This window comes from Lonchura striata, chromosome 4 (assembly GCF_050655825.1).
Source record: "Lonchura striata isolate lonStrDom1 chromosome 4, ASM5065582v1, whole genome shotgun sequence".
In the NCBI taxonomy this organism is placed as follows: domain Eukaryota; kingdom Metazoa; phylum Chordata; class Aves; order Passeriformes; family Estrildidae; genus Lonchura; species Lonchura striata.
The window spans coordinates 5,819,078-5,886,856 of record NC_140706.1 but is presented as its reverse complement, the minus strand read 5'-3'; the positions used below and the strand labels follow the sequence as shown (position 1 = coordinate 5,886,856).

Below are 67,779 nucleotides of genomic sequence, written 5' to 3'. Positions count from 1 at the left end.
AATTTGGAAAGTTCAAAACAGAAAAAGACCCAGTTTTATTCAAACATCTGGTATTTATAGAATTCTAAAGGTGACCACCTTTAGAATTACCACCTCTCCAACCACACTGGTCCAAAGATCAATCAATCATTTTTCTCCACCTACAGAGAAATATGTAAACTATTCTATTTATACATGAAATGGTGTGGGAGCTCTGACTCTCAAATATGTAAACATTATCAGAAGGCTAAAGAAGTTTTATGAGAACTTTAAAATTACTTTAAAAATAACTATAAAAGAAAACTTAACACTTCTAAAAATCAGGGCAACAGCTTCTCCCAGCCCAAACAAGGCCAGGGCATACTGATCCACAAATGGGGACAGCAGCTGCTGCTGGGCATGGTTGGAAGCACAACAATTTCAGAAGTTCTGGGGAACCACTTTTAAATACCCTGATCTAGTATAATTTCAGCTTCAAACCACATGAAAAAAAAATGTAGAAACACACATAGAATTTTTCTTTTTATTTCTGTGTAGTTACCAGATTTTTAGGCAAATATATGTTTGTATGTGTATACATACATTAAAAAAATATATATATGTAATGCTGGGCAGGGTATTTATACATGGTGTTCTGACAAACTGCAGGAGGCAAGCTCAGGAATAAACTGATGTGTCTCTCACTTAAATCCCAACCAGGCAGCAAGCTGTAAATGGCTTTCAGTGTGGTCTGGGACACTGCAGGCTCCTTCCCAAGGGCATCACTACATCCACAACTGCTAAATGGCACAGCCCTGCTCACTCCCAGTGAACAAGTCTGCCCTTTCTCCTTCTAACTCTGCCTCAAAGCCATTTGTTATACACCAAACTGACAGAGCATGGGGAGATTATGCTGCAGTTCTAAAAATATTTAGCTGAATTTTAGGTTTTTTACTTTCAGATTCACAAGACATCTTTCCTGGCAAGAAGAACTTCTTTTGAAGGCTACCTGACAGTTTGTAACTATGTCATCAGAAACTTTTGAGAGAATCAATCAAAAGCTGTGGCCCTGCAGAACTGCCAGACTGATATTGTCATTTATATGCCTCCAAAATATTTAATGGTGCTGGTGGTGTGAATTTTGAGTGGAACAAATTTCTGACATTAACAAATGGTTTGCTGCAGAGCAGACCAACTACTGATTGTCACAAAAGTGTAGCTCTTTAATATAAAGATATTGCTAAAAATGTTTAAGAAATGTAAGCTGAGATTTTAGTTGTGTTTTTGTTTTTAATAAAAGATACAAGCATTTGTAACACATGATGAAGTCAACCAATAATTTTCAGTGTTGTTTTTCCTTTATTTTTGGTCTAAACAATTTGTTTGTCAACAGCCAAATGTCAGAGGGGAAACCAGATTTCTGGACTGCAGACCTGGATCCAGCCACATCTCCTATTTACCAGGACCCAATAGCAATATCTCCTCGTGTAATTCTTAATAAATCTCATGGTCTGTCCTTGCCATGGGTTCCTCAGCTGTGTTTTGGCACTAATGGCACCTGGCAGTGCCACAGACTTGCTGTGAGAGCTCATGACTTGTGAAATCCACTGACATACCATGGCTACAGCAAATATTAACAGCAGTTTAAGTATCTAAAAGGAATACATAAGTGAAGCATAAAACATAAGGAGGTTCTGGAAAACAAATTATGAATCTGACCCCACTGAAATGCTAAGAAAGGCTTGGCATGTGATTTTAGCACAAGATATTTAGCCTCAGATACTCATGATTCCATGAAAAGAATTGCTAAGATCCCTCAGAGATTTAATTTCACATTCATGGGAAGTGTGGAGCACTGTAACAATTCCCTCTGGCTTCTGGGGTGAGAAATCCCACAGAACAGATGGGTACCTCTGCAGCTATGGCCCTGTCTGCAGTTTCACAACACACCATCTGCCTCACCTGTACCACTTGCCTGGCCCCATCATCCTTGCTAAGCACTACAGAAATACTTCTTTTCAGAGGGAACTGGGCTGCAAAAAGTACCTGTCAAAGCTGATTAGACAGAATGGGAAATGAATGTTCAGGCACCATCCAGGCAAAAAGGGAAAATTCAGCAATAAAACTGGCAACATCTTCCTGTGCTGTCATCCTTCACTTGTGTGCCCAGAAAGTAAATGTGAAATTCAGCCTAGACTTCCATGAATGTACTACCTAAAAGCTGTTCTTTAAATAGCAGATATTTGGGCCAAGAGAAACAAAATGTTATTGCTGTTGGATTGTCAAGGCCAAAGAAAAGAGACCCTGGAGACTCCTGCCACCCATAGTGACAGGATTCCTTTCACTGCCAGCTCTCAGCAGCCATATAGAATTGTGATTATTTCAGCTCTTTGATGATTCAAGAACTTAAATTCTAGGACAGAGAATCGGTGCCAAAAAGATTTTATCTATCAAAATGCCTGCAAAATCCTAAAAAAGCAAAACACGTGCACACAAAAGTCAATCTGTATTCCTTCTTGGGTGTTTAACACTGTTAATTTATAGTAGCCATCTGAGATACTGAGGCATTGTAATAAAGGGCTGCTTTATAATCAGACTTAAATTCCACATGTGCTCCAGAGGCTGTGGAGCCCTAACAGAGAAGAAAGACAAGTGGGAGGAGGTGAGAAAGAAGAAGGCTGGAAAATTCGTTTATGCCTCTGCACAGAGACAGGAGACAAAACTTGGTCAACCTTTAAATATACATTCTCACATGCAGGTACTATTGTATTTAGGTGTTTAAGTTTGAATTCTGGTTTTCACTTCTGTGCATCTCTAAATCCTGAAAAGGTAGCACAGGAAAAATGATGTGGAGGGGCGGGGACGCGGCAAAATGAGTTACTGCAAAGGGATGAGTTAAAACTTAATTCTTATAAATGTAACTTTGATGGACCTTTCACTATTATCCTAACCAGCAGCACTGGCATAAACAGCATCACTTAAAATTACTGTTTTCAGTTAGGGTATGACCAATCTTTGTTTGAATTCACTGGTTTTATCAGAAAACAGGTGTTTCAAAACTGTTCAAAGTGCTTGACTCCCTTGAGCAAACACAGTCAGTGAATTTACTGCACCACTGCTCCCTCTGAGCCAATGCATGCTTGGAGCTCTGCCTCATAATTTAACTTTTTACAATACCATTTTAAAAGCCCAAGATAGAGGTTTGTAAGGTAATAATTTGTTTCAAAACTGATGTGTTAGTGAGTTGGTCTCAGTCTTACAAGTTCTTCAGCATAAGGCAAGCCGTGGGTCACTGAAAATTTATTAGTTACCAAAACCCACTCAAACTTTACTTTACAAAGAGTGGTGTATGGAGAGTTACCTAAACACACACACTTCTGCTCCCATAAAAATGACTTCTCATTCTTTTCTCCAATGTGACTTTAAAATGGCATGAATAAATAGAAACTGTTAATAAAGCAGAATAAATCATAACAATAAATGCATGCTTGAAAGCCAGCATGCTACTTATTGGTGCAATTTTCTGACTTGTGCATTCTAAGACACAGCACCTAATACATCAGATGTATCAGATGTAAAAGCAGTCTGAGATAATAGTGAATAACAGTGAAGACAGAGAACAACTTCATTGTTTCAATGTTCAGACACAGAAATTATGGACATTGAGAAGTCAATGGGAACTTCAGGCTCTCTTAACAAAAAAATGGAAGCCCTTTAGATAAGTAAAAATAATAAAAGTAACTGAGGTGGATTTTGAAAACCTGAAATCAAACAAGTGGTCTAATAATAATGAATCAGATTCTTACTCTGTGAATTGAAAGATGATGATTTTCTTACTGTTCCTCTATTCTCCATTGTGATCTTGGAATCACACCCAGCTTTTTAAAAAGTTTTTTTCCTTATTGTCACAGCAATTCCATAAAGCCACTAAAAGTTTGATGTGAGAATGCTTAAGGACTTTTTAACATTATTATATTTGCAAACTTTGCCTCTTGAGAGAAGCTTGAGAATGTCTTTCCGACTTTAAACCTTTGCTGTCTGTTTTCTTACTTTTCCTGCATTAATTGTAGAGGCATCTTTGTAGAATTGCATGTAGGAAAGGCAAGGAAAAAAGTGTTCCCTGGGGGCAATATAAACGTGGTAGGAAAAATAGTAGCATTAATTAAAATACCAGAAACCAGGTAATTTTAAAAAGTCTGTTCACCCCAAGATTTTCTACCACTTGATTAAAAAGGAAATGCTCCCAGCTTTAGCCTATTATTAACTTTTTTTCCCAATACTTCAGGGCAAAGAAGTCAGAAAAGAGAATAATGGAGTAAAGAAAATGTCTAGGCTCGACAAACCCCTTAAGGTAAAGACATAAAGTTTCAAGTTCAAGGTACTAAACCCACAAAATGACACGGCCAAATTGTACCTTCAGATGCCAACAGCAAACACAGCATTTTAATGAAGAGTAGGTGGATGTGCATGAATCAGGTACAACAACATCAGTTCCTCAAGAGCAAAGACTGACTCACACCTTTCCTCAGTTCATGAGCCCTTCCACACATCCTCACAAGCCATGGGTGTGGGAATCCTCAAAATCAGAGGGTTTTGGGCAAGCTGCAAGAGGCAGGCCTGAGAGAGAGCAGAACTGCAATTAGAGCTAAGCAGTAGCTGTAAGATTTGTCAGCAGAAAAGGTCTATGAGATGTAGAAAGTGAGGACAAATAGAACAACGGTCAGTGTATTGATGCTTGTCTAGAATAACTGCCTAAGCTACAGAAAAGTGTATCTAGCGAGATATTAGGAAATTCTAAGCTTAATAATGGAGCTCTGAGCATTGGTTTTCAATGCTTACAAGCAGGTATTGTATTCTAAATGAGTGAGCAGTGTTTTAACCAAAGGTATGTGTGCTTATAGTGCTTGGATAGAATTACTGTCAATATGCTTTTGCTTTGTGTGATTGGTCAAAAAACTTAAAGTAAATTGCAACATTAGTTCTTTGCTGTCAGGGGTGTGAGCTGCTGGCATCTTCCCATTGTCATAACCATGTAATGAGGCTGATGCTGGAAAATAAACAACTTGAAAGGTGTCCTACAGCAGTCCTGTCCCATTTGTGATTTGTACACACACCCCTAGCCAGCAATAATGGGGTTACACACCTTACCAGGACTACCTGCTGTGGAAACCCAGGGCACTGGGAATATTTCTCTGTCTGCCCTGGGGTGCCCTGACTCCCAGGAAAACACTGACTTTGACCTTAATTCATGGAAAAAACTTCCAAAGCCTCAAGGTAAACTAGAAACCACAAAAGTGTGAAATAGATTAGAGAGACTGTAGAGTAGTTCAGTATGCCACATGGGTGAGAAATTGAGATTTTAGGATTTTTAGTATGTTATATATGGGTTCAAGATGGAGGATACAGGGTGTTGTCTTGAGTTCCCTTCTTTCTTCTTCTTCTTCTTCTTCTTCTTCTTCTTCTTCTTCGTCTTCTTCTTCTTCTTCTTCTTCTTCTTCTTCTTCTTTCTTCTTGGGTTTAGGTGGTATCTTGTAATTGGGTAGAAAAATCCACATTGAGGGTCTTTAGGGGTCAGTTATTGGGTTAGAAAAGAAAATAATTTACTTCTTGATTGGGTAACTTCATTTTTGATTAGACTTAAAAGGCCTTGTAACAAGAGATTGTTGCCCATTTTTGTGCTGTTTCTCCTGCACGGAGAGTCTGGTGCAGACAGCGTGCTGAAGTTTTGATAAGATAACAATAAACAGAAGCTGAAGACCAAAAAAGTCCAATGTGTCTCTGGTTCCTGACACAGAACTGCTCCAGGAGGGTTTCCCCTGCCAGGGGAGCCCCCAGGGAGTTTCCCAACTTGGGACTCACAAACTCACAACCTGCCAGCCCCACTGTAACTGTGCATGCCAAGCCTGTGCCAGCAGCACAGCAGCAAGGGTTAATTTGCATCACATGCACATCTCCAATCCACAGGCATGCATTAGTGCATCCACACTACATGCATCACTCTGCAAGCAGCAAAGGCAAGTGCCTGCACGCTGTCATTGTCCCAGCTGGCTGCTTGCAGCTCCACATGAGGTTAAAATTCTATTGCTTCTCAGGCCATCATATTCCTGCTCCATAAAAGGAGGAAAGATGAACAAAAACTTGGATGCTGAGAGTATCAGATGTCAAACTGCAGGCAAAGAGCAGCACTGAAATCCCACAGCATGCTCAGTGCACAGGAGGAGTCAGAGAGCAAATGTAGAAATTCACTCAGATATCCACAGAAATTCAACTTAGAAAGGGCAGGTGAAGGTAATAGACTTTAAATCCCCTCTCAGGTACACTGGGTTGTGGTGTTGCAGCTCTGTATTCCAAATGAGGAAGGGATGCTCTACCAGTGAGATTTCCACTTCTGCAGTCAGGTAAAAACTTTTTTCCAAGGAAACAATATCGTAGTAGCATTAAATTTTCATTTTCTCAGTGACTTTACTCTCTGAAGATATTTTGAGCAATTTTTGTTTTGTTTTCAAAGCTCGTGGGAATGCAAAAAAAAAAAAAAAAAAAGAAACACCAAACTGGTTTTTGCTTGGAAATGAGTGCTGTTAATGCTGGCACTGCATGTTTCTGTAAGTTCCATCACTCAAACCCTAAGATTTTCCCCCACAGAATTAACTTACAAGTTTTCATATGCATCTTTGAACACTACATTAGCATTGATTTGGCTACAACACAGGACTAAGCCTGTCCTCTGCTTCTTCCTTCCTATCACCCCCATGAGAACTGGGCCAGCTTAGCAGTGCTGCAGCAGACTTAAATCAACTATTCTGCTTTTATCAGGGAAAAAAATAAAGCTGCACTTTTTTAAAGTGTCAAAAAATTCCTACTGAAACCAATACCTCAGGATTTCAGAAAACAAGCATTTGATATTTTTGTTCCAGTTTCTGTGAGCATGGTTTGATCCTGCTGTGCTGTACTTCTTGAAACACACCACCAAAACTTAGAAAGCTGATTAAATCTATGCTGAGCGGTTGATTCCTCCCAAAGAAGAATCCTTAGGATAAAAGACTTTTTTCCCTTTCCACACTGGCATGTTTTAGTGCTCCTTGTGCCCTAAGAACACAGTAAGAAATACACCTCACTTTGCATCTCTGGGGCAGGTTAAGACAAGGTCCTTGATCTTCTGCCCAGCTCTGCTCTGACATACAAATGCTCCCTAGGATTGTAAGAGAGCTGTTTGCACTGACAGAGAGGGATTTTTGGAATACTGGGTGAGAAACATGACCAGTAAATTGGTACCCAAACTCTTTCTCCTCTCCAGTAACTGAATAAGATGTGCTGAAGAAGGGAGAGGGGGAAATTAATAATTTCTAACATATGAAAGCTATTTATTCAGTCTTGATAAAGGATGCATGACTTTAACAACAGACTGACTCCATTCCTACAGGTACCAAGGGGTAACACTGAGTCAGAAGAAATTCCTTACACTAAAACAAACAAAAAGAAACAAAAATTATACATTCTTTATAGTTCTATCACACAACACACACATGCCCCAAAAGGAGGATGTGTGTGTTGTGTGATAAAATTATTAAGAGTTGTGCCATTGAGTCTTTCCAAAGCTGAAAGTTATTGCTGATTTTGCATTGAAGAAAATGATACCCTCTGTTCTCTCAGATTCTCAGGCCAGAAAGTACCCATAATATGCAGTTCCACACTCTGTTTGGCAGAGGTGTGAGCTGACAAACACAGCCAACAGCCCTTGCTGTGTCTGGCTCATGACAAAACCTGTACCAGCTCCGCACTAAAAATAAGAGTGTGAGCTACCTCTAAAGGTTAAAAACCACAACCCTCTGACTCCTAAACCCCTTGAAATTTCCAGGAGGTCAAAGTGCTTCAGAAGTTGTTAATGCACCAAAGCAGATTTTGGAGTTCAGAAACATGACAGTTCAATTTAGGAAATATGTGTGAAAATAGGCATTTAAACCTAAACATAGCAAGACCATATTGCAACTTTCCCCAAGTATATTCCTTTGGAGAGCTCTCATACTTCCCTCCAGAAAGCTGACTGCTTAAAATAGCTGTCAGCTTTCTAAAGGGAGTGATTAATTCCAGTGGAGTTATTTCTGCTTCCAAGAATACTAATAAATTTAACTGACAATGGGGAAAGCTGCTGCTAATGGATGTCTCACATATTTTAAATAAAGCCCACATTCATGTGTTGCTCAGTGTGTGGTTTTTTAAAGTTTTTAAACTTGATTTTCATCATACAACCTATCAGTCAGTGCTTATAAACCACTGCCCAACACCATTCAATGACTGCTAGTGACTGCTAGTAATTAGTTAGCAACTGCTTTGTAATTGCCTCATAGCTAGTAGCACCTGTCTAGTAATTCCCAGAAACTACTGGAGCTAGTAAGTCCCTAGGAACTGCTCACTAACTACAAGAAGAGCCTCCCAGTAACTCCTAGGAAGAGTCTAACAACATTGCAATAACTTAATAATAATAATGATATCATATTAATATGATAATAATTGTGGTAACCCCTGGTAACATCTTAGTGCCTAACAACTGCTGGTAACTGTCTAATATTTAACATTTACTAATCTAAATATCTAACAATTACTAATATATATCTAACATTTACTAATCTAATAATTAACCATTACTAATTACTGCCTTGTAAATGTCTAGTAAATAATAGTCACAGCCTGACAGCTCCTAGTAGCTACTTAATACCTGCCTAATAATTATTAGTAACTGCCTTGTAAATGCCTAGTTAATACTGTGCCTACTCCCAGCCCTTCCCTTCATGGCCCCATTGACTCTTCCCTTTTCAGGGCTGAATTCCCCTCAGCTCCCATTGTTTCCACCCCAAGGAGAATGAGCAATTTCCCCTCATTTTTCCCTGCTGTTGCCCCAAAAAGGGGCTTCATCTGGGTCAGGGCCTCAGGTGAGGGCTAACATTGGATGGTTAAAGCTGAATTACAGTGGCAAGATAAGGCTGAGGAGTTCCTGCTGGGCACAGGGATTTTTTCCTCCTGCTTTTTCCTTTTTTTGTTTTTTCCCCTATGTAATTCATGGCTTATCTGAGCTCTGCTGGCAACAGTCCAAAGCTGCTGCCATTAAATTTGATAAAATTGTGCTTTGGATAAGTTTTAGAGGGCAGCAGAGGGTGCTGTTAGTTCTCCTGTTGGGAGGATGGGGCCACTCACCCCTCCAGCCCAGAATCCAGACAGACCCAAAGCACAAAATAATTTCCTGCTGAGGGGTCAGCCTTGTTCCATGCTCAAAACTGGTGACCTTCTCCAGCTGCCTCTGAAATTCAATGTTTTTTTCAAGGGGCTCAGAGTAGGTTCACTGCTCTAAATATGGATTGAAAAAGAAGGAATCCCTGATATCCAGCATCTTTGTTGTAATTTTATTATTCTGTTATTCTATTCTGTATTATTTGTTCTCTGGGAACCAGAAACAATGCTTGGTGTGATTAAATGACTGTGTTCAATATAGTCACACTCCAAGCTGTGGGAGTTTGGGAGGAAAAAACCAATCAGCACTGATTTTGAGGTGCTGAAATCCTTCTGGCCGTTTCCAAAAGATGCCAGAGCCAAGGGATATAACCTCTGAATAAGAGATGAGACCAGAGCATCCTGACATCACCTACCACACATGCAGAGTATTGCAGCTAAAATTGTAATTGCTTGTAGGAGTTAATTGCCTGTAGTGACTTTTCCAGGCCATGAAATGTACTTTTCACAGTATGAACTGGGAGGCTTTTGCTGATGGCTCTGGGACAGCTCTGGCCTTCCTCAGGAGCAGGGGAGGTGTCTGGTGTTATGGAAATACTGCTCATAACCAGATGAATTGCCAGATCACCCTGAATTTATGGAGCTGTGGATTGATACTGTTTGTGCTTGGCACATGCAGGCAGGCTGTAAGACAGGGATTTGTTAGGATACCAGACTTCATCTGCAGGCAAGAAACACTGCCAGAGGCTTTTAGCAGAAGCTGCTGAGCAGTTCTGTGTCTCAAAGAGCCCAGTGATACTTCCCACTGCCTTGGAAATGTAAAGGATTTATTTTACTGCCATAGGATGCACAGGATTTACCCTCTTTATTTCTTTGCAGCTCACTTTTGCTTTTAGCCAGACAGATTTTTCTGTGGAGCACAGAGATGTGGGGAGGAGACTGCAATCATTGTTATCTCACAGTGCTTAGAGCAGGAAACAGCATCAGGTTTCCTTGGTGTAGGGTGAGATTAGCAGGAACCAGCCCTGTGAATTGCTATTAAATGATAAAGAAATGCTGAAGGGCAACGTGGGCTGGGTTCAGTTTTCACAGTGAGGTTCATTCTTCTACATGAGGGCCTTTTCTTGAGTCTCCCTGAACTTGCACTGGTGCAGAGTAAAGCCATGCTGCTCCTGAGTTTGGGCTCCCTGTTGGACCATCTTTTTCCACTCAGGTGGCTCAGATTCCGTTCCACAGCTGAGCACTGGAGGTGGGGACAGCTCTCAGGTGATGGTTCAAAGAGGTTTGGTGCATCCAGGATGGTGAGACCATCTAGGATGTCCTGCTTGCTCCCACAGTCTGTGCTGAACTGTTGGTGTCCTTCCAGCTCCTTCCACACTGCTCTGTACACACGCTGCCACTGGCATTTGGGATGTGAATTCCTCTTTTCCTGGTAGTGACAGGATGCTGAGAATGTCAAGGCACGTGTTTCTCTGTTATCCCTGCCTCTAAACTCGCTGCCATCTCTTGGAGGATAAAAATAAAGCAGCTTTGTTTGATTTCTAGAAAAAGCCAGACAGTGCAGGGGTCAGAAATAGGCATCCCAGCCCTCCCCATCCCACTGTCTCAGCTGTTGCTTCCTGAGAGACAGAAGCATGTGGTGGCTAAAAATACCCTGTGAAGAGAATACACTCTCTTCTCAACGGGAGAGCATAAATTGAGCCGAGTTGTAACATATACAACTTTTGTGCTTGAGAGAAACATCTCCCAGCGTCACTTTTGGAGAGGGCTTTCCTAATGAAGCAGAAAGCCCAGCCCTGTCTCGTCCCTGTAGTTTGATGCTGTTGAGCAGAGGATCTCCTGCCTGCCCTGCTCCCACCCCCTGGCCCTGCTATGGGAATCGGTGTGGCCAGGGGAGGGGGCAGCCCAGCCCTGCTTTTATAAGCCTGGCCTCGCAGCACCTCCAGGCTGGCAGCAGTGACAGGAGGCTTGGCTGGCTCTGAGATCCCCACCTCCCAAACCCTGGGGTCCCTGGGATGACCAAAGGAGGAATGGAGTCCGTGGAATTGTTCACAGCCGAAGGCAAAGGCAGGGGTTTGAAAGCCCAGAAGGAATTCTTGGCTGGGGATGTCATCTTTGCAGAGCCAGCCTACGCAGCCGTGGTTTTTGACAGGTAAGAGAAAAGCACTTGGAAAGCTCCAAGCAAAAATAATCTCGCTGCAAAATTTCATCTGGGTGGTTGTATAAAAGCTTGGAGGAGTCTGGATGACATCAGAGAAGGCATCAGAGGGAAGTCAGAAGCACTTCTGGAAAGACACATTCACAGCTTGTAGTGCATGTCCTCCCCAGGGCTCAGATCAGCTTGTTCACTTGCAGCATGGTGCAGTTGGCTTCCAGCATGTGACCCTGCAAGGTGCTTGGTGTCCTTTTAGAAAAGCAGTGAACATTGCATGTGTTCAGTGCCTCATAAAAGCAGCCCCATGCTACCCTGCAGAGAACTGCCAGGAGTCAGGGTAATTCAGGACCAGGAATCTCAGACTGGCTTTGCTGAAGTCTCTGATGGGTAATACATGATAAAATTGAATTCTGTTGTGCTCTGCTCACGTGTACCATCCCAGCTGCACTTCCAGCTCCATCACCCGCTGCCCTCGAACTAGGAGCTGGTGGGGATCAGCAAGTGACACTGTTTCTGTTAAAGAGATTTAATATTTACAGCTGGCTGAGCTAACTGGAGACAAACGTCTGCATTGCTCTTTCACGAGACTGGTTTTAAACTTATGATCACACTGATGTAGCCAGACTCTGAGTTCTTGTGCAAGGATATTTGTCTTTTCTGCTGTTTGTTTTAATCACAACATTCACTCAATCTGTGCTGCTGGTGTGGCTGGTAGGTGCCCACTTCTGCCCTTTGAATCAGTGGAAGATTCACTTAAATAACCTGGAAGAGAACAGATGCAAAGAATGGATTTCTGTGTTGATTTTCATTGGGTTAAATCTAAATTAAAGCCTCTGACACAATTGAAATTTCTTCAGCCTTTTAACATGGTAACTGAGAACAGAATGTGACCCAGGTTTTTAAACTGAGGATTTAGATGGTAACTGAGCTTAAGAAAGTTGTGAGTATTCTTCAAGGGCATCATGGTGAATCCTGAGACTGAATTTTTAGCCCCAAACAGTAACTTCAGCAAATACCCTGCACACTAAACAGGGCTGTGAGCAATTCTGCTTAGCTGAGTTTTGTCTAATTGCATTGGCTCTGCTAATGAAGTCTGGGGCACAAGCAGAGGCTGTGCTGCTGCATTAACCCTGGTCATATCATAGATGAAGCTGATCAGTGCCACTGTGTGATCTGGCAGCAGCAGAGAATTGGATATTAAATAGGCAGAGGAAGAAATAAGTTTTTTATGTGTCTTTCTTTCGCAGTGGTTTCTTTGTCCTTTAACTGTCAGTGGGTGAACATGATTATGAATCTTTGCCATAGCAGGAATGACACCTTTAGTTTTTATTTTATTATGTCATTGCAAGAGCTCACATTAAAAATGTCATTTTTCACTTTAAAATGTTGAGTTCTTGAAGTCTTAACCCTGAGCTCAATTACAGGAGTTGGTGACAAAGTAATTTCTCCTTGATGTGTCCTTTTAGCTCTTCAGTTAGTATTTCAGTTTCACTCATGTCACTAGCTGGAATTTTGTGGTGATTTGCTTCAGAAGTGCCTATGGGCACTTATTTCTGTCATATGCCTTATTAAAAAGACTTTTTTCTTTAAAACAACTGAAAACATTTTGGTTTTTGATGATGGGTTAAAAATATGTTTTCTTCCATGTGCAGTGTTGCACCATGCATGGAGCAGAGCTGCCCGTGTTGAAGAGCTGCAGCTTTGCTGCATTTTCAAATGTCACTGGTGTAATGTGAGACAAGGGCAGAAGCTGTCCCTGCTCCAGCTCAGACTGTGCCTTAGGCTGAGCCTTCCCACAGAAAAATCAGATGTGGTTCCCTGCTTCCCTCCCTTCCTCTCCAAGCTGGTCTTGTTTAGCTCCCCAGGGCAGGTCCAGAGGCTGAGCAGCAAGAAATGAAGGTAAATACAGCCCTTCTCTGCAACTATTGTGCAATAATAATGGATTCGTACCCTCCTGTGACACATTTCATCTCAGAGCTCTGAATATGGGTCAGAGGTGAAACAGTCCCAAAATCTCTGAAACAGACTGAAAGCTTTTTGATTAGAGCTTGGCAGGATATAGCCTGGGTGTGAGATATAATGGAAACACACATTTTTTCACATTTTTCTTTACCTTGATGCTTTTCTTCCACACCCAGGGTTTTGGTTTTAAAGGTCCCTTCTGTTGCTGTCCCAGGGTATTCAGTTGCATCAAACTCCATTGATTTAACTGCTGTCAAAGAAGGGTTGCCTGCATCCTTGTATTTTTTATTCCTGCGAGATTAAATCTACACCTGGCCATAATAGCTGGTTTTGCTCTATAGGAACTGCTGTTGCCTCTGCATGGATGAAGAGCCCAGTGAAGAGGCATGTGCTTTTCCTAGCGCACAAACACAGGTGTATAAGTCCTAAATTTGCTGTTGAGTCTACACTATTAAAAAAAGGGTCTCAACCTGCACAGGCAAACCCAAAATCCAGAGTCCCTCATCCTAATTCAACTCAGTACCTCCCCTGCCTTGCTGAAAGCACTGTGTATGTGTACTATAGAAAAGGGACTCAAACAGGAATGATTGCTGGGTTTCAGTTTTTGGCTCGGGCCGTACCAAATGGGTGACCAGATTTTCCAGAGGTCTCAGCTTTCTTTGTGCATAAAGACCACACAAATGCACGAGAGTGCAGAGCTGGCCTCTGCTTTGCAGTCCTTTGAAGAACTCAGTCCTTTGGGAAGTCTATTCCCAGTCTGTGGGTATTGAGACTCTGAAATCCTTCCCCTGATTTTGCTGTTGAAAGGGGTGTGGAAGGAGGTTGCAGTGCAGAGGCCACATGGTGATTTCTGTGTGGCTGCATGGGATATGCAGGTGAAGCAAAGATCTTTTTGAGATTTGTGGGAGAGGAGCTCTGCAGAGATACAACAGCCATGTGCTTTCCAGAGCACAGCTTGAAATGGAGATCAGACTGGGATATCAGCCACAATTTACCTGGCCAAGTTTAAAGTCAGTAACCAGATACATGTGGGAGCTTTGACAGGCTGCCAGGCAAATCAATGCCCTTCCTGTACCTACTCAGAAAGTCAGGGCTGTTATCACTGCTGGTTACCTGCTCCACTGCTGGAGCTGTTTGCAGAGGCTCTCCTGTCAGCCCACTATGGATCCAGTCCAGGGCAACTGGACAGCATAGCACAGACTCCAACCTGACTCATAGATGTAGGTAGAGAGAGATACTTAGACAGATTCATGTGAGGAGCTGTCAAAGTAATTTTTCACCCAACTGCACATTATTGATGTCTGTCTTTAGTTGGAGGCTGAGTTTGAGGAAGTGTGGAGATTCTATTTTGCTAGGAAAAAGGACAAGTGTTTCCTTTGACAAAACCCTATATCAGGTGTCCCTGCAGAGTCTAACACTGGATTTCTATGTCCAGCCAAGTGAATCCAGCACTAAATGCTGATATAATCAGTGGAGCTCTATATGTGCAGTGAACACAGACATCTACCTTTGAGCTGAATGGCTTTCCAGACCCCACTGGTTGTGCTGGGGAATCTCTACTCAGACACAGGGGGTACAGACAAATGAGCACATCTTGGTGTCTAAATCTACAGGCTGAATCCCACCCTGGAAGCCCCTGAAGGTCACAGGGACCCTGAAAGCCCCCAAAGTTGTTTGAGATGGTGAGGGCTTGTACTCTTCAGTCTCAGATGGTCATCTGAGCAGCAGTCTCTCACACAGACCATTAATCTAGAAATACGTAAAACTCAAAGGAAAATGAGGATCCTATAAACACCAGCCAGCTCATAGTCAGGTTTTAAGGCCAGAGTATGACTCACTAGGATAACTCTGCTCATTTCAGGGGGGTTGGACTAGGACTAGGTGACCTTTAAAAGTCCCTTCCAAGCAAAACCATTCGGATTTTATGATTCTATAACTTAGTTGCTTAACAGAGTGTGTACTTAGTGTTGACTCCTGTATCAAGCCTGTTACTTCTGAATGAGAGCAGGCTGCTTAAAAAAATGGTGATACTGATGGAAAGGGGGTGCAGAACTCTGTGTGATTTCCAGGATAAGGTGTAGGCACAGCCTGATCTCTGATTTAGCCTTGCTGCTTTCAGCTGAAATATCACTCAGAAAACACCACTGTCAGGCAGCTTTGCCCTGATGTAGAAGCAGAAAGCTGGAAATGCATTCTCAAGGGATTCTTTGTTTCCTTTGGGGTAATTTTTCAATTTCCAAAGGCCCTGAGCCTCTCACTGAAGCTTTCTGTAATCCTTCCTCCCTCTTTGCTTTCTCCTTGAAGATCCCAGATCTCCTTTCCTCCATCAGCTGCATGACCATGGCATTCCCAGTGCCGGGGCTGTATGTGACCTTCTCCTCTGACACGTCACTTGGCTCTCAAGCCTGTAAGAGTTTACATTTCCTATAAGCAAGGGGATGCCTCATATTTCTCTGTCAGCCTTTGCCAAGAGAAATTTGCTCTTTAACCAGCAGGATTTGAGGGACAGTAGTCAAGGAAAACACTGTCATGTGGTGGAAAGCCAAGGTCACCTGAAGATCTGCTTGATGAGTGATCTGCAAATTGATAAAAAATTGAGATAATGCAATTTTTGCATGTCTTTTTGATGTAGAAAGAGGCTGAAAACATTTTCCAAGGAAATGTGGGGAGCTCTGCTATTGTAGTTAGGATGACCTAGACATATAAGAAATCCAAAATTTTCCATAACAGCATGACTTAAAAGATTATGGGAACAAATTCTTTGAGCTGACACCGATAAAAACTGAGAGCTAATGTGATCCTATTCATATTTTAAAAAATGTTCTCAGGTTTGATTTTTTATTAGTATCTCATTTGTTCAAAAGCCTAATTAAAACCTGGGAACAGACCTTTAAAACAGATGTTTTAAAGAAAATCTCACCCACATCTCTAAAAAAAGGCTGGGAAATCTTGTAATGAAAAACTAAAAATAAAATAGACAAAAATTAGTCTAAAATAAATCCTCCTCTCAAATCAGAAAAGCTAGGATATATCATCCCTGACATTTTAAAGATGAAAGTACTAAGCTTCAACTCCTTTTTAAAGGAGCAAACCCATTCTTATGCTAATAATTCATCTTTAGGTAACAGGTGCATTTTCTTAGGCTGCTGTCATTAATGAAGTGTTACAGCCTCTGCTTTGAAAACCAAGGAGATTTTGCCCTACATCTTAAGCTGGTTTTATGTTGTTCTCTGTAGCAGACTGAGGAGAGAGGTGCCCTGCCAAGCAATAATAAATAGGATTTAGTTGTGAGTAAGGCCATCTCTGTGTATCTGTGATGTACAGGATAGCATGGACCCATGTTTAACAGTTTGGGAGCTACTCACTGTGTCTATCAGCTACTCAGTGAAATCCTCCTCTGTTCTTTGCATTAAAGCCATCTCACCTGGCTTTTCCAGGCCACTGAATGAGATGTTTTGTGTGCTGGATGGCAGATGTTTGGGCTGTGCATGTCTTGGAGATGAGGTTAATACATTTCCTGTGGCAGTGTTCAACCTGGCAGGATCTTAATCTGTCTGAATCCAGTCCAAGCAGTCTCAAGAGTTATTTGTTTCTTGTGCTTTCACTGCAAGCTGTGCCTGCAGGAGCCATGGTTTTGTTGTCAGTGCTGTGTTACCTCTTGCACTCGTTGGTTGGCTCGTTGAAGCACTGTTTTTGTCACTGTAGCTGCATTCAGGAGTAGCTGTAGCTGGGTCTCACCTAAGTGACACCAGAGCACGTGAGCCCTTCAGAGCTCAGCTCGGCTGATGCTGAGCTGGGAGGCCAAGGAAACCTGAGGCTCCCCAGAAAGTCATTCAATGAGTCAGTCAGTGGCATCTGCCCTCTAAGTCAGCCCTAAATCCTGACCTGGCAAGCTTGTGATGGGCTGGAGGCATAATCACTAAAGAAGATCCTGCTTTTGGTCAGGGTGAGAACCAGCTCTCACTATGTGTGGAAGGGGGCACTGATCACCTCCGAGGCTGCAGGGTGCACACACAGAGCAGAAATCTGTTGTGCTGTCCCTGTGATGAAGCAAGGGAAGCTGAGCAGCAAGACCCAGAGGGTTCAGACCTCCAGGGCTCCTTGGTAGGTGCCACAGCAGAAAGGACCTCCCCAGGGTCCTCTCCAGGAATTTTAGTGCTGCCTGGCCATGCAGCATCCTGCTCACACGGGCATGGGCTGCTCTCTGTACTGGAGGGGAGATCTGGGATACCTGGAACCATTTTGGGTTGTGTTAAACACTTTCTAGACCAGACAGAGAAGGTTTTATAGACCAATGATTTCCACAGGCTGAGAGACTTAAATTTAATCTCAGGCTGCTCCACTTGGAGAACCTTAACATTGCAGAGGAGATGAGAGAGGAGCCTTGAACCACTGCAAGCCTTTGGTGTCTGGGTCTTGTGTCTCCAGGACAGGTGGAACCAGAGCCCAGCCAAGGGAGAGCCCCACTTTGTCCTTCCCTTTTGGGGCATCCAGCTCTGAGCTCCTCTGTCACAGCAGGAGTTTCACAACTGCCAAGGGGCACCTGGGGGATTTAGGTGCTCGCAGATGCTTAAGGAATGTTAGCTGAAGTTTTATGGAATAGATCTCAAATACTTGTGTCTCCAGATTTTTTACTGGGCCAAGAATTTAGCCCAGGACTCTGGAGTGCTGATAACACACAGTATCTTCAAATCCAGTCTTTTAAACCATTTTGGGGCATGGAGGATCCCATAATGGTTTTGTAAGAGCTGCAGTATTTCTTACACTTGCCAGTCAGATTACCTGGGTGTAATTGTTTCTGCAGTTTCAATACCACATGGGCTGCTCCTTCTCTTTCTCAAAAAGTCTTGTTTAACATTTCTGGTGCATTTCTGCATCTCCTCAGAAATGAGGGATTTCCAGAGCTGTTGGTAAGTTCTGCCAGCCAGGTTTGCTTGGAAAATCTGGACACCCCATGCAATAAACAGCAAAATGCAAAGTCAGCATTTCAGAGTTTTTTTGTTCTCAGGGAGCAAACTGAGGGGAGAGAAGCACCTGTTAGAAGACTTGGAGTTTTCTGCACCGTGTTCCCTTCCAACCTGTCATTCCTCTCTACAAGGAAACTTTTTTCCCTGACTGCCCTTAAAGGAGGTGGCAGGAGGAACCCCCATTCCCCATGTGAGATAATCTCCCTGTGCTTCCTGGCACGATGAAACCATGTGGGTTTATCAGCCCTCTGGCTCTGCTTTGCCTTACAAGGAGTGTCATCTCTCTTGCACCTCTCTGCCCCCCTGACCTGACAGCTGACAGAGCCCAGCCTCACATTTCTCACCAGCTCTCAGCTCTGCCATTGGACACAGTGGAGCATCCCCCTTCCCAGACACGTTTCCCCCTGCCCCATCCCAGGTGCTTGCCTTGCACTGGGCTCCCTCCAGCACTGCTCGCTTTCCTAAACCCTTTTTTCCAAACCTCATTTTTGCACATGGTTTTGTCTGATATGGGTCATCCTACTTTTAAATCTGTGGCCCTCTTTATCCTGCGAGAGCCAAGGCACAGGGTAGATTATGTCAGCAGCTGACACAATATTTTCAGAGAGAAGAAAATTCATTTTGAATGTACTGTGATATAGATATAAATGTATATGCATATGTATGTGTGTACCTATATATAGGTATAGTAAAGAGGAAGGACAATCTTTGGTCTGGATTCTCTGGGGCTGTGAGTCTGATTCCTGCATGTGGCACATCCTCCTCATTGGATGATCAATATTTTTTTTATCATCCCATGCCTCATTTTCCCCACTCTGCACTGTGCACAATTATAAATGTTTCTTTAATCACAAAGCCTCTATGACCTCTGAGCTTTTTGCAGTGATGAGAACCTCCCTTCTGGCACCAGCAGTGGCTGAGTGGTGTGAATTTAAATTCCCCTGTACTGTCAAGCCTGGCTGGAGGCCCAGATAAAGTGAGCGCTTGCCTGGAGAAACAGACAGCTGCAGACACCAAATCAGGCAGTGAAAAGCCTTCTCTAGCAGCAAGGGGAAAGTCCCAAAATGTTTTGGGCAGGAGACCAAAGTGTCTCCCCCTCCTTCTCAGTGAATTAAATTGTAGGAGAAAAAGCTGGACACATGAAGGGGGTATGGGGGAGGTTTCCCCTCAGTCTGGGACCCTGGACACTCTCAGAGGCAGGATGTGAGGTCAGACTCCTTCATCAGTATCCTCCCCAGCCTTGGTTATGGTTACATGCATACAGTTGTAGCATGCTTCTTGGAAATCCTGTTTTGAATCCCCCAAAGATGAAATACCCCTTTTGAAGGGCTCCCAGTTATTCCATCTCCATTTAACTTCCAGCAACAGCACCAGGCAAGAACACAACGATTTAGCTGGGTGGGATGTTTCTCCATAATCACCAAAAATCTCGAGATGTTCATTTCTGTGGCTGTGGGGAGCTCAGGGGTGCAAAACTGGCAGGACCTCACTGATCCAAGGTGTCCTTCTGTCCTTGCAGCCTGACACACATCATCTGTCACACCTGCTTCAAGCGGCAGGAGAGGCTGCACCGCTGCGGGCAGTGCAAGTTTGCCCATTACTGCGACAGGACCTGCCAGAGAGCAGCCTGGCTCAACCACAAGAACGAGTGCTCTGCCATCAAGAGACATGGCAAGGCACCCACAGAAAACATCAGGTGAGAGCTGGCCCCTGTGACCTGGGAGAGAACAGAGCATCCCATCCTGGGTGGCCTGACTTGGGCGAGGTGGAGGTGAGGGAAGGTTTAGGATGGGCCAGGAGGATCTCTGAGATAGGGAAGGTACATAGGAGAGCATCAGTGGTGCAAGAGATGTGCTCCTGTTTGGTTTTTTTTTTTGTTGCTGGGTCCCAAAAACTCTGCACATGGTGAGGTAAACCTACCCTGCTTGGTTTAGGAAGTGTGGGAAACTGGGGAGTAGGTGGAAAAGCGAAAGAAGAGATGGGTTATTCCCCAATTTGCCTATAGCATACATTAACTTGTCTTCACATTCTGGCTCCACCATAAAAAAATGAGAGGAATCCTCAAGGAAATGGGAGCAGCTGTGGAGGGCTGGATACCAGGGGATTTGTAGAACTTCTCCAGATGAGAACACAGGTGCTGGGACACAACCCTGCACCTCCCTGTGCTTCAGAAGGCTGGGGATGATGCTGACCATCCATCACCCCGTGGATGCTGAGCCTGTCTCAGCTGGTCTGCCTGCACACCGTGGCCCCCCAGGGGATGAATCCTGATGAATTTTGTTCTCTCCATGTGGTGCTGGTGCTGTGACCCCGTGGCTGTGTCCTGGCCAGGCTGGCTGCCCGCATCCTGTGGAAGATGGAGCGGGAGGGCAGCGGGCTGTCCGAGGGCTGCCTGGTGCCCATCGAGGAGCTGCAGAACCACGTGGACAGCTTTGGGGAGGAGGAGAAGAAGGAGCTGCGTGTTGACGTGGAGAGTTTCCTGGAGTTCTGGCCGCCCCAGTGCCAGCAGTTCGGGATGCAGCTCATCTCCCACATATTCGGGGTGGTACGTCCAAGGGGGGGCAGAGCACGGGGGGAGGGTTTGTGATGCCAGCTTTGGGGAGAAACTCTCCAGCTGGCCTCATGAGAGGATGGCTGACTTCATCTCATCCCCCACCTGCTTCTCCTCTGCACTGACACTGGGAAATTGAGGCATGGCAAGGGCAAGTGTTGCTATTGGACATAAAATGAGTACACAGAATCTTGGCGAGTTCAAGAGAGAAAAAGAGTTAATTTTATTTCTGACTTCGCAATATATAGAATTCTAAAAGTGGTAGTGGATTGGAGGATGAAATTGCTACTTCTTCAACCACACTGGTCAAACTAACACTCTATTAATTCTCTCTTCTCACAAAGGAGAATGTAAACAATCATTATTTACATGAACATTGTGTGAGAACTCCAGTAAAAATATGTAAACATTATCAGAAGGCTAAAGAAGTTTTATGAGAACATTAAAACTTTCAAAAGAAAACTTAACACTTAAAAATCAGGGTAACAGGCAAGGGCTGAAACATTTTGTCTGTCTCAATGTGCAGACAAGAGGTTTGCTCAATCATAGGCGCTGCATTTTCATCACAAGTCCCACTGGGCATCTCTGTGCACCTGGGACAGCTGAGAAAATATATTTTTAGTAACTACATCTAGAATGTACTTGAATATAGAAGATCTATTTTAGTAGATACATTAATGTCTATTAATATTGTGTGCATTTGATTTTTTACATTGACATAATATATACAATTAAAACAGCAAAAAATGGAAATATATTTGATAATATCAACTACAAAGTAGTTAACTACAAACTTTTGCTCTCAGTGTTGCAGAGAGGGAAATTCCAGTTCAGGCTGAGCTGCTCTGCTCCCAGCCCTGGGTATCCTGCACTACCCCCTCAGCTCCCAACACTGCCACGAGGAGACACAGGCTCTGCTCACCCCTCTGCCAGTGGCTGCTGTGCAAGACAAGCTGGCCTTTGTCACTCCCAGTACAGGGAGAGGACACAGCTTTGGCACCCACACCACAAAGAAAACCCAGTCCACTGGACACAGGGAGACCCTATGTGCTAGTGACCAGCACAGCTTGTCTGTGGAGGAGCAAGGAAGTACAGAAAAACCACAGAATCAGTTCACAAAGGAAATAAAACTACTAACAGGGTAAAATAATCAGCAGCTGGGTTAATTATTTCCTTTGGTTTATCCTATCAGATTTTTTGTTTGCAGATATTTCCATTATTAATGCTTGTGACTTAAAACCGTTCTGTTCATAGTAGTGTCTCATATAGAAAAGTGAAATAATTCATTCTTGGAATATCTGTCATACAAAAGTAGTAATTCTGAAAATTCACAGCAAAGAGTAGTAGCTGGTTTTTATGAGCTTTGAGGGCAATCCAGCAAACATGACCAGGTTGAATGCAGCAGTCAAGGTTAATTCCTAACTGGTACCTGTTTTTGTGAGTGTGAACTTTGCTTTCTGCTTGAATTGCCTCAAAGTCATTTTCTTGTGACCTTTTTCTGAATTATTTTCAGGAACCAAATATAAGGAAATCAATGCATGGCCCAACCAAGTTTATCTTAGGCATCCCAAGTGAACACTGACAGCAAATATTCCATAACATTGACTCAGCTCTGGCCTGGGCCCTCTGCACAAGTCCTGCATTGTTTCTCTTCTGATGTTTTATCCCAGCTGGAGTGTTTCAGCTTTTTCTCCTTTAACACTTCTTCCTGCCTGTGTTTTGGGACTAGATCAGCTGCAATGGCTTTACCCTCAGTGACCAAAGAGGACTGCAGGCTGTTGGTGTGGGAATCTTCCCCAACCTCTGCCAGGCCAACCATGACTGCTGGCCCAACTGCACTGTCGTCTTCAACAATGGCAAGTGAGTGGATTTCTTTCCTTTGCTGCAGCAGGGGTGCAGCCAGCTCAGGCTCTGCCACCCCCACTGTCAGGTCCCTGCCCCAGAAAATCTATTCATTCTTATTTCCTTCTCTCAGAGAGATGGAAATAAGCTCAGAGAAAAAGCCCAAACTGCTTTCTTACTAAAGACAAACTAGTTTCCCTTCTTGTTATTTAAAAAATTGTAATCTGATGCACTAACAAATACATAAGATTTGATCCCAAATCCAGCAACCAGCAAAGAATTTTCCCCTGGCATCCTATGAATTTTGTAACTAGACTCAAAATAGGTAGCTAAAGTAGTAAGCAGCTGTTTAACTCACCTCTTATATTGAAGTCTCATCTATAGATAAGGAGTAATTCTACTTGCAAATTATCAAGGATTATGCTGAGTCTACAATCCAAGAGTTTCTCCTAACTGAAGCTTGCACTCAGCTGTGTATCACCATGTGCTGATGTGTTTATAACCATTCCTAACACAACCCCCATCTCAATTAATCACTGATTAACTCTTTAGCAACGGGACCTTAGTGACAGTTGTGTTATCTGAGAGTGCAGGATGCTCTCAGTCTCTGGGCATTCCCTATTCCCACTCCAGTCCTGTAAGAAAACCTCTGCAGGATGAGTGAGATGGAAAAAGATTTGGTGTGAAATGCAGAGATGTTTCACCAGAGCTGGGAGTGAAGGTAGCCCACAGGAGGGATGCCTGCCCTTCCCAGTTTCCAAGCCATGACAGGTATAAACTGCTGTTGACTCAGAAAGTTGTAGTGTGTGCAAAATATTAACTGTGGGAAATTGCTTGCCAAAACCTGATCTTTCCTCTGACCTTTCTGCTACTATTTTACAGCTACCTGTCTTCACTAAACTTTAGTGCTATAATTTAACCACCCCTCTTCCCTCCAGCTCCTCTTTTAACTAACACATTGGTTCTGCACTCCAGTTATCACTGCTGGTTTTCCCTGATAAAATGATACCAGCATTTACCAAGCAGCTGGTAAACAAGCCAAGAGAAAACAAAAGTGCATGAGGATGATTACTTTGGTGAAAAATAGGGTCTGATCCAAAGTCAGGTTGGAGTCTGTGCTATGCTATCCAGTTGCCCTGGACTGGATCCATAGTGGGCTGACAGGAGAGCCTCTGCAAACAGCTCCAGCAGTGGAGCAGGTAACCAGCAGTGATAACAGCCCTGACTTTCTGGGTAAGTACAGGAAGGGCATTGATTTGCCTGGCAGCCTGTCAAAGCTCCCACATGTATCTGGTTACTGACTTTAAACTTGGCCATCTGGTTATTGGCCAGGTAAATTGTGGCTGATATCCCAGTCTGATCTCCATTTCAAGCTGTGTTCCAGAGAGCACAACTGCTGATGTCAGTGGAGACCTTTCTGTGCAGGAGATCCAATCCCCTTGTTCCTGCTAAATATCAAGAGCAGGTTTTGTACATTCCCTGACCTAGACCACTCCTAAAATCACAGTGCCAGGGCAGTTCTCCACCAAATCCTCTATGGCCCACTGATGGACAATTTGGTCCTGGCAGCTGCACATCAAAAGGGAAGCTCTCATGCAGTGCCACATGAGGCAGGCACAGGCAACCCCCCTGTCTCCTGTCAGTGCAATGTCCAGTGCTATGCCACGTACCCATTTTTTTTTGTTGTTGTACTTGTACATGTGTAAACTGCAGATGTTTGTTTTGTCTTTCAGTCATGAGGCTGTAAGATCAATGTTCCACACACAGATGAGGTGGGTCAGTCTTGAAAGCATCATTCTCCTCCATTCCCCTGTACCCCTCACGCCCCATGTTTAATGGAAAAGATGCAAAGACCCCAAGGGGCTCCCTCTGTTTACTCCAAATTCTACTTTTCCTGTTTTCTAAACTTCTTTCCCTGTGTAAAGCCCCACTAAACCCAAACCTCACTTAACTCTGCATTTTGTAGTAAATGAAAATAATAGTGGTAATAGACTGTCTTCCCCAGGGTGAATTCCCTCTCTGCCTTCCCACACCCTCCCTTGGCTTCCTCCCTGTCAGTATTTCCCCTCTCCACTTCTCATTTCTCCTCCCCTGACCATGGCAAGAGCATGAAAGTCAGAACAAGGTCTTGCTAATCTTGTACAGCCCAAAATAAAGCCTTGCATATTAGGAGATGAGAAATGACTGTGTTACTGACACACTAAATACTCCATGTTTCTCCTGCAACAAACTGTGCCTGAGGAATGAGTTACCTACAGTAGCAGACCATGACATGTAGGTTTCAATTCCTTTTTTCCATAATCCATTATTAATGTTCCACCTTTTAATGATGCCACTGTTACCTGATCCAAACTAAATAAATCACAAAAATATGTGCAAAAAAAAGTTTTTGCTTAACTCATTACATTTGGTATATTATAGTCAGTGTTCTTTAAAGACACTGTGGTCTTTAAAATTTAATCTCAAGCAAGCATGCATTTTCCTCAAAGAAGATGTGAAATACATTTGAAGTGCTCTTTTTCACCATTGAATCTTACCCAGGACATTATATATAGGGCTATAAAAAAGGGGAAAACCAGTTTCACTTCTGGTTAGAGTTGCTATTTGGGGCAATTTGAGTTTTGAGCTATCAGGCACTTACTGTGCCTGTGCATGCAGCTATCAAGGTCCCTGCTGCTGTGGCAGACACTGGAGAAAGCCCTTGACAAGCTCAGTGGTGTGCTCCTGGCTGACAGTGTCTCTTGAACTCCAGTATTTAAAATATGCCATGTGTTTCCTGGCTAACCCCAAGGGCTATCAATCCCCTCCACACAAGAGATGGCTGCCTAAAATACCCCTACAGTGCTTGGGCTATCAGGGGCATCATGAAAGTCAGAGGCTTGATTTTGCTTCTCTGGTTGCATGACTCACTTTGATGAGGATCCTGTGAAGTGTTAGCGGGAATGTTTATATGTAAACTTTTCAGGTGGGAATTGCTCTTTTTTGTGCACTTCCTCCTGGAGTAGCTGGTTGCACCTTTCTCGGTCTGGCACTTTCCTGTACTTGTGACATAACTAACAGCTGTCCTTTGTTACAAAGGCATATTTGGTGGTAAATTTTGTATGAAATTTGTTGCTGATATGGCAACACCCAGAGAAGATCAAGACCAGCCTCGGAGAAGAATTTTGACAGCAGCTTTAGCAGAGCTGGAAGACTCAGAGCTACGCCCTTGGTACTGAGAGCCTGTAACAGGAATTCCAAGGGAATTAGAAGGGAATTACAGGAGAATTACAACTGTTTGCAAAAACATGATCACACAGAATAAGTCCTCCCCAAAAAGCTTACTTCTAAAGCACCTGGTGATACCTGTGAGTCCTCTGCCACCTCTGCCTTTAGTGAGGCATTTGTTGGGTTCCACCTAGAGTGCCTCATGTTCTGGTGGAAGCCAACAGGTTCCCCCCAGGTCCATCTCAGGGCAGACATGCATTAAACACACTGTTGAGCTCCCTAGTAGCTGGGAGAGGAGGTGGGTACAAAAGAACCACCTCACAGCTGGTATTTGTTGGATTTTTTCCCCATTCTCACCAAATTCTCTAGCCAGTTGTGCCTGTTTAGCCCCTACAACTGAGAGATGGCCCAGAATAACTGGGACATTCAGTATGTAGAGTGAAAGAGCAAGGGAATAGCTCTGAATCTCCACATTATTGAAGACCTTTTGCAGGGAATGACATGAGGGAAAGGCAGGTACAAAGGTCTGGCTTTCCAAATCCCGTTATCAGGGCCTTGCCATGGATTTCAGTAGTAGAGGTTGGCAACTGAATTGTGGTAATAGGTCAAATGAGCTATTTAAAAATAGACTCTCTCCAGATAATTACTTCTAAGCTTTTATGTGGAAATGCATGAGCAGGGTGAGGGCATCTCTTATGCAGCAGCCAGAGGGAATTTGTCTTAACTTTTCAAAGTGAGAACGATACCGAAGGCAGCAGAGCTCAGGATCTGGGAGTATAGCCAGGGGTGTGTGGGTAGCATGCAAAGCAGTACTTAAAAAAAGACCCCAAATCCAAACTCAGCATTTTGGTGTGTATTTCTGATCTCAATGTTTTTTCTTCTGGTGAGATCTCCTGCAACAAACTAAAAGTTGAGGTCTAGGTTCAGCCCCCATATGGATAAATGAATGGAGCCATAACCTCTTTATAGTTCAGACCTTTACATATCCCTGCCAGGGACTTGTAGAGGGGCAGGAAAAACTGGTGTGACTGTGTTCTTGCTCTGTATTCAGTTGACCAGGCTGCTGTTCCCCTCTGCACTGCCTCCCTGAAGCCTTAAAGCAGCGCCTTAGGGCGAGGGCTCGCCCCTGCAAGGCAGGGCAGGCTGCAGGATTTGTCCCTGCTGGCTCTGTGGCTGCACTTCTGCTTCTGCTGCTTCTCCACATGCACATCTCATCTCCTGTGCCCCTAGGATCGAGCTGAGGGCCCTGAACAAGATTTCCCCGGGGGATGAGCTGACGGTTTCCTACGTGGATTTCCTCAGCCTGAGCGAGGAGCGGCGGAAGCAGCTCAAGAAGCAATATTACTTCGACTGCACGTGCGAGCACTGCAAGAAACAGCTCAAGGATGACCTGATGCTGGCAGTGAAGGCAGGGGAAAGCAAGGTATGGTTTGTCCTGCAGTGTCCAAACCCAGTGGTGGCTGCATCTCCTCTACAAGGCATCTGTGGGTCTCTAGGACTGTGGTTTCTCAGCAGTCTCGATAGTCTCGATGGTCAGATTTTGGCAAAAGCATGACTAATGCCAACGTAAAAAAATGAGAACAGATCTGGACCTTGATTGGGCACAACACCAATTCAAGCCCACCATGCAAGGCCAGTCCTTATTATACAAGGTAAGTACAGTTTTTAATTTTAAAAAGCCTCCCAAAGTTGCCTTTAACCTAAAAGTCCAACAATAGACAGAATAAAAAAAATATTGGAAAATTAGGGCCAGAGCTGAGAAAAATGTTGGCATTTAGATTGTGGTTTTTTGGGTTGTTGTTTTTTTTTTTTTTTTTTTTTTGGGGTTTTTTTTCTTTTGTTTGGTTGTTTTTTTTTTTTTTTTCTGAAAAACTGCAAGGGACTCTACATTTTGAGTGCAGAAGGAGAAATGTGTTGCAGGTGATCCATGGTGACAGGACTAACGAGTGCTGCTGAAGCTCTGTGGTTTGTACCATCACACAGGCTGCAGGAACGTGGGAAGCCTGAACTCCCAGTCCCTCTCTGCAAAGGCCTGTCACAAGGAGTTTGCACCATCACTTGACATTTTTGCATGCTTGCTGCAGGCAGACTGACTGTGAGGAATTAACATGTTGAACTGCTCATTTTTAAGTAATCTTTCTTTTCCCTGGAGGTCTCACAAGTCATCCAGCAGGAGAGTATAGGGCTGTGTCTTGCTGTTGGCAGTGGGATGTGTTGCTTGGGCAGCAGCTCCAGTTTATGAGTGTGCTGGCAGCTCTAAGAGTTTCTTTTTAGTTCCTCTGCCCAAGGATATAATTGCTCATAGGTTTTGTGATCTCTGGCAGTGCTAGCTTGGGGATTTCTACTCCTGCAAGCCTTATAAAGTGTATAAAGGAAGGTAAAGCAAGGCAGAGCAAGTCATTGATCTGCAGTGTTGAGCAGTCACACCATGAATCAGACAGTACAACCCAGGGGATGATGTGGAGCAGGGGGGAAACAAAACAAAAAAATTGGACTGAGGAAATGTGACCTCACAGAAGCAGTGCCAGCAGGAGAGCCCCAGTGAGATGCAGCTTCCTGGGAAGGAGCACAGAACTCTCAGCCCCCCTCTCAGGAGGTGCCAGGAAGCCAAGCTCAGTCCTGCAACTCTTCTTTCAGAGACATGGCAGCCAAGAAAGGCTGGATGCCGTGGAGTGTAACTCTCTCCTTGAGAAAGGTTTAGAGGAATAGTATTGAGCTGATATAAGGGAGCTCCCTTATAGGAGACAGGAGATGGGACTAGAGGAGATCCTTGCCTTGCTGGGTCAAGTTCTCCTCTGGTACAAAAGACCCTGCTATATAACTCCATTTTAAATTATCAAGCTTCATCTTACAACTAATCCTCACTAATGTACTTCTCCACTTATAATATAAAGTTGTCCCAGAACTCAGTTCTCTGATGCAGAAGGATTTTTATCTGGCTTTCTGCAGGAGTATTTTTGAACACATTCTCCAGTAGACAGCATTAAAAAAAAAAGTCTCATCCATCATTCAACACCTGCTATCAAGTCTTGGCTGAACAGAGACCATGAATCACAGAATGATTTGGCTTGGAAGGGACCTTATAGATCACCTCATTCCATCTGTCCTACCCTGAGCAGGGACACCCACTAGACATGCACCATCCCCTTTCTGTGAGCATTAGAGGTGTTGTGCAGCACACAGCAGGAAAACATGCACTTCTGGGGCAATGTCCTCCACAATCTGAAGTGCTTGTGCAGAAAAAGCCTGTGAGTATGCAAGGTGCATGATTTCAGCTATTAAAAATACACCCCATCCACAGACAATAAGTATCCAGGCTGACCTCACCCGCAGAGCAGTTGGCTGTGTCACGTTTCCTGAGCTCAGACACACTTGCCTGGGGGCAGCAGTGCTCACAGCTGCTTGGAAAAAGTGCTAGGAATACATGGGAGATGGACAGCTTCCATCCTCAACAGCTGCTCTGACCTCCAGTCCTTCACCCCTTCCAAAGAGTAGCCCAGTTCCCATTGTTTAGAGTGGCAACTGACTTAGAAGTCTAGTAAAGGCGAGGGAGGATTTTTATTAGACAAAGCCACTGTGGAAATGCTGTTTGAGGTTCCTATTCTGGGAGCCTTGACGCAGACAGCACAGCAATGTGATTTGCACTGACATTAACATTGCCTTTGGGTGTGCTGCTCAGACAGCTGCCCAAAGCTGATTAGCTACAGTAGCTTCAGTAAAATGCTATAGAATAATAAATCATAACACAAATGGTAACATAATAACATCTGTAACAGATCGGGGTAAATGGGTCAGAAAATTACTGGTTTTCCTTCAATACTAGAATTCGAAGAGGATTTCCCAACTAGATGAATTTCAGATTCCTCAAAAGTCTAATTGACCATGTGTGGAAAGAAGACAATAGACAGCCCTATAGTCCTGACTCCCAGTCTTTGCATCCTTCATTGCAATATGGGGACTCTGCTTTTGATCTACACCCAGAGGTCTTTCCTGGCTGCTGGCTCTGCTGTGTGTCTCCAGACCAGGCTCTTCCCAAAAATTCCTGGAGTCACGTGACTGTGGGCTGATTTCAGATTTCCTCATTTATGAAAAGGAAGGTCATGATAGCTGGAATAGTTCTGGAGTGCAAATTTGAAGGGCTCAGAGAAGCAGAGGATGAATGGTTCTGCTGGATATCATGTTATATTTCAGTATTAAGGGAATAAAGAGGTGGCAACTAATAATGAACTCATTAGTGTCTTGCCAGGTGTTCCTACATGTGCTTCATGTCTCTAAATGCATGGTGAAACACAAACTTCTTTTAGGTGTGCAGGAAAACACATTTCCCTATCGAGCTGAAATCTGAGCTTAGCCATCTTAGGCTATTTGGAACTAATGACAGCATTTGTCAGGGTAGGTAAAATCCAGGGATCTTTCCTATTCCACTGATCTCTCATTCAAGAGCCTCATTTCCCTCTAGCAGCTGCACTAAGAGCACCTGATATTCTCCAGCTGGGGCCTTTCACAGCCTCTTTGGTATCTCAGGAGACCTCTCAGTTGCAGGCTGAATTCTGTCCCTTTTCCTGAAGGGAAGAGTGGTGGGGAGGGTTGAGGAATCTAGCTGTGCATATCAGAGGCACATGGCCACTACCCTGATGGGCAACACTCCCACTGAAGTCAGCAGGACTTTCACCTTTTGACCTGGAGCTGGGACCATTGCAGCCTTGGGCAGGTCTGAGGAGCACACTGGTATTTACAAGCAGCAGTAGGAAGTGGTGATGTGGGAAGCATCCCACCAAGCTGATTTCAACCAATATACCTTGGCACATGTGAGGCAGTGCATTGTCCTCACTGGTTTTCCTGCTGCTGTCCCCAGCCCTCTGCAGACACAGTGAAGGAGGTGATCCAGCTCTCCAAGGACACCCTGGAGAAGATCAACAAGGCCCGCATGGAGGGACATTACCACGAGGTGAGTCCTGGTACTTCTGCTCTCTTGCTGCACACACACTGCCTAGGAAAGGAGGCCTTGTTCCCCTCTAGATTCCCAATTTATAGCTGAAACTGTAAAGCACAACCATGTCTGAGGCATCCCAGACTGATTTTTTTTTTGTAGTGATGACACAAAGAGATTCAGGTGACTTCCAGCACCTCTGACTGACACAGGTGTTGAACCCAAGGCTCCTGGGTGAAACTCATGATTTACAGGTGTAACAAGTCAGCTCTGCCAGGTAGCCTCAAAAAAAGAAGGACAGTGGGTTTGGGAAAGGAACAAGACCATCAGGGGTCTTTGTGTTGATCTCTTTAGTGCCTTGTGTTGCTCATTTGTTAGGTGCTGAGGATAGGTGTGTGGTTTGGGTGAGCCATGTCCCACCTTAGAGTCCAAGCTATAAGGGCAACGGGTGAGACATCTCAAGTATTTTCTTTTTTTTCCCCTCTTTTGCTCACCCAGGAAATATTTAATTGTTCTCCTCAGAGAGCACTCCAGGTTCAGTAGTGACCTCTGGGTTGTAACTGTCTTTGGGAAAAGGCTGAAGCCCCCTAGAACAGAAATCTGGACACTGACCCATGGCTAGATCAGGCATGGAACAGTGCAGCTCTGTGTCTCCAACCCCAAGGGGTCATTAGGAATATTCCTTGCATTGAATATTTTCAGGAGGCTGGTGGATGGCATTGGAGTATGAGTCCTGTAGGTACTTGGTGTTTGACAATACCCAGCCTCCTGGAGTCTTTCTTCTCCTGAGCAGTACAAATCACTTTTTCCTCACCTCAGTTTTATGAGTGTAACCCTGGGAGAGAAAGCTGTGAGTGCCAATCATTTTCCTAGGCTGATGTTTCTCAACATATCAAAGGACACCCTCCCTTCCCCAACCTTCACAGAGGCTGGCTCAGCCTCAGGGAATGGCATGGACTGTGCAAACCACGGGGTCTTGGTGTGGCAGCTTCAGGCCCAAAGGTGCTTGGACTCACCCTTGCTGTCCCTCCACACTCAGGTGGTGAAGCTGTGCCGTGACTGCCTGCAGAAACAGGAGCCTGTGCTGGGGGACACGAACATCTACCTGCTGAGGATCCTCAGCATTGCCTCCGAGGTGCTCTCCTACCTCCAGATGTTTGAGGAAGCAGCTGACTATGCCAAGAGGATGGTGGATGGCTACCTGTACGTCTGTGTCCTGCTTCTGGCAGCTCTCTGTGCTCGTGCCTTGTTAAGCAGTGCCTTACAGGAATAATTTTCTTAGTCTGCTCCCATGAGGGCAGTGGTGGTGAAATTCCTATGGGAAACTTTTTATACCACCAGACAGAGAGGGATCCCTTCTTAAATGCACAAACACCTTAATTTACTAAACTGGAACTGGCAAATTGTTTAGGAACATCTTTCACTGGCCTTTTTGTTTTGTCTCAGAGCCATCTCAGGGCTGCCCTGATAGCAAGACACAGAGCCTGGGTGCAGGACACAGAGGCTGTGACTGCAGGAGATGGCCTGTTCCCTGCACCCTGCAGGAAGGAGAGGTCAAAGAGAAACCATGTCAAATGGCTGTCACTCAAGATATCTCCTCACTCCTGAATATTACATGGATTTTGTCTTGGCTCATTATATAGTTCTGTGGTAAAAGCTTAGTGAGAATAAAGAAATTCAGGTTTAGTTCACATAGATCCAGCATAAACCTCACATTAAAAATTAAGTGCTTTATTATTACTGAGGTTTTATTACAGGACTGATGAGTATTTAACAGAAGGGAAAAAGAGGAAAGAAAGAAAAATAATGGAAACTGTTGAGAACAGAGAAAAGCCAAATTCATAATCTTATTCATCCTCCTGCTGAGGACATCTCACACTCATTACTTGTCTTTTTGGTCAGTTCTACCCCAAAAGGGTGTTATATTTTGTTCTTTTGCAGAGGGGTGACAGAGTCACCTCCCTGGCTTGCAGGCCTAACAAGCAACTTCATGTCCCAGCCCTGGTGCTGAGCTAATTGACTGAGAGAGAATTCTTTCTTCTTTGTGTTCCTCAATTTTTCAGACCATGGTGAGGACCTTGGTAGTTTCCTTTCTTGCTTTAAGTGCCAATTCAAATTCCAAAGAAACCCTTGAGGGCAGGTTTTCAGCTAAGTCCAAGCAGTTTCTAACTCTGCTTAATCTTTTAAAGTTGGATGTAGAGGAGAAGTTACATTTTTCCCTTTAGGCACTTAAAATTCCCAGATGAAGGGATGCATCTGCAGAGGGTGAGATGCACATTTCTGGAGTTTCTGGAACCATCTGTTTCTCTTCCTGCTCTGAATGAGGAGTTGGTGATTGTTGCATTGTAACCCCACTAAGTGTGTCAGGTTAAGCTGGTGCCAGCTGAGCTGTAGGGTCAGATCTGTGTTCTGTTTGTGCCAAAATATTGATGGAGCGTGGTTTTCTTTTGGCATGAGATGACAGAGCTTGGTTTCCTCCAAGCCAGGAGTTGAACTTTCCCAGTCCATATCCCATTTTTCATAACTCATGTCCCTGTACAGCTCTGTCCTTGTGTAATGTGTTCCCGTCCCTTTCTAAGAAGAGCACATTTTGGGGGCACTGGCTGCAACAAGCTCTTCACCTGAGTAAACAAACTGCTCTTTGGCAAACATATCATGTCAGTGACACTTTTGAGAACCTAGATTTCTCCTGAACTAAAATTACCCAATGTTTTTCCAGGAAAATTTACCATCCCAACAACGCGCAGCTGGGGATGGCCGTGATGCGGGCGGGAGTGACTCACTGGCACGCTGGCCTCATTGAAGTTGGCCATGGCTTGATCTGCAAAGCCTATGCCATTCTCCTGATAACCCATGGACCTTCCCACCCAATTACCAAAGACCTGGAGGTAGGTGTCATCTCCTGTCTTGTCTCTGCTCTTTATCTGGGCAAAATTACAGTCAAGTCATAGAAACAACAGACTGTAGAGATGAGAGATGTATTAAGTGCTGACTGCTTCTCATAATCTAGATAAAACCATTAGTGCTGTGGTTTTGTCTAGATTATGTTACATTCTGCTGGGAAATGCATGTCCTTTCTTACTGGAAATTTTCATCCCTGAAAAGCAGCTTTTATTTTGCACCATAACATACATGGGAAATGGCAGCCGAGCCCCTGAATCTTCTTTGAAATTGCTGTGCCAATAGACAGAGCCCCCCCATTCTTCCAGCAGGCTGATTTCACTGCTCTCGGAGGGATGACATTGGAATTTGGGTATATCAAATCACATGTGGTGGATGTGCCCAGTTTCCCACCTGATTTTCTTTATTGGTGTCTATTCTTCTTTATTTACCACCTTCTCAGCAGTAGTATGTTTTTTCCTCAGATGACTGATAGGTGCATTTCCTAGCTTAGAGTCAAGAGTGGAGATCCGAGTGAATTACATCTGCTCAGATGTGAGGAATTATTTACAATTGCAACTGGGGAATCTATTATTTCTTTGGCCCCTAAGTCCCTTCATGTGACCTGTTTGCTTTATAGCATTCTCCTTTATTACCCCCCAAAAATTATAGGATACCAGATGAAATCCTTTATTGATGTCTTAGTCCTCATATAGCAGAGCTATAACCTTCACTGGTACAATTTTATATCTTCAGAAAAATTAATATCTACTACCTAAAGCCAACCTGTTGACTGTTTCCATATGTGCAGCAGAGGATGAGATACCTCCATTTCTGTGCTTCCCTTCACATTTTAGGAAGAAAATAGCAGATATATGGCACATGCTTATCTCGGTGCTCCTAAACAAAGGATTGAATAAATGCACAGAGAGGTGTAAAAATATATCCTAGAATTCCTTCTGATCCTCTGTTATAATGCAGCGCTAAGAATGACTGCTGCTGCTGAATCCTGGGGTATAAAGGGTGCAACTGTGGGACTGAGCAACCCTCTTCTCCCACTTGAGGTGACCCCCACCCTGGTGATGGGCCACCCCAAGGGCCAGGCCCTGTGTGTGGATGGGAAATGCACTCATTTCCTGGCTCTGCACAGCATCACCTCCAGGTCCTGCATCACTTTTTGGAGCATGAGGCTTCCCAGTAGCTTGTGGGAAAGCTGGATGTGGGAAAGGCTGATGCTTTCTTTAGCACGCCAGCAAATGAGAGTGAGAAAGGAGCAGAATATCTGTGTCCAGCCAGCTTTGGTCCTGCTGGTGGGACACTGAGGGCAAGGTGCCTCAGTCACTGCATGGCCTAGGACATCCCTTGGGAACAGTGCCTGATAGTGGCAGTTATTCCAGTTTGAAAGCAAAACCAGTAAGAGACTCCAGGTCAGAAATACAATTTATTAAGAAAAAAAAAAAAACAAAAACAAACCCACACAATAAAATACATACAATAATACAAAAGAAAAACCACTGACAGAGTCAGAATACAACCTGACACCCTGCTCGTTAGGGTGGTGGCAGCAATCCAGATGGAATGGTCTTGTTGAAGTGGTGATCCCATAGAAAAGATCTAGTAGCTCTTGTCTTCTGGAAACCAGTGGGTAAGAGCTGCTTGTTCTGTCCCAAACCCCAGATTATATCCAGGTGAGGATGCTTAGCTCCTCACCCCTGGGCAGAGCATCTCACAATGGGCTGCTACCATTCTGTGAGTTGTGGTGGGTCCATTAAACAGAAATGGCCCCCAGAGGGATTTATCTGTGGGTCATGGGCAAGGCATTAACAGGAGATAAGGAAAAAAACCATTGCCCTCTTGGTTTCAACAGCTCTTGAAGATGGGGATAGAATACATCTTTATATTGTAACCTAGGACAGCAGCGTTTGACTTGTGTGTTTTGAGGGGATAGAATACATCTTTATACTGTAACCCAGGACAGCAGTGTTTGACTCGTGTTTTCAGGGGATAGAATACATCTTTATATTGTAACCTAGGACAGCCCAGGGTTTGTAACCAGCTGTGTCCCTCAGGTCATGCGTGTCCAGACGGAGATGGAGCTGCGCATGTTCCAGCAGAATGAGTTCATGTATTACAAGATGAGGGAAGCTGCCCTCAAGAACCAGAAGATCCAAGTCATGCCTGAACCCAGCAATGAGACCACACCAAGCCTCTTCCACAAAAAGGAATAAACCTGGAGCTTGACACCAATTCATGCCTGCAGGGTAACATCACCCATGGCACTTCCAAACACTGGGAATGTGATACAGCAATGTGATATATCCACAAGGATTGTTTCCAGTGGCACAAGTCTGTCAGCATGGACCTGCTGGGGGAGCATCCTGGAAACTCTTCTGAGGGCTTAAAGCAGAGAGGTCCCGGCAGAAACAACATCCCTTTTTCTATCACTAAGGCATTAAATAATTAAAGAAAAAAAACAGTTAGAAAATTTACATTTTTATTGGAAGCATGTTTCTTTCTACGCATTCTGATTCTGAATTCCTTTGTTAAATTTTGATTGATAGATTTTTCTTAAGGGGTTCTACCACTTCCTGGGGATGACATAATTTCTTTCCAGTGGTGTCCATGGGAAGATAGAAGTGGGAAGCCAGTTACAAGAAGTGTCATGTACACCTGTGGGCAATGAAAGCAAACTGAACAAGACACACAGATGGTGTTTTGTGTTAAATGATATTTTTTTTATGAAAAACTGCTGAAAAATGATTTTGCAGCTGGCACAGGTGCAGCATTGAATTGTGGGCCATTTGCAAGTGAGACTAACTGGAATCCTTACACCAAGATAAGTTAATTGAGATAAAGTATTCTCCTTAATTACAAATCAGAAAATGTCTGCAGTGATGGACATGGGGCCATGCCAGAAGCCTGTTGCTATAGTTCAGTGCACTGGCTGAGAGGATTGTTCTAACTAGACAAGCAGTTTCCAGGGAGGGGAATCCATCCTTCCTCATCAGGGTCTCTGATGCCTTAAAACACCTGCCTTTTAACTTAGGTGTTTAATCAATTTTGCACTGAGGAGAAAAGGGATAGTACAAAGAGCAGCTGCACTGAACTGCCAATAAAAAAATGTATTTGTTGTCTGCCCATATGTCTCAAAACCCAGCTGATTTCCTGCAGATTTTCAGTGGCAGCCAGGAGGGGGAAAGGTTTATTCAAGAATCGCCTACCTGCTCCTCAGCACAACAGCAAGTAAACAAAACCAGATCTTTTCCTCTTTGACATTTCTCATTAATTTTGCTGATGTTTCTCCAGATCTGAGTTCACTAAAGACCAACACCTGATTTTTAGGCACAGTTTAGCTAAGCCCTTCCATTTGTCTGTGAGGTGCCTCTGCTGCCCTGTGTGACAATCCATATTGGTTCAGTTCTTGGCATGAGGATCAATGTTGATCTGTAATATGAAAACCTTTCCTGAACACAGAGGAGTCCTGACAGCAGCCTTGGAAAAGGCAGATAAGAGGAAAGAGTTTCCCTTCCTGTGTGCAGCAGAAAACCACAGCTCCATTTGGCCTGAAGTGCCAAGCAAGAGTACAGGAGATGACTTTGGTGTTTCCTCTGTCTACACTATGAACAACCAGCCCATCTCCTGCAAGAAGAGAAAATCTGTATTTCACCCTGGAAGAAGTTTTTTATTCCAGTTCAACCCAATTTACCAGGTGTAGCTTGGGGTGAAACACACACTGGATACCTGTGGCAGTTGTAACCCTCCTGCTGGGAAGGGCTGGGGAGGAGATGGGGATGGGGTGGCCAGAGCTACAGGGCTGGATCCTACTGCAGAGGTGTGAGGATGAAGACAGCAGCTGGTAGCCCATGCTGGTTTCTTTCCCAAGCTTTGCAAACAGGATCACTGGCACTTCCTTGACTCCACCTGAACCACCCCAAATCCTCTGGCCCCGATGGTCACTCTGATCACTTTGGCCATGTCTGCAAGGAAAGGGAGCAGAGCCCTTTTCTTGCCCAGTGCTCCCCAGCCCACATCAGCCATGGGTGCAGGACTCACTGGGGCATTCCCAGCGGGCTGCTGGCAGCTGCTCCCAGGAAAGGGCTGGAACAACACTCATCAGCATGTGTCACTCAGTGGCTCTGAGCCTGTGCCTTGCCTCAACTCCATTCTCCAGCATCAGTACACCCTTAGATCAGTTTGCTGCCCAGTTTCTACCATTGCTTCCATGAGCTTTGTAGGCTTGTGTCTATTTATAGTAGCAATGAAGAGGTTGATGACAGAGGACTCAATAAAATTTTTATTTTAATGGCCACATTTTACATAGTAAATTATTGGCATATATAATCTTTCTAGATTCTCTTGCTGACTCTCTTCAAGGTGAGGTCACCCATGGTCATTGTCTGAAAAAGTAATGGAAAGTGTTATCTTTTTATGAATTTGTAGAATCATTGAATATCTCAAGTAGGATAAGGATCATCATGGTATTTAATTCCAAACTGTACTTAGGATCTGGTCTTGCAAATCAAAACAGGACTGATCCCCAGTCTAACTCTTATAAACTGGATTTTTAAAGCTTTGGATTTCTTCATGAATACCCCAAAGCACATAGGGATAGGCTGGCATCCCTCAGCTGGGATCAGTTTGCCTCACCTTTCTTCTCTAAGAGTGCACATACCTGTTCCTCTGGGTGGGTGAGATCATGCCCTCATAACCTGAAACTTTGATCAGCTGTGCCTAAACTGGGATCTTAAAAAGTACTTTATGGATCATACTCTAAGGAGAAACTGCCTTCAGAGCCTGTGTGCAAGCACTTGCTCTGCTCCAGCACCTCCCAGTGCCCGTGTAGCTTCCTAGGCCAGGCTCCTGAGGGCAGCCCTGTTGTTCCAGCCATTGCTCTTCTACACTTACGTAGGTGATGGTGTCTCCGTTGAGCTCCGTGACAGATTTCATCCCTTTCACCTGTGTGACCAGTTTGTTGTTACCCTCCATCTGCACAACAGCCTGGTGAAAGACAGAAGCATTCATGTTATTGCTGGAGACCACCTTGACCCCTGCATGCTCTCCTTCCTCTGCTGTAGCAGGAGGGGACTGCAGAGCCACCTGAGCTGCACATCTAAAAAGGCTGCAGACAGCACCAGCACCCCCAGGGCAGCTGTCACTGATCAATAAAATTAATCAAATAAATTAGAAAGCAAAGCCCATTTCTGTTTCTCTGTTTTGCCCAGCTATGTGTTCATTTGCCCTTGAGCTGCTGATGTACAGAGGCTAAAAGTGTTCTAATAGCTGCTTCCCCCCGGTTTATGCCAAAGGGAGTGCAGTGATGCTGGAAATTGTGACACAGCTGGTAGAGCTCTCAGAGCCCCATTCACAGGGCATTTCCTTGGTGATCACCTCTCCTGCTTTCAAAAGTCCCTGCAGTTCCATCTCCTCCTGAGGCAGAGATGAGCGGCAGATTTTGCCAGTGGTGTTGCCTTGACATTCTATGAACCATTGGAAACTAATATCCAGGAAAGGGACCACCCAAGTTCAAGGGTGGTAACTCCTCACCTTGCCAAATCATCTCACCCAGGGTAATCTGAAGCAGTGGGAAAGGCTAGCAGAGAAGCTAACAGCTACTGGGACTTAAAAGAAGAGATTTATTGGTTTATGACTGATTGTCTGATTTTCTTGCACTACCTTTGAGTCAACAAAATTAAGGCAGAGGTATGTTTTGTGTTGCAAGATGACACAAAGTCAATCCTTTTTCATCTCAAATCTTTCAAAACTCTTCCTGTCAAAAAATTTTACCAAAGCATCTCTATCCTCCTTTTCCAAATGGGATATTACAACACTGGCTTCTAGTGTTTTCCAAAATGACTATTAAAATAGATTCAGAAATACAAGGCTTCTTCTGCAGGAAGTGCAATGCATTAATTAATACCTCTGGTATGGTCAGTCCCTTTGCTCATATGCAGAGGGAATGGCTAGAAAGGAAATATAATATCCCTGAGCCCCCATGGCCCTGGTTGCTCACTTACCTTCACTTTCTCTCCATTCAGCATCTCTATGTCACTCTCCTCCCCAATGGTGAACTGGTTTTTCACCACTTTGGAGCCAGTGGTCACAGTAATAGTGAACTTTTTCCCATCCTGCACAATTTCTGAGATGCTCTTGAGGTCCTTGCCCCTCTGGATCTGGTCCTCAGGGAGCCCTGCCAAGGAACAAGAGACATTCAATGAATGGTGGAGCCATCTGTGGGCAGATTGCTTCCACTGAACAAATCAATGTAGTAGGATTTGGGGGCCTACTGTTGGGAAAAATTCTATTCCAGTGTGGAAAAACCTTTAAATGATGGTGCTTTCCCAAGAGCCATAGGTCCCTGAGTCTGCTGAGAAGGAAGATGAATACTGTCATCCTGAATTTATGTGGGAACTAGACATGTCCTGTGTCTTGCTGACCTGACTGGGAGCACAAACACTCCATCCCTGTCTAAAAATAAATTTCGCTTTCCTTCCTTCACTGACAGGTAAGGAAAAATTGATTAAATCAAGACAAAATAAAGGAACAAAATTTTTTTTATGAGATTCAGGGTTCCTCAGAACAGATTTATAAAACCTTCTCCCAGAGCCTGAAGGTGATCTGACAGGTAGGGCCCTTCTGGCACATAACCGTGCAGAAATAGTGCAAAGCCCCCTGGATCCCTGCAGAACCACATTCACTGTCACAGAATTCCCTGTTCCTTCCACAGAAGTGGAAATATATCAGACACATTCATCATTTAAACAATACCAACTATTTTTCTGATGAACCAACTATTTTTCTGAGGTTTTGCAGCATTGCAGAACAGTGGCTGAGCAATGTCCTGCTTGCCCTCAAATTTCACAGCCTGATGGAGCAGATCTGCAGTGTCCCTAAGCCACCAAGGTCCTGGTGGCTTATCACGTGTGTGCAGCACTCAGCCACGCTGGCCAGTGGCTGCAGAACCTGCCAGGACTGACTTCCTTCAAAGCATAAAACTTCACCCATCATCTCCTGGCCCCCCCACCCCAGACAGAGAGATGCTTTCTCTTCTATTTTGAGATCACATCTCCACACAAATACATTTAAAATCCCAATAATTACAAGGTGACAGAGAGAAATAGCAAATCTCAGAGATGTCCCAATCTACACCATCAGCACATCAGCACAGCTGGCTCCCAAAAATCAGTGGGATCTGCAGAGACAAAGCAGTACATAGCACATGCAGGCACATACCGAGGGCTCTCATAAAGGGCTCAAAGTTTTCCTGGTGCTGGAGCTGGTATTTTCCAGTGAAGCTCATGGTGGAAAACTCTATGTGCTCCTAACACAAGAGAAGGTGCCTTGCTGGTAAGCAGAGCTTGGTTTTATATCATCCTTCTGCCTTAAAAGTTGGCCAGAGGTAAGATGATGTAATTGACCATTGCCCAGTTTTATGTTAATATTTGAACATGCCCATAAACCAGTGATAAATTGTTCTACATTTTACAGACCACAATTTACAATCTGGGGGCAGGGAAACCCCATAAAACCCCATTTTATGGCGGTTGCAACGTGGCATTGACAAACCAATGATAACAAAAAATAATAATTGTGCAAAGAGGCTCATTATCAGAGGAAGAGCCAAATCATCTAATGAGTTTGCAGTCTGGAAGCATATGTGTGGAGGAGGAGAATGTGGTGACTGTGTGTCCCCTGGAGCTGGCACTGGGGGGTTTCTGCTCACTGGTGTCTTTAGCACTGGCAGAATAGTGGCTGCACACTGGCAGGGACTGACTCACTCACAAACCTGTGCTGGTGGGGTTTGGTGTAACCCAGATGTAGCAGCAGCACAAACCCATCGATGTCTTGTAGGAAAAATACTCCAAATCAATTCCTGGCCTTGCACTGGCCCACCTGAAGACTGAAGTTTGAATCAGGCTCCACCTCTATTGTCCTATGTGGATAGAGCTGGTGCCATTATTGATCTACCAAATCACTTTCATCTCCTTTTCCTGTAGGAGCCACAGTCTCTCTTGCACTGAAGAAGCAGTCCAGCTCTTGGAGCTGCAATTCTTCAAGTGCTACATCAGAAGGGCCAGCAGCAGCCTCCAAGCTGAGCCAAATTCCTCCCTCCAAAGCAGGACTCAGAACTGGGTTCCTCTTCCAGTCCTGTCCCTTTGGCTGAGCACCCCAGGATTGCTTCATGGTATCTGAGCATCCATCCTCTGGGTCTGAACTCCCAGGCTGGGCTTCTTGCCTCAATGAATTCGTCCTCCCTCCCAAAGTCAGCTCACACCTTTGTCCTTTTTTTTTTTGAAGTGAAATCATGTATAAGAAAGAAAAAGACCTATCTTCTTCCAATTTGGAGATGCTGTCAGAGCCTTCTGCTGTGGTCTGTCCTGCTGCTGCCACCTCAGCCCCGCTCTCTGTGCTGCAGCAGTGAGCCTCAGTTTCTGGTTAATTAGTACAGGCAATCTGCCAGATGAGGCAAGAGAGGGAAAACCTTGGCCGGTGGGATGGACAGTGGATGAAGTGGGCTGAAAGGGGGGAAAATCTGCAGGGACATCATCTCTGTGCACCATGGAGGGAGCCAGGCAGGTTCTTTTTCCCATTTAACCCCCTCAAGAATTATGTCATGTTAGGAACTGCATTTCATTTTTATGCCTGCCTCAGGTGAATAGCCTGGTGTCACATGGGGCTGTGCTGACATGTCCCTTTTTAGTGTCCTCTTGATGGGGACAGTGGTGACTGACCTCTTTTGCTGTGTCCTGGCAGTACCCGGAGCTGCTAGATCCCTGCCTCCTGTCAGCCAACATTCTCTGGCCAAGGGCTACCTAGAAGCACATGTGTACCTCCTTCATTTTCATGCCCTGGACCTCCAGCTGTTCCTCCAGACAATTCAGGTTTCCTCTCTTTGCATGATGGGGGGAGAGATTAGACTTGAAAAAACTGCAGAGTTCCCAGGCCCACAGTGTCCATGGAGATGAAGCACCTAAGGGCTGGATGTCACTCATCAAATGTTAAAAGGAGAATATAATTGTCCAGGACTCTCTTGGTAATAGGGCAGAAATTTTTCCATTCACAGAAATGGACAACTCATGAGAGAATTCACCCCATTTGGAACCCAAGTTGTTTTCTGTAGGTATCCTCTCCTCCTCTGCTTACTGTGAAAAGCTGTAACATATCTGTGCTCCTGATTTGCTATTGCTAAGTGGGAACTATGGATTGCTGTTAGGAAGTTTGGAAATGTGACCAACAGATTATTGATCAATGAACAAAAAGAAAACCTCCTTGTGTTCTGTTAGGCTCAATGTTCTTTCATTTTCTTTAGCAGAGATATGCAGTTCGTACTAAAGAAAGGAGAAATGCTTATTGAATGAAATTTGGCCAAGGTAATTATTATCTAGCAGGGCTTGCTGAGCAAATGGCAGGTGAGATAAACTTAATCTCAATAGCAAAGTTCAGAATACTTGTAAATCTCCCCAACAGAATACAGCATCATTTTCACTTTCCAGGGCCAAGAATATGTACTTGATTTGCATTAACATGAGACCATGTTAATTGATAATTTGATTAAAGTAAATCCATACCCTAAAATTTGAATCTTGTTTGTATAAAGGGAAAAGGTGTGGATCATTTTCAAAAATTATTGAGGAAGCTACATCCTGTGGGAAGCCAGAAGGTACTTCTGTCTTTAAGCTGTTTTGAAAATAAAGCAGAGGGTCTTAAAAGCCTGTCAGGAAAAAAAAAAAAAAAAAAAAAGACTGATGTATCTTATTTCTAATTTTTTGTACCTGAATCAGAGATAGGGATGTGCAGAATGTCTTAGGCAAGAGTATCACCAGTGGATCAGACATGGTTTTGGCCAAATTTTAAACCAAACCTCCTCTGTCTCCCTGGGCACTCATCCTGGGTCTCCAAGACCTACCTCTTGAAGGAGAGGTCTTCAACCCAAACTTCCCAAACTGCAATTTGTGGCTGGTGCCTCACGATACAACATCTTCCATAATCAGGAAGAGTTTGGCTCTGTCACCTCAGTAGCTGCCTGTGGAGCAGTTGCATCCTTTTATGACATTTGCTCAACCCTTCCCTGGGATTCCTGAACTCAGCTCTCACTTTCACTCAGTGTCTGGAAAGCCACCCTCCTACCTGCACTCCTTGGTGAGTTGGACATTGTATCTAGATTTTGAGGTTTATGGCTCCTACAGGAAAAAAAACCCCAAACAAATGCCTCTCTGCCTCCTCCAGTTCAAACTGAAACTCTTAATTAAATTCTGAACTACAAAAATGACTTTACAGCCAAAGTATGGGGAGAGGCACTTCCTATAGTCCAGGGGAGGGTCCCTGGCAGCCTTGTGGAGGTCTGGAAGTATCTGGAAATATGCATCTCTCCTCTATCACCTCACTTGCTTCTCTTATCTATCCCACCAGTGGCTCCCCAGACTCCAGTGAGCCCAGCACCTCGATATTTTGGGAAGCCAGGGTTGGGCTCTACACTAGGATTTTCTTGGCCCAAATGTGAAAGGCTGCAAGCCAGGAACTTTGATGATTCAGTCCTGGATTCTGCTACTGCTGGTCCAGGTGAACACCCCAAAACCCCTAGCCATTTTTTAAAAAAGCTTGGTCACAAGCTTGCCAGGCACAGATCCCCTGATGGGCTCCCCTCTGTCTCAGCCTATAGTATTGTTGGGTAATTCTATTTCTGCTGTCCTTGAACCTGGAAACTTGGTCTGCTGCCAGGTTTTCACATCCCTGGTATGATTATTTTGAACCTTGATGAACAAAGGTTTCTTCATCAGGCCACATGGCCGCATTGCTTTGAAAGGTTGGATGGGATGGAGAAGATGCTGCTGCTACCATGAGCTCTCCATCCCTCTTGGTTTTCCTTGTGCTGTGTTACCAAGACAGCACTGAGATTAAATACAGCACGTTTCCCAGATTATTCTCTTTTTAAAATGGCCTTGGCAGTCTGCTGAGATTCCTGCCTCCAAGCTGTAACTTCCAAGCTGCAGATATGCAAGCACCATTTCATATAGGTTTAGATTAGATATGTCACTATCAGAGCCCTGATAAGAATGCAAAAGCAGTAGCTTGTGCAACAAGCTTTCCATCAATGCAGATATTCAGAGAAGAGCAGCCCTCAGCCCTTGTCATCTTATTGCAAAGGTGCCAAATGGAGCAAAGGGTATGTATTGCTTCTTCAAAGTCAAGGCAGCTCTATCACTGCTAGTACAAGAGCCTTAGCTCTGCTTATCAATGATCACCTGGGGACCAGAGCTTACAGAAGATTTGGACTTTGCTGCTGGGAACTTGCTTTACAATAGGAATAAAGTTGCTGGCTCTGCCACCCACTTCCCATTCTCTTGCCTCCAACAACTGTGGTACAGAGCTGTGGCCTCTCTCCAGGCACAGGGACCCTCTGTTTGTGCCCTCAGAGGATGTGTACTGTCCTAGCAGGTTGGCCTTTGGTGGGGTGAGGCTGCCCTCCAACCACAACCCAGCTCATGGAGTCAAGGTAAAGGACTGAAAATGGTGCTCATTGCTTATGGAACTACTTTGTGCCAGGACAAGGAAAGAAAATGTTGGGAAAGAAATGGAGCCATTAGCAGTCAATGTTCTTGAGTGAGGAATGCCTGGAAGAGACCCCCCAAAGCAGAGTCAGTGAAGATTTAACCAATGGTGCATCAGACCCCACCAGACATCTGCAGTGCAAACATTTCCCTCTGATCCAGGCACGTGAAGAGCCCCTGAGACACAGTGGGGATAAGGAAACTTTTATCTGAGCAAGTGCAGGAGACTGGCATGTTGGCATGGAAAGGCAGCAGCCTCCAAGTGGTCAGATGAACTCCAGTCCTGGAGGGACACCTGGCTGTCACTGTGGGCCAGCACTCACCTGCCCAGCTGTGCCCTGATTTATCAAGCACTGTGACTCACTCAGTGCTCCTCACAGATTAGTCAAGGAGAGCATCTTGGGGCCAGACAAGCTTGAGGAGGAGCCTGTTCCTGTCTCTCCCTGAGGCAAATATATAACACAATCTATATATAAAATGAAGCAAAGTCCAAGAAATAACCCCAAGACCTTCCCTAGCACACAGTGCTCCTTAGCTGGGGAAAGCAATGAGCCAAGAGTGATGCACCAGCCAGAGGGTCAGTACTGAGGCATGACACAGCTGCGAGGAGGGCAGAGAATTGCATGGAGTCTGACAGCAACTGAGCCTTCACCAGGTTCAGGGCCACAGAGGTGCTCCATGGAGAACAACCATGGTGGCAGCAAGACCAGAGCTGTGGACAAAGCCCAGGATTGCCACTGTCCACGTCCCTCTTGGCTATGTCATGTTTTTATAGTCAAAGTGCCTTCCTGAGCACAGGTATCCCCCCTTTTGCACATTATGGAGCCTGACTTTTCCAAAGTCATCTAGAGAAGCTGATAAAGCATCTTCCTTGTCCAATCCCTAACTGGGAGTCATAGAGTCCACATGCTATGGGATTGCAGATTTTGATAAAAATGTGATTATGGGATATAATGTAAACTTCAGCACAGTAGAACCAGATTGCACAACTTTCTCCAGGATATAACAGCTTCTCCAATATCCCACAGGAATGCCAGCACTGCACAATTCCTCGAGCTCCCTTTCTGCTCTGCCTTTATGAGTGGGTCTTGCACTTTGGCCTACAAGACCCAAACCACAACACAGATGTCCTTGACCTGGTTGTGAAATACCTTACTCTGAGGCATGAGTGTTGTACCCAAATGTGGGGAAAGGGCCAGCATGCTAGCAGCTCCTTGCCCTGCAGAATCACCAGAGCTGGAAAAGTCTGTATGTGCACATTTGCAGATGAGAGGAGGTGATCCATGTGGAAGTTTGCCTCATGTCAGCTGAGATATTGGCAATTTAGATCAGATTTAAAAAGTAGGGCAAAGAACCACCTTTGCTGTAACACAGATACAGCTTTGTACAGTTTAATTTATTTACAGTCATACATTTCTGTCTTATATCTCCTTGACATGAGGCTCAAATAAATAACTCTGGGTGCATGTTTGCCTGCGCAGCTGCAGACATTCTGCAAACTTCCTTAGCCCCCTTCCTGATGTAGATTCTGAGCCTAAGTTGTGCTTTCATCTGAGAAGGCACAACTGAAATACTTTGATTTCTGGCCAGAACCTTACAGTTTTTACCTAGAATCTCCCTGTTCTCTCTGTGAATGTTCACACTTCTGTACATGAGAGGGCAGGGGACATAGAACTTCAACAACCCCCAGTGATAAACTCCTGTAATTTTCCTCAGCCAACGTAAACACACTTCCCACTGGGAAGAACTCTGTAGAGGGCAGTAAATGGCATTGCAAAATCCCAAATTTCCTGGTCACTGCCTTTCTGGACCTGCCTGGTGTTGTCTAGGTCACATGTCTGAAAGATTTTGTTTGAATGTGATTTGCAGCCCACAGGCAACTTTTGGGCAAAGACAGGACTGGGAGTAATGGGGACATTTTTGTTCTGTTCAGGGTTATGTGTTGCTTTTTTTATTAAATGTGGTGCTTTTTAGACCTGGATGAGAGTTGGGGTCCTTTTTGTGTGCCCTTTTCTGAATGTCTCACTGGGGACAGGAGAGATCTTGCTGAAAAGAAGGTAATAAAATCCCAGGACAGAATCCTCTGGGTAGAAGATGGGTGAACATGAAGAACCTCCTTCCCATCCCGATGAGCTCTTGCATCAGCTTTGTGTCCAGCCCTCCTGCCGCAGGACACCGCCCGTGCTTCCTTTTTCTCAGCTCCAAAACTTTGGAGAGGTGTTTCCCGGCTTTTGCTGGGATAGCGTCCATAACGCAGGTGAAGGGACCTGTGCGAGGGTGGGAAAGGCTGGATGGGATCAGGGAAAGGGCTGTGCAGCGCCTCCAGGATGTCTGGACACAAGGCACTGCCGCCATCTAGTGACTTGGGATTCACCTGTGGCTCCGGCAGAGCCGCTGGTCCACAGCGCTCCTGGGGATGCTCTGCCGGGGAAATGGGCCGGGAACCCCCCGGGAACCCTGACCCAACGTGCCTCTTGTGCTTCGGACATGTCTTGTAAAATGCAGACGAACCCCGTGGGAAGAAATGACGATGTCCGACTCCAGTTCAGAAGGCTGAATTACTTCCTTATTATAACTATGCTATAATACATTAATATACTATAGAAAGGAAGATACTAAAACTACATATTACTTTCTCTAACTACCATCTCTAACCCCCAACTCATGACCCTGAGAGAGTCCAGCCCCAGGTGGATTGGATTGGCCATCAGGCTCAAACAATTCTTACAATAATCCAATCAAGCAATCACCCCAGGTAAACAATTCTCCAAACACATTCCACATGAGAAAAACAAGGAGCAGAAATATAAACTGTTTTCTCTTTCTTCTCTCTGTGCACCTCTATGAAGAAATCCTGAGAGATAGAGAACATCCCTGTGACAGACATATAGAGGGGCACACTTTGCTGGCGAGGATGGAAAAGCTGCTCAGCAAACATGAAGTTTAGAGTTTTGCTGGGCTTATCCTTGAATCTTTATCTTTGGGGCTGAGACATGCTTTTTTAGGGGGATTTGTGAAGGAAAAAGTTGAATTGTTGCTGTTATATTGTCATTATGCTTTCTCAGTCCTCGTCACGCTTTGGGATGCCTTTGAGAAAATTTCTCTGGATGAATGAAAAATGAGGCATTCCAAAAAAAAAAAAAAAAAAAAAGTAAAGTCTGACAGCAGCAGCTTTACCTGGGGTTTGCAAATACAGGTGATTCCTGACATATGAGTCCATAGACCACAAACTGCTCAGGAGTGGGCAAGGTCCAAAGTAGAATTGCAAATCCCAGCAGGAATATGGAGGCAGTGAGTAAGACCAGGTTAATTAGAGGCTATTACATTTTCCAGCTCTTCATCTGTTGCTGCAGTGGATGAGTCCTGACAAGCAGCATGGACACACTCTTCCCCTCTTTTTCTTAAAAATTCAAAATAATATTAAAGAATCATAGAATCACAGAATGGTTGGAAGGGACCTTAAAGATCATCTGTTTCCAACTGCCCTACCATGGGTAGGGACACCTTTCACTAGACCAGGTTGCTCAGAGCTCCACCCAAAATGAAATGCCACTCTAAACTTGAGTTCATGGAAATGAAGTAGGGCTGAGCATGGGCAAACCTCTCCAAGTAAATGGCAGTGTCATCCTGGTTTGTGTCCCAGGCTGTGTTCTGTGCTCACCTGTGACTGCCACATCAGCAGTCCCTGCACCCCAGCAGTAACCACTGACCTTGTTAATGAGGTTTATCACTGCTGACAGACCCAGGGCATGGAGAGGGTTGTGGTAACAACCCCTTTTCAGATGCAGAGCAGCAAGTATCCTGGTGTAATCCTTTTGTTTTTTGTTTTTTTTTTCAAGGCTCCTGCATCCCAGAGGGATGTAATGCTGAAGGAATCATCAATCTCATTGTAAGCTCTTCACTTGGGAAAAAAAATTGGATGCATTAATGAAGTTATTTCACATAGTTAAAACACACATTAAAAGAATTAGACATAGGGTAAGTGAATGCCCAGAGATCCCATGCTGGTGGGAATAGGTGAAGTCTCATTGAAATGTGCTGGGTGACTCTTGCAAAGATGTATATTGGTGATATTAAATACTTGCATTGGTAATAAAAATTATCAGCTTGTGCAGTTCTGCCTATGGGTTTGATCCTGTCCTTGTTCTAGCCTGAATCTAAGTTGAGCTCAAAGTGTGCTCTGCCACTGCATGGGCAAGGAAGGAAAATCCTGAATTCACCTTGGCACACTGTCATTGGGAAGGGGAGAGGTTAGAGTAGAGGAGGCAAATCACATGTCCTGCAGCTTTTGCTATTTCTTTTATTTCTAACATTTCACTGTTTTGTCCAGAAATACTACTTGCAGTTTTTTGTGTCAGTTACCACTGGAACATATTGAGAAGCTGACACTGTTTTGGAGATATCAGCCACTCCCCTCAATATCTAAGTAAATAATCACTGGGAGCTTCCAGGGACTCCAGAGATGGTGATGGGGAGGTTTCACCATCGATTTAGGACCAATCCCTGAAGAACAAGGTCCAGCCTTGCTGTTTTATCCAGAACCATCTGAAAAGACCTGGATCTACATCTGGAATGGGGACAGACCTCCATTACAGGGTGAGTACCCTGCTGCATGCCAGTGTGCCAAGAGGATGTGGTGACTACAGGTACAGGGAGGACTGTGGGGCCACAGCAGGTTTGGGTGGCTCAGGCTTCATCTTTGCAATGTCATGAGTAATACTGAGCACAGAGATAGTGGGCAGATGCAGGCTGGTTGGTGATATAATTTATATAATTATAGATAAGTTGTTCCCTTCCTAGCTGATTTCCTAGAGGTGTGCTCTGCTCTGGCCCACTGTTTTGGCTCAGATATATTATTAAAATGCTTGTTTGCTTCCTGCTCTGCTACAGCTGCCCTGTTCAACCTTGAGCAATGCAATCAAAAGCAGCTCTGTCCAGAACCTGAAATTTACCTACTGCCCCTACCTAAAGAGCCTGCAGAAAGAGTATTTTAGGATGTTGGGTGCAGAAAAGTCTTTTTCCACACCACTGCCCAGGGCAGTGACTGGACCACTGTCTATCAGAGATTTTTCTCATTGCTCCAGTTAGAACCGTAAGAATAAAGAGAGAGAGGCAATGTATTTACTGTCAGACTCTAGTGCTTTGGTGGGTGGTATGTGCCTTACTGCAGATGTGGGTTCCATGGCTTACAGCAAGCTGTTATCAGCCATCCTTTGTACCTCTGCTCCTGCCTGCCTGCCTGAAGTCCTTTTGCTTTCTCCAGCACTGAGCCGCGTCCTGGGTTTGTGCAGCCACCGGTCCTGTGCTAACCTTGCCCTTCAAAAAAATGGTGATTATATTAAAATAAAAAGCAGCAAAGGGATGCACAGCCCTTCCCTGCAAAGAAGTGGATTGTTTTTGCACAGCCCCTTCCATGTCTCCTCTCTCCCCTGTGCCTCAGTTTCCCCGTTGATGTGACAGGGCTGTTGGGAGGCTGAGCAGAGCTGAGTTCCAGACTGATTGTGCGTGCAAGCGACTTCTGGGGTTTCCTGACCCAGACTCTTCCTTAAGCAGCTTCAATCTCAAATTTCAATCCAAACTCACAGTTTAATCAGGTCTCTCCATGTTTCCCCATTGGAAGTCGGAATGTCTCCAGGGTTATACATGAGACCACAAGGTCTCCATGCCCTGTGCCTGATCACTCTCAGGCTAAAAGCTGTCTCCTAATATTTAACCAGATTTCCCCGTAGCTGCAGCTCGCACCTGCTGCCCCTTGTCCCGACTCCTGGCAGAGAAGCAGCTGAGCTCCGTCTCTCCCGCATATTCCCATTCCCAGGCTGCGAGGACAAGTGTTCCGTGAGCACAAGCGCAGAGGGGCCGGGCTGGAGGCGGCGCAGCGGCTTCTCTGGGCACTGCCGAGCCGAGCCGAGCCGAGCCGCGCTGAGGGGGCGGCGGCGCTGAAGGGCTGCAGTATTGAAGGGGCTGCACTATTGAGGGGGCTGCGTTATTGAGGGGGCTGCAGTATTGAGGGGGCTGCAGTATTGAGGGGGCTGCAGTATTGAGGGGCTGCAGTATTGAGGGGGCTGCATTATTGAGGGGCTGCAGTATTGAGGGGCTGCACTATTGAGGGGCTGCAGCGCTGCCCAAGCGCCTGAGGCGGGCTCAGCCGCGGGGTCAGGCAGCAGCGGCGGGATTTGCGCCACTCCGGAGGATTTAGCTCAGCCCTTCCTACGCTGCGTCAAATCCTGTCCTTGGTTTAACCCCTTTGAACTAAATCAGCCTGCTCCTCTGAAAACGTAGCGATTTCTTTTTGTTTGTTTGTTTGTTTTTTAATTTAAAGCTCCGGCTTTTGCAAACAGCCCGCAAAGGTTCGTGAGGTGCTTCTGCAGCGACTCTGCGCCGTCAGGGCTTTTCCTGGCGGGAAGTGTCTCCCCGGGCAGGGTGGAGGGAAAGCGGGACAAGGAGGCTCCAAGCTTGGCAAAATCCCAGGCAGCCTTTCCACCCTCCTGCAAAATGCCGAGTGTCCTGCGCTGAGCCTGGCTGCTCCAGCTTCTTGTGGAGGAGGTGTTTGTTCCCTGGGGAGCGCTGTCTGCCCACGGGGGAAGTTCTGGAGTTGTTCCTGCTGCGGGGGTGCTTTGGGGTGCTGGCAGTGATCGCGGTGCCTCCCCGGCAGCCATGGAGTATGTCAGCACACGGGGAGGCACGAGGGCCGTGGACTTTGAGGGAGCCCTTTTCTCTGGCTATGCACCCGATGGGGGGCTCTTCATGCCCCAGCGCATCCCCTCGCTGGACAGGGACACCCTGCAAAGGTGGAGCAGCCTGTCCTACCCTGAGCTGGTCAAGGAGCTGTGCTCCCTCTTCGTCCCGGCCACGCTGGTCCCACGGAACGCGCTCAATGGTGAGCTGAGCGGGGAGCTGCTCGTGGGGATGTGAACGAGGTTTTGGGGGTCTGGATGCATCTGCCTGCCTGTTCCCCATCCATGCCCCCAAGAGAAGGAGCCTGCTGCACATTGCCTGCTCCTTTCTGTAGCCTGCTCTCCTCCGTCACCTTGCTGGCACAAGTGGAAAAGATGTCCCCTGTGTAAAAATAGAGGTTTTGGTGACAGCAACAAGCTGATGTTGTGGCCCTGCTCACTGTGGGGCTCCCTCCAGGGGTTTCTGCTGCTTCACACTTGCCTTGAGATGTGTTTTTTGTTTTTAACACTTAAGAGCTATCTTTTCCACCAGAGGGCAGCTGCAACCTCTATTCGATGGCATGTTGGTATAAAACTTGGGCTTCCGGTATTTTATGTTTTAATATAGTTTTGCTGATTGTGCGGCATGTCCCCTGGGATTACTTAGCACAGAGTTATCAAATACCATGAAGCTGGGCTGGTTCATTCCTAATAACCACAAATAACTTGTTTGGTATCTGTCACTGCACCAGCAATTGAGAGCCTTTGCTTGTGCAGAAAGGTACCCAGGAGCACAAGGAGCAAAGATGCAAGAAGCCATGGGTCAGGAAAACACTCCTTTAATTTAACAGGCCATTTAACTGTTTTCCCTCTAGAGCTGATCGACAGGGCCTTCAGCAGATTTAGGCACAAGAATGTCGTGCATCTGTCCAGGCTGAAAGATGGGCTGAACGTTTTGGAGCTCTGGCATGGTGTTACATATACATTTAAGGACCTGTCATTGTCCTGCACAGGACAGTTTTTACAGTATTTCTTGGAGAAAAAGCAGAAGCATGTCAATATTCTGGTGGGTGAGTATGACTCCTTGGAGGAAAGGTTCTTGGGCAGATCTTTATCTGGAGAGCCATCATCCTACAGCCCTCCCTAAAGATGCCCCAGGAGGATGGTATTGCCTTATAATATCCAGGCAATACCAAGGTGGCTGCTCTGGCCAAAAACATCTTATGGAGCATCTCTGCATCTTTTTCTTAAAGAGCAGTGATGCAGGGTAGATTGACACAGCAATTTTTTGCTTTTTTGGTGCTTCCTCGCTTTGAAACAGGGACTTCAGGGGACACAGGGAGCTCGGCCATCGAGAGCGTGAGAGGACAGAAGAATGTGGACATCTTTGTTCTGCTGCCCAAAGGGTTCTGCACCCAGATACAGGAACTACAGATGACCACTGTCATTGAAGACAACATCCATGTCTTTACTGGTTGGCACTGTTGTTTGGACTGTCCAGTTTATGACTCTGCTGTGTCAAAACCTTGACCCTAAAAGTCTTAGGGGGCTGCTCAGTGGGGTTTGCAGCTTTAGCAGCTGCAGCCAGCTGGGTTGTTGCTATCACCATGCCCAGACATCTGGCTAACAGGAGACAACATCCCCAGGTTGACAACCAAGCAGTGGTTGGTCCAAGCCTCCATGCAGGTGGTTGGTGTTTGGCTGAACTAAATTCAGCACTGTTTTTTGTCACTAAAAGGATTTGGAGACACCCCTTCCCTCTGTCCTCTTGCCTTCATGGGTGATCCACCTCCTATCACCATGCCATCCCTGTGGATTGGCATCACCACTGGGTGCTTGAGCTGCTTGAGTTCCCATGAATTCCTCTGCTCAGCCTGGTCTCACCTTGGCATCTCACAAGGGGATGCAGCATTTGCCTTCCTGGCGAGTTTATATTTGGTAGAAGCAAGAGCCCAGAGTGCTGTGTCAGAAGCCACCTGACATCCACAGAGTGCCACTCAGGCCCTGGTTCACACAGCCCCCAGGGCAGATGGGCAACTCCTGGCCACAGCAAACCCCAGGGCTTGAGACCAACCCTATTTCTGAGCAGAAACACCTCGTGCCTGATGCACTGCTGCTGGCAGATCTAATCTTTCCTTTCTCCTTTTGACAGCTCATGGGAACAGCGATGAAATTGATGAGCCGATTAAGGAACTGTTTGCTGATGTCGATTTTGCTGGAAAATACAACCTGATGAGCTTGAATTCTGTCAATTGGTCCAGGATTATGGTGCAGATTGCCCACTACTTCTATGCTTACTTTCAGTGCACCCCATCCCTGGATACCAGCCAGCTGCCAATGGTGGAAATTGTTGTGCCAACGGGAGGAGGAGGAAATATCACGGGTAAAGGGAAAAAGAGATGGGTTAGATAAGAGAGAGAGAATGCTCTGATCTATGGACCAAAAGCACTTTACAGATACTGGGTACTGCTGTTTATTAAAACACCCACTCTCTGGTAGGATTTCTTCAGAACCACTTATATTTTATTACTCATGTATGGTTATTACTCAATTTAGGTGTCACTGATGATTTGCAAGGTGCAGAAAAACCAAAACCACCCTTTGATGATGACTTTAACTATCTTGAGGATGGGCACATTAGGAGAGGACAGAATGTGTTTGATGCAGAAAAGAGGGAAAATGCTGTGGCTCTGATTTCTTAAGTGAGACATTAACAGAGGTGTGGAGTCCTGCCTGGTCCTCACTGGTTTGCATGGTAATACATGGTCAGGAGAACCACTCTTAATTGCATAATCTGGCCTTCTAAATGAGAGTCCTTGATTGCCTCAGTCCCAAAATAGGTGTAGAACTCCCTTATGAAAGCAATAAAGGATTTTTTAATATTCACTCCTCTTCCAGGCTGCCATCTGAGAGGAAAAAGCCCAAAATCTTCAACTCACCTGTTTGCCTGTCAGCTGCCTGAACTCTCTGTCCCCTGCCTATCCACCAGCAAAAGTGGAGATGAGCAAGGGTCTATGTACAATGGCAGGTGGAGCATTGCATCCCTGGATTTTATAATCTATGCTCTACCAAACGACTGAAGTCAGATATCTCAGAGTCCACTAGGGGATAACATTTGTGTCTGCTTCTGAACTAGATGCTCAATCAATTTGTACAATGACTTCTTTGCTAAGTCTCTGTCAAATGTTTCTTCATCAAGCACTTATACATTTTTTTCACTTCTTTTCCCTAGCTGGCTGTATTGCCCAGAAAATGGGTCTCCCAGTTCGACTTGTTACTGTGGTGAACAGCAATGACATCATTCACAGGACTATTCAACATGGAGATTTCTCAGTGGCAGAGAGTGTGAAGGCTACGTTAGCATCAGCCATGGATATTCAGGTATGTAGTGAGCTGGCCAAAATGCAAAAATAGAAGATATTGCTGGGACTTTTTTTGATCTTGTACTCTGTTCTACCTGTAAAAATCTGCCACTAAATGATGCATTAGGAGGTGTGACTCATATTGACCATTTATCATATAGACTGCTGAGATGAGATAGATCAAACTCCTCCCTCACTTTTCAGGGTTTGACTTTCTGATCTTTGTTGTTGGGTGCTGGGTTTCTGGGGTTCATTCTGTGGAAGCTTAGCAAGACAGGGACATTTCCACAGCATGTGACAACTAGAGAATAAAAATGCCATCATGTCACAAAGGGTTTTGTTGATGCTTCTGAAAAGCTCCACAAAGAGCAAGAGGAAAGACTAGGAAGGAGGTAGAGAAGTACAGAAGAAATGCCTTGTTCATGGCTGCCTGCAGCTTGCTCAGAGCAAAACAAGTCCCAGCAGGCAGGGAAAGGCCATGGAAAGAAAAGTCATGGAGGTACAGAAACCAAACACCTGGAAGCACGTATCTCCCCTTTCATTCCCATCCTGGGATCCCCAGGGATTAGATCTGCTTCCAAACAAGTGATCTAAGTGGGAAACCCTTGGTGTTGTATCTCTATGGCCTTAAGCTATCTGGATTTTCCAAAAGCTGTTCAAGCACACTGGGAGGACCTGGGAGTCTGGAGGGACTGCCATGCTTTGCCGTCACTAAGTCCCTATGCCCCTATTATCAGGCTGTGCTCTGCAGCTTGGCGTTCCTCCTGAGCCAGGAACCTGTGGGGCTTCTCAGAGCTCCGAGGGTAACCGGGCTTGTCTCTCAGCCCATCTCCCTTCAGTAGCACTGGTCAGCAAGTGCCAGACTTTGGGATCTTGGGGGCAGAATCAGGTGAGGAGATTTCCTGAGATTCCTGAGAAGCTGGTTGAGTGAATCCCTCTTCGCATTCCTCTCCATGGCTGCATGGGGTGTCATTGTTTAGCTCACATCTGAAACATCCATGCAAATATTTCTGTAGCTAAAGAAAACATTTGTTCTGGAGCGGAATTCAGGAGGTCTCTGGCTGGGACTTGTTTAAAGGAGGTTCAACCTTCAGGTCAGGTGGGATTGCTCAGGGCTTCATCCATTTGGGTGTTGGAAGCCTTCAAAGATGGAGAGTGCACAGCCTCTTTAGGTTGCTGCTTCTGCAGACTAAAATAAGGCATAGAAAACTTTCCTGTTAGATGCTGTCTGAAGAGTTGAAGGTGAAGCAGAAAGTCTGGTGTGGATGAGCCTTGCAAGGAGCAATCCCAGGACAATCCCAGCAAAAGCTGTGTCTTTGCAGCCAGGCAGGGGCTGTTCTTTGTCCCTGAGGTCAGGAAGAACCACTGAGCTCATATCCACACTCCAAAACGTTGTCCCCTCCATGACCTGGACCCCAACCTTCTCCTGGAAAGCTCTGATGGTGTGGGACAGAAGCAAAAGCCTTACTTAGATGGTGAGGTTGGTACTTGCACCAGTCCCTGGCCCACTTCAACGTACTGGTGTCAACATAGTGTTCTGTAATGGAAACCACAAGGCTGGTGGGAATGGAGGGTGAAGGGGAAATGTGGGAAGAATGTGGGAACAGCAGAAAGAAGGACAGGAAAAAGGGTGTCAGAAGCACAGTGTTGGAGGCACCTCCAGGAGCAGGTCATGGAAGTCCAGGCATGCTGACCTGTATCTTCTTGGGACAGCCTAAGACAGGGGACAGCCTAGAGCAAGGGGCAGGCTACACCCAGACTAGGCTGAAGATTAGAGGCTGGAGGCTCTGAGAGATGATGGTGGGAAGATGAAGAACAGAAGTGAGCTCATAAGACACCCAGATAAGGACACAAAAGGCTGAGTAAGTCCTGATGATTTAACAAGGTAGGACACGATGGAGTGACAAAAGGTCACAGGCACTGTCAGCTGCTAAAAGTTATGAAGAGTTTATCCAAACCCAGCACTTGAGCCCAGGGGGTGAGATGAGGACTCTGTAAATTGATGCCCTTGTCCTATCTGTCCCTACAAGGTATCTCAGCCAAAACCCCTGGATGAATATTTCTTGGTACTTGTAAATGTGCAGGAATGAAGCAGGGCAGTGAAATAGGTTTGGGACCCTCCTGTATGGTCTTGCACAGAGTTCTGCTGCAGTGTTGCAATGCTGATTGCTACACAGCCATATAGGCTAGTGGGCCCTATATGTACCCTATAAATTCATGGAGATTATCAGCCAGCCCTGCAGGGAGCTGGGTGTCTCATTAAGTCACGCAGGAGCTGGGTGACTCACAGCAGCATCTGCAACACTGAGTAAACAGCTGGATATTTCTGGTTCTCTAATACACAATGTGTTATTAGCCTGGGCTCCTCACAGTGATGGTACAGATGTGGTCAAGCTGTTGATTCATCAGCCATCCCTTCATTTTCTGTTTTAATCTGATGGTCACTGTCAGACTGCTCTGACAGGTCAGAGGTTCAAAAGACATTGTGTTCCCAAAGACTTGTCTTGGGATGTAGGCAAGCAAAGGGAAGACAAAAAGCCCACCCTAGCTTCCACCAAGAAAAACACAGTGGTAGGACCTCAGCACTAATGTGACATTAGAGAATCCACAAGGATGCTTCACCCCCTGTTTGAATTTCCTCACCTCTTGCCTTGTTATCCCAGGAGCCTTACAACGTGGAGAGGATCCTCTGGCTGCTCTCAGGCTCTGACAGCCACCTGATAAAAACTCTGATGGAGCAATTCAACATCTCAAAAAGGCTGAAGCTGCCAAAGGATTTGCACAGAAAGGTCAGTTCCTCATCCATACAACACTGTGCCTCTGTGTGTGTGTGTGTAAAATTATTGCTATCAGGTATTTCCAATTCATTTTCAGAATAAAAAAAAAATCATAGTGGAGAGTATGGAACCAAAAATTTAAGCATGACTCCAGAACAGTTTTCTATCAATATGTGTGCATGGAGATACTAAAAAACCCTTTTTTTTTTTTTTTTAAGAATCTCTCTCTTTGCAAAAGTAACTTAAAAATTACCTGCAGTTATTGAGGTAGCAATATGAAATTGGCCTATCCTTGGCCATGTACTGAGGTATCATACAGAGGATGCTGGTACAAATAGGGTGTTTGGGAGTGGGTCTGCTGAATTAATTGCAATTCAGCCTTGCTGTTACAGCACAGGGGAGCAGAAACATAAAGCAGAGAGAGATACAAGAGAAAACCAAACATTTGAGTTGTGAGAGGGCCAGGTACAAAATCCTGTCTTTTCCTGTCCAATTTGCGATGTGTTCTCCCTCAGAGAGCAGCCTTTGCTCAGTGCCCACTCCTGCTTGTGCTGCAGAAAGATAAATACTAAACAATGTTATTATTAAAAGCAAGAGGAGCTGTTACACTGAGGTGCACAAGTCCTCAGAAACTCCCTCAGAGTATGGAAATAGCAGCGCAGAGATGAGGAGCCGAGTCCTGGCTCCTGCCCACCCACACTCACAGCACCTGTGGATGGAAACCCCTTGCCCACTCTCCATCCCTGTGGTTTATTCCAGCAGTGCCTCATCCCCAAGCTGCATCAGCAACCCCTTTTCTTTCAGTCTCTGGGTGAACCCATCCTCCAGCCTCTCTATTTCCACATGCTTTGCTGAGTGCCTGTGGCACAAAGCCAGCTGGGAGCACCTTGGGTGGTGAGGCCTGTGCAAACCTCCCTGTTTCCCCACAGCTGTCAGAGACCCTGGGATCGTGCTCATCCTCTGACCAGGACATTGTGGGAGCCATGCAGCGCTGCTGGGAGGAGAACCAGTACCTGCTGTGCCCCCACTCTGCCGTGGCTGCTCACTACCACTACTCACAGCCACACAGGTAGGGAGAGCCATGGTCAGGAGCATTAGGGACTGGACCATGACTGTCCCCTTGCTCCTGCAGCATCTCCAGTCCCCAGCTTGCTTACACCATAAGGTTTCTTTGCTTGTCTTTCCAGCATCCCCCGGTGTTGCCTGGCTCCAGCCTCTGCAGCCAAATTTCAGGATGCCCTTCTCCAAGCTGGCCTGGTTCCCCAGATCCCCCCTGAAATCACTGCTCTGACAGCAATGGAGACCAGGTCCACTCCCCTAGAGCGGGGACAGGACTGGGCACAGGTGCTCCGGGGCCAGATTGAAGCTGTGGCACAGCAGTGGGAGGCACAGACGGGTCAGTCGGCACCCCAGGGCAGGTAGTCACACAACTGACTACTGGGCACAGCTGGACAATACCTCCCAGGGCTCATTCTCCACTCCCAGAAAAGCCCTGTCTTATGCTGGGAGTCTCCATGCAATGATTTATTGTCAAGAATTCACTTCCCCGTGTAATTGGACTATCTCATAACATTTTCAGTAAAGAGTTCAATTATATGGACAATTTCATAATATTTTCGGTGAAGAGCACTGCAATTGTGTCCCTCTTTCCTAATAAATCAGAAAAACTGATTAAAACTCTGAGTAAACTTGGCTGTTCCATCATTACTGGCTGTTCCAGAAAACTGTCATAGCACTACCCACAGCTGCCTGCTTCTTGAGCATTATCCAGTGATTTTGGCTCTGTGCTGGGATGTTCAGCCCAGCAATGCAAATAGCACCCAAGATGCTCAATAGGAAACACATAAAAGAGTGGTGTGGATCTGCTCTACCTATCCCTGTAATTTAAGCAGTGCTGGGGATTGATCCCAGGCATTGAAACTTACTCTGTGATGGTGTTAAATTGCAGATTTCCAGTTAAAAATTTAGCAGTTTTCTCTGGATAAGTTTATCTTAAAGAGCTGCTTTCCAGTGCTGTATCTCACAGCTTTTGGGTCCTAGTCCTGCTTAAGACTCTTCCCAGGCAACTTCCACCGTAGCAAGTAGGAAATGGGAAATTCCCTTTATCTTCTGCCTGAAACTTCAGGTCTTTCAATACCACGTTCTCATCATATACATATAAATACATAAATACCTTGTGTGGGAGCTGCCTCCACAAGTCATGCATCTGGCAGGAATCTCTTGTGCCTAAAAAAGGGGGAAGAAAAATAGAAATAATTATACCAGGGGGGAAAAATCCCCCTTTGCCATCAAAAAAATTCCCCCTTTGACATCAAAGGAAGTCCTGTAATGGGAGGATTAATTTGAAGGTTTAGTGGCATTTAACAGGCTAAAAGTAAATTCTGTGAAGTGATTCAGCTTGGGATGTTGCAGAATGTGCGGGAAGAGTGGGAAGCTTGGCCTGGGCTGCAAGCTGCCTTGCTGGCACCCAAGCAGCCTTTTCCTTGGCTCCCTCTGGCACAGCTGGCTCTGTGCCACCTCCTTCCATCCCACCGAAACCCTGCAGGAGAGGAGGGACCTGTGCCTCCTCCAGGGTGGGGGCTGAGGCTGCCCCATCCCAATTAACGGGGATGAGGGAAACAGCTTAGCTGAGAATGATATAAAAACCACAGCACTTGGATGTTTTTGATGCTAACAGCTCTACTTGCATAGATTGAGCAGCTGAGAGGTGGGGTCCAGGAATGATGTTTCATGAGACCATCATTTGCCCTTGAAGAACCAAACCAGCAAAATACCTCTTATTTAAGCAGCACCTTCATCCTCACAAATAACCCTTCCCCAAAGCATGGCTTTGCACTGGGGGTGGTGCAGGATGCCTCTGGGGGTGGCAATAAGAAACTTCTTGATCCCTTTTGACCCCCCCCTTCCCCTTTCATTGATGCAGATGTTATGCTCATTGGACCCTACTACCCTTAACAGCTGCCTCCCCAAATCTTGCTGTTCTCAGCCAGGCCCAGTTGCAATTTAGCCCTTAATCATATCTCAAGACACCCTGTGAGAGGGGAGAGGCCCTAAATTGCACCCAGTTCTGCACCCAAGTGACAGGTTGCAAACCTGGCTGGCAAGACCCCAACCCCTCACTGGGGAGCACTGTGAAGGAGGGGTGAATAGGGCTGGATTTGCAGCCTGCCAAAATCCTGGTGTGTTTTGCAAGCAGAAAGCATGACGAATACGTTCCATGTTCTCATCCCCTCAAGCAGTAGGATGAGTAAAGGGTCCAGCCTCATTGCCAGGGTGAAAAGGTGTTTAATTCTCAACCATCCCTGAGGATACCCTTCTGGGGTGAGGATGCTACATATCTCCCCCAGTCCAAATCAGACTTTTTTTAGGGTAGGACACTATGAAACCCTCTCTGAGATCTCTGAAGCAGAAGAACAGCAGGAAAAGCCTGTTCCACACCTGGAGCCAAGGCAGAGGGAGCAAGACAGGCTTGGCTTGCAGGGGGGCTGGCTCGCACAGAGGGCAATGCACAGCCACGCGTGCCAGCCCAGTGCCTGGGATGTGGGAATGCACCTGGCCCCATGGGTGTGCTTTGTCCCACCACCTGCTCAGGGACCATGGCATCCATGGCCACTCTCACACTGGGAGCTCCCACTCTGTCCCCAGGACTGGTGCTTGGGGCTCTGCTCGCTCATCCTTGGGTCTCTGGCTGAGAGGGAAGGTCAGCCTGGTTTGGTGGAAAGATGGAAAATGGAGGAAGGAAAGTCACACAAAAAGTGGTACCTCCTCACCCAACACTGATGGGTGGCTGTAGGCTCTGGCAGCTTCACATGTTCCCAGGGTTAATGGCATTTTAGTCCTGTACCTTCCAGAGCTGATCACAAACCCGGACAGGCTTGTCAAATAATTGATCTCATCTATCAACTGCTCTTGCTTTTCTCCAGCAAAAATTCCAGTTTCAGGTCTCTGACCCCAGGCACGTCTGGCAGGTCATCCAGGAGATAGTGAAGCCCACAGGCTGGTGAACATACTCCATGGGGACACTGTATTCCTCCACTGAGGGACATGGCTGGGACATGTTCCCAATTCCTACCTCAAGGAGAAAGTAATGTCTTGGGACGGAGATGCAGTGTGTTGAGATAGAGGAATAGGGTCATAGCTCAGCTGGAGTTTCTACTCAATAACTCACATGTACCAAAGCAACTTGCTGTCCTGAGCCAAACTCACTTGTAGTTAGCATGTCCAACAAGGGATTGGGGTACCTGTCCTGATGTAGTTTGGGATCTGTTGGACTACATATGGAGTCTTCCCTCTAAGCCATCTGCCTCTGTGCCCCATGGGGACTTCATCTGCCATCAGAGCCATGCTGTGGTTCAACACTCCAATCATTAAGAGTGCCATTAAGAGATCTATTTGCTAAAGGGGGACATAGAATGATGCTGACTGAGATAAAATTGAGAGGAATATAAAATCCCAAAGGAGCTGTGGGTGAGGAGTCTCTTTCCCATGAGCAGAGCAGTCCAGCATTCCCCTGTGCTTTGTCACAATGTCCATCCCCATCTTCCAGCTTGTGGCCATCCCATGAATTGATCTTTGGGCAATTACTCCACTGACTGGGTTGTCACGTCCTCCTACTCCATTTATGAACTGGGAGGAGCCCACAGCGTGGTGAATTATAAGCCAATGCTTTAAAACAGTGTTCTGAAGGTTTGGGAATTATTATTTATAATGCCCTGGGGGCCCCATGTAATTTATGGACAGGTATGAAGACAAGTAGGCGCTCAGACATGGGGATGAGCCCAGTGTAAATGCTGAGATAGAAGGGCAGATAGATGGATGGATGAAGATAAGCTTCTTGGCCAAGAGAGCTGGAGATTGAAAAACTGGAGATGGAGAAGGTTGCTCAGACATCTGTGCTCTCCTAGGGTGATACCTACACTCCCACTACTCTCACTCTGTAAAATGTCATCTCAAACGTGGTGCAAATAAATTTTTTGTCCTTATTTTTTTTTAATTTATCCAAAGTGCAAGGAAAAAAAAGTAAAAAGGAATTGCTTTGTTGTTGCAATTTGCTGCTAGGCATTCCTATGTGTGCTAATGATAAGCATTAATTAAATAGCTTTCTGTTGTCTTTTAAATGCAGTTCTTTCAGGCTGTAATTAAAAACAGACACCCAGCCCTTTCTGTCTGCATAGGAAGAGGCAGGTAGGCCTCTGGAGCTCTGCACTTCTTTCCTTGTAACAGGAGAGAAGTGGAAAATGAGGCAAAACCAGTTTCCATTGAAAATTCACTACCCTGTGCCTGTCCTTCACAGGGAAGGCAACCAGCTCAAGGAAATTAAAGGAATGTGACTTCCAAGATCTCAGCCCTGCAATCAAACTAAGTTTATTTGCCCTTAAGATCTTTGAGCTTCATACATTTAAAAGGCAGAGGAGATCACTTTGTTTGATCTCTGGGCTACACAGGCTGCTGAACATCCTCCTGATGCATTCATCATGCCCAGAAGAAACTTGTCTTGTGAACATTTTGATGTGAGTAGCTGGAGATAGGATTCCATCCCTCTCACTTGTTTCTTGCTTTCCTCAGCTTTTTTCACTCTTGCTGTGAAAAACCAGACACTTCTGTAAATCCCCATCCCTGGGATACTGCTCCTCTGGTCATTATTAATCTCCCAACTCAGGGCATGCTGCTCAGGGAAACTGGAGCTCCCACCAGCCCTACTGCCCTCTCCCTTTCCCAGCTTAAAATAGACTAAAGTCCTCTAGAAATGCAAATAAAATGTCAGATGCTCACGTGATGAAAAGCAACCACCAAATAAAATTTCCCATTTGCCCACAACACTGAATGACACCTTAGCCCAAATGTTTGTCTGCACTTAAAGAAGACAACTGGGCTTCACTTATCTAAAATGCTGCTGTTAATCAATAAATCCATGGAAAGACAATGGCTGTCTTCTGTGCAGCTTATGAGGGTGCTGAGGGAGGATGCAACTCAGTCAGAGGATGCCTTGGTCAGAGATGGCTCATGAGAGAAAGGTTTCTGTGTTCAACAGCTACATATACTTTTTTTTTTTTTTTGTGAATGGAAACATTTAATTATGCCCTTGAGTAATTTATAACCTGAGATGTGTACAACTTGTGTAATAAATAAACAGAAAATATAAGACAGACACATTGCCTGTGAAGGGATCCTTGATTTGGGACAGTGCAGCACTTTGATCAGCCAGAGTGATGCTCCTCTGCCTTGATAACTCCTCACATGGTTCATAAACAGCCACAGCCCTTTTGGGGTCCTATCAATGCAAGGCTGGATTTGCTATGGTTTTTTTTGTCTAATTCAGCCCCATGGCTATGTCTGTCTTGTGATTTTGATGCAGCTGGGCAGGTATCCACAGGCAGTTGGGAGCACAAGCAGGGGTGTGGGACACTCTGCAGACTCCTTCCCTGGTGAGGGGAGCATGGGGCTGGGAGCATTTTTGGGGCTGTTGGTGGCACCAGCAACAGAAGTGGCTCAGAGGGTTTTTTTTTCCTCAATTATTTGTGTTTTGAAATGAGAAAAGGGGAGAAATGGGATAGAAAAAGCCAAAAAAATAAGCATTCAGAAATTAAATAATTAAAAAGGAGTTTGTGTGAACTGAATTAAAAGATTTGTTTCTTTTCAGCAAACACAAGCTTCTTTTGAGCAGAAACTGAAAAAAAAAGAGCCTTAAGAAAGGTATTTTAAAGGCAAAATTACTCACTTTTAGCCCAAATGATTAAAATGATGTTTCGATTTTGGGAAAAAGAAGGAAATGTAGAAATTTTGCAAATTCTAGGGATATTTACAGCACTATACCACAAAAAAGGAGGTGTTATGGGGGAGATGAAAAGCAGAACAAGAGGGCTGGAAAAGACTAGCCAGCAGCTGCCCTCTGTGGCTCTGTCCTTGCCCTGACACCCCTGAGATCACCCCGAGCACTTTAAGATCACGAGATACCGAGAACAAAGAGTTTGTGTTCTCTTTTTTGCTCTGTAGTTCTCTGCATTTTCAGGCTCCTAAAGCTGGTTCAGCACTTTTAGGGCAGGTTAGAAACCAATTCTTAAAGAAAGCAGAGTGAAAAATCAAATATAATGTGTCTCCAGAGGGTGATGCTTTCAGAAAAATAGCAAAAGTAATGATTCCTGAAAAACAAATAAATTAAAAAGTGGTGAGCACAGGTCAGTGATATTTCGTTCAATTCCTCACTATTCATCTCATTGCTCCTGCCTTGGGACCCCTCAAGCAGAGCATCACAGGTAGTTGCAGAACTTTTTGCTCATGAAAGGAAACAGCAGCATGATGCTGCAGTAAAAGAAGTGGGAAAGGGAGAAGGAGCTGTGTCTGAACATGGCTTTATTTTGGTATCTGACACAGGGAATGGAGCAGGATTCACTGTGCTAGGTCCTGGACTGACATGGGAAAAGGAAGATGAAATATTTTGGCATGGAAATTTGCACTCAGGGCTTAAACAGCAGGTTTTGAGGATGGGGTTTTTCTGTCACTGACTTTCTGTGTGACCCTGGGAAGGGTCGAGATGAGGAGCAGGGGGACCCTTCTGCAGGTCCCCCAGCCTGGTCGCTGCTACCTGGGGGACTGCAGGGTCCCACAGTGCCTGGGGACCAGGCTGCTGCCACCTCCTCACCCTGAGCTTGATGCCCTGCAGCTCCACTTGGTCCCTACCTGCCGGGCAAAGCCCCAGCACCCTGGGAGCTCCTCTCTTCCGCTCCTCCGGGATGCTTGTGGGGATTAGCCAAGCTATGCTCCCTAAACCCATCACATGTGTTTCAATAGTTTTAATTGTTGCCTTTAAGATAATTACAGGCTGGAGAGCACGGACAGGAAGAGCCCTGTGGATTTGTACCGGGGCTTGGGAGCACCGTTGTGTACGGAATGGGATATCTGCCACTTGGAAGTGTTTTTCCTGCTTGGGAGAGTGGTTTGAATGCCAGAAACAGGGAATGCCACAGATCCCCACTTCCCATGGCTGGAACAACTGGAACAAGATGTCCCCCTGCCCCCCACTCCACCTGCCCTGGGGAAAGAATCCTCCAGCACCTGGCTCAGCAGTTACTGACCCTTGCTCATTTAAGCTGCCACTTTTTCCTCTTTCCCACGTCTGTTCACAAGGGAATGAGGACCTGAAGTGAGCAGGATACTGAAAATCAGGCTCAGAGTGGGGTAAGCAGCATCCAGGGCCCACCTTGCTTAGAGATGTGGGGCAGCAGCCAGCCCCAGCACTCTCCTTGGCTCTCAGTGGGGTGGACCATATTTGGATTTTTCAGTATATTATGGTTTATCCTGGTCCCTTGCTGGCTGTCCAGCATTCATCACCAGAGAAAACACTTTCCTGATTTTAAAGGGAGATATCTGTGTCCCTCCCGTAGCCTGGAGTAATTCAATATTGAGTGAGAGGATTGCAGTCCCTGCTTTTCCTCTGTTTGCACCTTTCTTGCAATTATTTTGTTAGAGCTCCCTGCTGGAGGGCAGGGCGGGCAGCTCTCAGGAATAACACAACTTCCTGGATGCTGCCTTGCCACAGAAGAGCTGGGGCAGCACTGAGGACCCCTCTTGGGGCACAGACCTTCCCCAGGGTTCACCACACAACACAGGATTTCTCCTGAGATCTTCTCCAGCCCGTTGTGTCACCATGAAACCCAGCAGGGGGTTCTTGGTCCTTGCCTTTGCACTTGCAGTAACCTTTTTATCACTGACGCTTTTTAAAAGGAAAACAAGATTTAATTTACATCCAAGAGTTTGCTCCAGTGCAGCCTCCTGGTTGCAGGATGTCTCATGGCTGGTGTGGGTCCAGAGGATCTGGCTAGCTGCTCCCAGACACTGAAACCTGCAGGAGGAGTGATGTGGGGCCTGGTACACCGAGGGTAAGACTTGTATTAGCATTCAATCCAGAGAAATCCATTTAACAGCACTTCCCCTAAAGTGCTGCCTTTCTTCCACCTGAGCTCCTAAAATGGAAAGGCAGGGAAAAAATTTGGAACAACTTAGATATTGAAATGCAGTGAAGGTGAACTGGCTTCTGGGTGGAGGGGATGATGGGGATGGGCCCCGTCGCTGCTGCCAAGGTGAGTTTTGTTGGGGATCTATTCAGACCTGCATCTGCTGGCACTGGATCAGAAATCAAACCCACCTGAAATCCAGAACTGAGCATCCTGAGGGACTCCTCGAGGATGGGATATTCCCCTCTATGAGCTGTCGACTTTGCCCCAATAATCCTTCACATCCCATCTTCTCCCTCTCCCCTTTTCCCTTCCCTTCCCCTATTATATGACACATTGGCAGAGGAATAAAATAATCAGCTATTGCTTTATTACTTTTTCCACCCCTGCTTACCTCACGGGCAACTGTATTTCGGCAAATGTTTTTAATATTTGCTAATAAAAGCAGCTCCAGTAATGACATGCTCCCTCCCAAAGACAAAATTACCGGGACTGGCGTTATCTAACAAACTCGTTTTGGCACAAGCGCGTCTTCGTTCGAGCCATTTCTGCCCATTCACAGGATTATCAGCCATCTCTGCAGCCAGCCCCAGCCCTCCTCTCTCATTCCTAGTTAATTGGTGTGAAATTGGAGCAAGTTCTCAGGTGATAATGTGTTTGCATTTACTGCTTCACTGAACCACCCTAGCCACTCAATCCCAGCTTCATTAAAGCTTCAATCTCAGCTTTTGCTCCTGGCTGTGAGCTTCAAACCCTATTTCCTGCGTGGCAGACATACAGCCTAACACATGTCAGGAAGACAGCTTGAGCAGAGCT

At 45.4% G+C, this 67,779-nt stretch overlaps 3 protein-coding genes across 4 annotated transcripts; 2 read left to right on the top strand and 1 right to left on the bottom strand.

The window, feature by feature from the left end:
- Window positions 1-11,125: 11,125 nt before the first annotated feature.
- Window positions 11,126-37,983, top strand: SMYD1 (SET and MYND domain containing 1). 2 transcript variants are annotated; one of them, XM_021535738.4, is made up of 10 exons: window positions 11,126-11,332; window positions 19,784-19,960; window positions 20,596-20,809; window positions 22,545-22,675; window positions 24,391-24,429; window positions 27,095-27,287; window positions 30,720-30,812; window positions 31,834-31,997; window positions 33,514-33,682; window positions 35,744-36,159. In XM_021535738.4, exons 1-10 carry the CDS (start codon window positions 11,196-11,198, stop codon window positions 35,900-35,902), a joined length of 1,476 nt encoding a protein of 491 aa, XP_021391413.3. In that variant the 5' UTR covers window positions 11,126-11,195; the 3' UTR covers window positions 35,903-36,159. The 2 variants fall into 2 exon arrangements, with proteins under 2 accessions (XP_021391413.3, XP_021391414.3); XM_021535739.4 differs by lacking the exon at window positions 24,391-24,429 and having other exon boundaries at window positions 35,744-37,983.
- Window positions 37,946-41,072, bottom strand: FABP1 (fatty acid binding protein 1). The gene is made up of 4 exons (XM_021535740.4): window positions 40,905-41,072; window positions 39,689-39,861; window positions 38,580-38,672; window positions 37,946-38,071 (listed from the first exon to the last, which is right to left on the bottom strand). The coding sequence occupies exons 1-4, from the start codon at window positions 40,969-40,971 to the stop codon at window positions 38,021-38,023; spliced, it is 384 nt and encodes a 127-aa protein (XP_021391415.1). The 5' UTR covers window positions 40,972-41,072; the 3' UTR covers window positions 37,946-38,020.
- A 10,077-nt stretch (window positions 41,073-51,149) lies between these two features.
- Window positions 51,150-59,700, top strand: THNSL2 (threonine synthase like 2). The gene is made up of 8 exons (XM_021535651.4): window positions 51,150-52,097; window positions 52,749-52,943; window positions 53,195-53,347; window positions 54,026-54,256; window positions 55,106-55,254; window positions 57,899-58,024; window positions 58,942-59,081; window positions 59,200-59,700. The coding sequence occupies exons 1-8, from the start codon at window positions 51,875-51,877 to the stop codon at window positions 59,432-59,434; spliced, it is 1,452 nt and encodes a 483-aa protein (XP_021391326.3). The 5' UTR covers window positions 51,150-51,874; the 3' UTR covers window positions 59,435-59,700.
- Window positions 59,701-67,779: the final 8,079 nt, after the last annotated feature.

Bases quoted from the DNA above. Each gene is read 5' to 3' on its own strand.
- SMYD1 (XM_021535738.4), top strand. From the start codon at position 11,196: ATGACCAAAGGAGGAATGGAGTCCGTGGAATTGTTCACAGCCGAAGGC. The intron at 22,676-24,390 runs GTGAGTGGATTT...TTTGTCTTTCAG, and splicing joins GTCGTCTTCAACAATGGCAA to TCATGAGGCTGTAAGATCAA. The intron at 24,430-27,094 runs GTGGGTCAGTCT...CTGTGCCCCTAG, and splicing joins ATGTTCCACACACAGATGAG to GATCGAGCTGAGGGCCCTGA.
- FABP1 (XM_021535740.4), bottom strand. From the start codon at position 40,971: ATGAGCTTCACTGGAAAATACCAGCTCCAGCACCAGGAAAACTTTGAG. The intron at 38,673-39,688 runs GTAAGTGAGCAA...GTCTTTCACCAG, and splicing joins TGAATGGAGAGAAAGTGAAG to GCTGTTGTGCAGATGGAGGG. The intron at 38,072-38,579 runs GTAAGTGTAGAA...TTACTTTTTCAG, and splicing joins ACGGAGACACCATCACCTAC to ACAATGACCATGGGTGACCT.
- THNSL2 (XM_021535651.4), top strand. From the start codon at position 51,875: ATGGAGTATGTCAGCACACGGGGAGGCACGAGGGCCGTGGACTTTGAG. The intron at 52,944-53,194 runs GTGAGTATGACT...GCTTTGAAACAG, and splicing joins GCATGTCAATATTCTGGTGG to GGACTTCAGGGGACACAGGG. The intron at 59,082-59,199 runs GTAGGGAGAGCC...TTGTCTTTCCAG, and splicing joins CACTACTCACAGCCACACAG to CATCCCCCGGTGTTGCCTGG.